Genomic DNA, 72,089 nt, shown 5'->3' on the forward strand with positions numbered 1-72,089 from the left:
ACCTGAAAAGAGTCAAGGGACTTTTCTGGTGGTGATCATTTCAATAGAGAGACCTCAGCATCTTGCTGGACTTCACAGAAAACCCGATGAAATATCATGACCACTTAATTATTTAGTTCTTAAGTAAGGCTTTTTCCTGGGATTCTCCTGTAAAATATGCTTATACATTTGTACAAGCATTTGGTATATTAACCTTATTTTGTTCCATTTCTATTAGCTGTAGGAAAAAGCTCTAGCTGTATTTCGGTCTGGTCCCTAATCAACATCCACATTCTGATTATTAAAAAGACATTCAATGTCCCTTATGCTTACTTTGGTTACTCTTTTTTGCTCTGCCCAGTAGGTCAAACATTAGTCACTTAGCTCCAGCCTCCTGGTGTGACAGGTCCCTATATGGACTAGACTAACCTGATTATTAAAAAATACTGTTCTTGTTAAGGTTATTAGCAAGGAATGTAAGGGAGCTTCAGCTAATACAAAAGGCTTTGCAGCCTGCAGATCAGCTTGAAGTTTTAAACTCCTACCCCTTTGGGAGCACTTCAGACAAGTGACAATTCACAAACATTTATGAAGATAAATTATTCCCTGGTAAGCCTTTGTTTAAAATTCAAGCATGAGCTACTCTGAATTGTTTTCAGTTCATTCAGTTCTTTGTAAATTGCATAAGAAATACCTATTTATTACTATGAATGTCACACAGCAATGGAGAACTCTCTAAATTATTAATGGTCTTTGAACACTGGGAAGGATGGGGAGGTGTAAGGGTGAGTTTTTTCATAAATTACATAAAGTATTAACATTTTACATCAGGGAAGACAATTAGAGTTCTCTCCCTAGTAAATGTTCATTAAAAAAAAATTTAAAAAAAATAAAGATAAGAAAAAAAATTTTAAAGCACTTGGAAATTGTCCAATCCAGACAAGGAGTATGGTATGACTTTCAAATATGAAAAGGATACTGTAAAGGTAAGTTAAAAATAAATCAAAGGAAAGATCACAAGACATAAAATTTGTAGTCTGCCTACGAAAAAATCCTCTCATTCTCAGTTATATTGTAAGCATCACAGAAAAAGTCCCTCTCATGACCCAGAATTCAGAACAGTTTGGAAAAAAGGACATACAGCTGCCAAGAACAAGGAATGCAGAGAAAAAGCTTGAGTGGGTCAGGAATAACAGAATACCCACTAATGGCAGGAAGTAGTGCTGCACAGCTCTGCAGGACTTTCTCAGACAGTCTCAGCTCAGTGCTCAGTGGTGACACAGCTACTGTGAGCAGCAGGACCTTCCCGACAGCGTGGGTCTTTGTGAAGCAAAAACCAGATCTTTACAGGGCTTGTATGGACAGGGTCAAGTCAGAAAACCGGGCACATGCTGGGGGTGGTATTTCACTGCACATTCAGACAGTAGCACACGTGCTTGCTCCCACAGGTTAGGGAGAAATTTCTGAGATTTCAAGTTTCTTGCATGGAAGAATACAATACACTTAAATCCTTACACCACAATGAATGGCCATATTTTTCACTTGAGCACATTCATTTTCCTTTGAGGCACAAATAAAGGGTTGGTTCTTTAATGTCTGCCAGTCCTACATTTTTAGTACATTAAATTTATTGCCAGTACCCTTGTGTGAATATGAGAAATAATATGCAAGTGTATGAATGACATTCCAAATTAATTACTGAAAAGAAACAAATTAACTATTTCTGTCAGCAGTGGAAGAAGTTCTATATTCTGCCCATATCTTCATATTATTAAGATCACATTTCCACAAGTTTATTTTCCACAAGAATAGAGAAGTGGAAAACTTTTTCAGGAAGTGTGACTATAAATTTGAAATATTATGCCTTGAAAAGCTTTTAATGTGTAACCACAGATTGGATGGCAAGATTTTTCCATCTAATTAAAAATTTTTGCACCTGCAATTTAGATGATTGCTGTTATTTTGTTTGAATACAGCTAATACATAGTGCATCAGTTATTACCCAAGAACAGACATTTGTCTAGCAGCAGTATCTGAGATTTTAGTAGGTGACTCAGGAGGTTTACATAACAATAGCCTATGGTCTGGCACGAATTATTGTTTTGTGATATAGCAGTTTTAAACCAGAGCCTTTCAGAATGCATTTTTTGCTTATCCTATGTGTAAAATTTATTCTTTAAACCATTTTATTTTTTTATGGAAGTCATGACTTCTTCCTTCATCTGTAAAATCCCCACTGTCTATACAATATTTACTCCACAATTGTATTTGTGCCCAATGTCTCCCTCTGCTCCCCTAAAAAACTGCAGATGTTTGAGTGAACTGCTGGCAAAAAGCAACTCTCTTTGCAAACCAGACTGTAATTCAAATGAACATTTATCCCAGAACAGTTATATGAAAAAGCTAATTCTATAGTAAGGAGTAAGAGTTATTTATTATAGCTTCATGATGGTTGAGTTAATAAAAGTGAAAAAGGTCTTTAAGTTTAAATAAGTGCACCATTAGAAAGAAAATTAGAAAAAAAATTATCAAGGCTGTTTTCTAATATCCTTCACCTTAACAGACTCCATTTGGCATATAGTGCTACCAAGAGGTCAGCTATAAAACATATTAAAATAAATTAAATTTACAAAAATAAACACTCCTTTTGCTTAAAGAAGCTGTGTTTTTAATAACTAGTCTAAGGTAAAGATATTAGAATAGACTTCGGAAAAAAATAAACCCACTTGCTAGTTCCTGGTTGATCAAGTTAAAAAGCAATTTGAAGTAGAAAATACATTTTTTAGATTTGATATCTTACATAAAATTTAATAAAGATTTCAATCTTTCCTGAATTGTATTATTTTAATGATTTCTACTTAAAGGTAATTAGCAATATTTTGAGCTACAAGATGCCACAAAACCAGTAAAAATATTGGAACAAAAATCCTTTACAAGTTGGGAGTTTTTTTCCAGGTTGATAATAAACAAAAGAAAAAGTACCTTTGAAGAAAAAACACAGTTGGTAACTGGGACATTGCATAAGATGTCATATAATACATCAAGGCCAGCCTCTCTGCATGTTGTTTCATATATTTTCGGGGAATAATACAGAAGTGTTTTCTCATTAAGAAAAACTAAACATACAAGATTTTTTTCTACTCAATAATATTTATATTTTGTCAGATGCAAAAGTTACCAAAAAAATTAATAGTATACAAGAAAACAAAAATCACATGTGGGTCAAACAAAGTAACTTAAAAAAAGTAATTAATAATGGAATAACATATTTACATAGACACTATTATTTCTGGAGCAAAGTGTCTGGGATATATAAAGACAAAGAGCACTGATTTTGAGTTCTTTGCTAACATTTTCTTCTGTATTAGACACCTTTTTTCTTTCTGTAATTTGTCACTTAAATAAAAATTAAGAACTCTCATGTGAATTTCCAAAATATGTTTGGAAATTTTCATTCTTCTTGTTGCAGGAAAGCGTTTTTCTTAATCAGTGGAAGAAACAATTATTTAAGGAGAGTAGCATTTCTACCTTTATTCTCTTTCCCCTTGTCCTTACTTGCCCAATGCAATCCACCTTTATTATCTTCTACTGGCCACACGTGCAGCCAGAAGGAAGAAGAAAACTGCGCAGGTGCAGTGCTTCTGGGCAGGGACGTCCTCTCCACTTTCTCCTTTTAAACCCAAAGCAGAGCCTATAGGAGAAAATCACCTTGATGAGTAATTTCACTTCTAAAAACTAGGAATAGATTCTAATATATTTCACTAACCATTTTATGCAGTATTTCTTAAGATAGTCTATGTTTGAGACTCCTAGGAAGAGTAAACAAAATCAATTAAAAGTATATAAAAAAAGAAATTAGATGTAGACTTTCTTCTTTGAACTCACTTTGAAGTTCACCCTTACTCTTGCAGAAATACATTTTCATCATACTTTTTGTACTTTAGCAGTTGCTTTTAAAGTACTTTTTATGAGTAAGAATTTAAGATATTATCTTTAAGGCATGCAATATAGAAACTGTTTATGTAGTTGAAGAGTTCTTTGAAAAAAAATAAATACATGCTGTGAGGCACAGCTGCAAAGGAAATTTCAAAGTATTTACATAAAGCTATGATTAGTATTTAAAGTTGCCAAAAAAATACTCATTTTTTTCTTTATCCTGGTAGAGGATAGTAGTACATTTTTTCTGTCAACTGAAGTGAATACTCAGCATGAAATACACAAGAAGCAATTTACTCCAAGGTAGATTTCCAAGTAACAGAAACACTATTTAAAATACATTTTCTTGATAAATTTCTGCATGTACAGTCATAGGAAATTCTGCCTATGTTAGAGAAAATTATGCTGTTTTTCTCAGAGACAGAGATAAGGAGCATAGGAAGTTTTCTTTATTTTTCAGATTTTATAATACCTACAGCTTGAGCAATTTTTATTTGTCCCCAGTCTGGTGTAATAGTGGTGATAGCTGCTCCTCTGCTTCACCCTCCACAGCAATATTCCCTGCATTATGTAAATGATAACTGCTGCTGGTGAGGGGAGCAAGATGTTAGAAGAATCCTCAGCATTTCGAGGGAAATCCTGAAACAAGGCGCACCCATGGATAGGAGGGATACTGAAATGGGATGGTGATGGATTTTTTTGATGAGGTGGATTGGGAACAAGGAAGGTTTTGATGATTTCTGAAGTAAGAAAGAAAGAAAAGAACTCATAATTTTAATAACAGAAATTATTTTCTTTTACCTGCCGAAAATAAAAGAACATTTTCTCTCTTTTTTTTCTTTTTTTTTTTTTTGTTATGGTTTTTAAGTCTAACTTCCTATTGATTTTTAAGAAGGAAAGCCTACTTTTACTGTACTTCAATTCTCCAGGATGTTTTCTGAGAGAATCCAACAACCATAAATATCTTTGACTTTTTAATGCATCACAATATTGATAATTTAAAAGGTTTTTCTACAAGAACTTTAAAAATGTTCTACTGGTTTCAATGTTACTAAACAATACCCCCTTCTGCAGCAAAATATTTGTGCATACATTACACCAGTTTTCTTCATTGACTTATTACTTAACGTTGGGACTTTTTCCTTTGTAAACCTTTTTATCTTCATCTTTCAGTAGTCCAAACTACTTTCATCAACTGGGAAACACATTTGCTTTCTGGGAAATTCCCCCCAAGATTTCTGAGTTCTGCACAAAATTCTAGAGTTTTACATAAAAGACTATAATTTCTTCTCCATTTGTTTCACGGTTTAGTTTGGTCAGCAATTGTGCTGCCTAATGGATAGTTCCAAAATTTCCTTTAAATAATGAGCAGATACAGTGTTGAAGTAAGCTACAGAACCCTGCTAAGATTTTTGATAAGGCCTGGAATTCTACCGCTACAGGAAAACTTCATGGATCTGATGTTACATCCATCCTTAGATGTTCAAAGAAGACAACCTCAGAGTTAAACCTGATACTTATGAACTTTTGGAGCTTGGTATAGGCATCTAAAATTGTATTTTCTTCACCTGCCATACAGGTAACTACATGCTGCTCTTTTAATTTCTATAGTGTTTAATGGCAGAAAAATCACATAGCTACATGCAAATGTATATACATATACAAATGTATATGTTTTATATATATTTTTTAATGAATTTTTATTTTATATATATGTGTGTGTTCGTATGTATGTATTTATATGTATACATATATATATAATGAATAACATATGCATATTTTTCATTTCATTCATATATGAAATATGAGATAGATATATATATCTGATCATATAACTAGGAATGTTAGTACAATATTAGAAATGTAATTAATCTAATTTTTTTTTAATGCAAAGAAAAATGTTTACTTCTAGAGCTGTAGGTTATAGTGTATGTATATTTTATTTCACAAAAGAATTCATTGTTCTAAACCTTTTAATCACTTTTCAAAATTAAAGTAAGACCCACATTTTTAATCTCTTTAATAGAACTTACTCAAAATGGTTAAGAAATATTATGAACCACAGATAAATGAATAGAAAAATAAAAATTTTTATTTTGGAAAGGGAACTGAATACTGATCTTCTCTTTAAAAATTCTCATCTCACCTTCCTACAAAATAGTACTGTATAACCAAAATACTCTAACTTTTCCAAGAAAGATGGAGGTCATTATGGTGGTCAGCTACAGTGGTCTTTCATTCAGGGATAAAATTTGTTCTGAAGGGTTTACTTTTGCTCCTCAGCTTGCACTATCATTGCTTTGGTTTTTATCAGTTCCCTTCTACACAGAATATCTCCTAAGTAAACTTAGTTTTCCCTGAAAGGAATTCCTGGAAATGCAGTGACTTATTTCCCTGAAACAACTACTCAGAAAATTTATATAAGGCATATAGTACATTTCAACTTCTTTTGCTCCATTGGTGAGCAGCAGAATTTAATGTGTTGCCTTCTAGTCAGGAAAAAAGGAACCACAAACCCAACTCAGAGGGCGGAGCATCATATAAACATCTTTTTTCTTATGAATCTGGCAAAAATTCTCATTTCATGTTTTCCCTGGCAAACTGCACTTAAAAGTGACTCAGAAAATACGTTAGACCTTTTTTTTAAGCCTTTGCCATGCATAAGTCATTCTTTTTCTCATTTCTTTCAATAAGTTTAGTCACTGACATATTCTCCTGAATGCTCAGTCTACACACTTGTGCCTGCGCGACAAAAGGTGGAGAGTGGAAATTGTGCAATTTTTCAGCTCCCGAGAGTTGAACAATCTCCCTCCAGAATTATGGAGACTTATGAATTATAAGCTTTAATTTTACTGTGCAAAAAATTAATTCTTTCACCATCATTCATTCCTTAATTAGAAAAATGATTTTTGCATTATATACAAATTGAAGAGGAAAGTTTGCCTCCCACAGATGTCAGTAGCCATTTGCCACTCAGTTCAGTAATTTCAAAACAGATTACTGCTTGATGCATTTTTCCCCTCAGGATTTCTCATTCTCAATCTATTTTTAAATGTAATACATTATAAATTCACAAAATAAAATATTTCTTGTTGTTAGTTACTGAGAGACTTTGCATAAAAAATCATTTTGCCATTCCTGAATGAAAAAATCTCATTGTACCTCTAAGCTGTAAACACCTAACTTTTAGTATTTTTTGTAAACTAGAGTGAAATTATTAATTTCTGTCAGATTAATGTAAACTGATGAATCTGGTCTGTTGTTAGAGCCCTACACTTTTATTCTCAGCACTCTATAAACCAATATAGAAAGAAAGTCCAACTGTATTTTTCTTAAATTTCAAGCCTCAAGTTGCAGTTGAGGGTCAGCCCAGATGTTCTTTCAAGGCAGCTATTTACTTTAAGTTGTTCATGTTATATCCCTCTATAATCAATGTAACTCCAGGAGGCAATTTCACCCATCATAAGTCAACTGACAGAAATAAATGGGCTAAACAACCCTCCACAAGTATTGGCTGGGATTTGCTGAGTGCAGAGTGAGCCTAGCTAGCATAAACCAAGCATCTAACTGTAGATAATAAAAATGAGGTCAAAAATCTTTTGTACAAAGTTTTGGAGGGTTTTTTGGTATAAAATTATAATAAATTATTATTAGTCTTTGTAGGATTAAATGGTAAATACTCAAAAAAAAATGAAATAGTACACTTTTAAGACCTTACATGCCCAAAACCAGGGACATCTACAAAACTTTATCTTTTTTACTTCTATTATTTCTAATCATTATTTTGTATTAGCTCTCCCAACACTCAGTTTTTGTTTTAATTCTCCTGATAAATCCAGACATTGGAAAAATTTATTTCCAATTTCCACATCTTCTCTTGACTAATTTCTCACCTTAACCTCCTCTATACAGATGAGTATGTCAAAGTTTAACTTATTATGCAGATTTATATTTTATGTGCCACCACTCCCTTGAACTCTCTGTTCTCTCCACTCCAGGAGCCCTCCTGGACTCCACAGTCACTCTCCCTTCTCCCTAAAAAAATGTCTGTCATCATTCAAGTACAACAAGCAGTACATATTACAAGGTCTGGGTACTCACTCATGATGGAAAAGCAGTGTTACTACACTGTAGTTTCCAGTATACAGATATTTCTTAAGAAAATATTTACTGTTAATTAATAAAGAAACTGTGAATTACCAGAAAACTTTTAATCATAAGTCATATCAGCTAGGGTACCCAATAAGTATTTGCTGCATCAGAAAATCTTTACATCAAGCAAAGACTGTCCAATGTATTTATATACTTTCTAAGAGAGAGAAAATATTGGGTTTTATTTTTTAAAACAGGCTAGCCTTTCAACCTGCAAAAGATCAATTTACCGAAGTGATGCTTTTCTAAAACCTAAAAGACTTTTAGTTTTTTCAATACTACAAACTCATATTGAGAAGTCTAGTTCATTATATGTAGAAAAATATGATTACTTCTTTCATTCCTTGGATTATGGTTGCACTTACCCTACAGAGTCAGGCATGAATGACTGTAGTATATACACAGACTGAAAGAACAGACGCATAGTGTAGACCAAATTGAGACCAACAAAGCCACACTGAGAAAGTGCCCATGTATCACATACTTTTCTCATTTTTGGAGGCTCCTTTAAAGACATGAAAGCAAGCCTCAAAAACTGGGAATTTTTTTAGAGATCACAAAGCACCTTTAATCAAATGCAAATATTAGAGAGCCTCTTTTCTTTTCTCACACCAGAAAAGAGCTAATGCGGGGAGGGAACGGGAAGGAAAAAAATTAGTTTCTGTACTGTGTATTTAACTTGTTTGGGCTATTTACTGATGTTTGGTTTAACTGGACACATGAATATTTACAATATTATATTACACAGCTCATCTGCAAGCAGTGCTGTATTTGTTGTTTATTAAAGAAGGCCCTTCAATGAACTTCTAAGTGACAGATATTATTTACGAAATCTTTTTAAATTATTTTTGATAGTCACAGTTTCTGTCATTAGTAGGGCAGACTGACAAATTATCAATGACATGTTTATGCTACTGCTGGTATTCCCTGGCAGCCAGAACATTGAAACAAAATTTTTGGAAAACAGTATGTATACAATATACAGTGGATGTTTGCCACTTAGTTATTTGCACTGAGTTTTGCATTAATTAAATGGGGGTGATGTTGGGGCTACTGTTTTTGTTGCAAGTAGGAGATGCCATACTTCTTTGGTCTTTGATAGACAGCCTCTCTTTATGACAACCATTTTGTTTTGTATGTAATTAGAGACTGAAACATGGTAACACTCCATCATTTCTGAATTCCAATTGGATTAGCATTGTGTTTCAGCTTTTCTTGGTAGAATTTTCACTTTTTCTAGGACTAATTCACTGAAAAGGAGAGGGCCAGCATCTTGCTGTGGGAGGCAGTGAGGGAGCAGGGCAGGCCATGACGGGAGCCAGAGGCAGCCCTGGTGCAGGGCATCAGGCATCAACCCTGTACAATGCTGGGACTGCTGGAGTGCTTAAATTACTGACAGCTGATCTGCTTCTTGCTGTGTCCCAAGGAGGCAGACATGCCTAACTGCTATGGGATGAGCAAATGCACAACACATTTGTGCTGCCTGAGGAGTCACCAGAGGTGCATATATCATGGATCCTGGATTTGACAATGAGATGCTTGCAACATTTCCTCTAAATCAGAACATTCCCTCTACTTTTAAAAAATAGACTGAACAAGACTCTAAGGCTATAGAAATACAGTATGTAATTTCAAGAAAATGAAGCCACATCTGACTTTTCTCCAACAGGAAAAAGAGTCCCTGTGCTTTCTACTCTGTTATGTTAAGTATTTCACAGTCCACATGATGTGCAGTAGTTTCCTGAAAGCTGCATTTGTGAAATATGCTATATCAGCCTGATAAAAAAACAGAGAGCCATGTCCACAGCTGTTAGATGTGCAAAATTCCAGTGAAGTTAATGTGGTTATGGGGATTTCTGTTCCTAGTCCCAGAGAATTGAATACTTTCATAACAGGACAAAAACTTTTACAATATTGTCATAAGACATAATAATATATACTTCACAACAGTATGAAGGACAGGTTGATAGCTGGAGGGAAAAAGAAGTGTAAAAGGATGGGTATGCGTTTAATGTTTGCAATCTAGTAAGTACTGTAATTACTGTAATTACATACTATCCTCAATATTGTGCTCTGTCTGATAGCCAACCATCATTCTATATCATATTTATGTAGCAGCCACCTCTACAGCTAAAATATTTCCATATTTTGCATAAACCCTGGAAGATGAAATCTTCTTATCAGGACAAGCAGACTCTAGAGTTTACCGCAGTAAAAAACTCACTGACCTTCAAACTCCTTCTGGCACTGCATTACCTTACCTATGAGATTTTACTTCTGCTGGTTTTTTTAGTGTGTCCAGTTATCTCTGGTGGACATGATATTAAAATAGTTGCATTTAAATTTTGATATTTGAATTTTAACTGCTTTTGAAACCAACTCAGAATGTACTCTTATGAAGTAGGTAGTTAAAAGCATTAAAGTATACATTAGTCCTACCTGGATTTGAAGGAATCTACAGAACACAGTTAATGCCATCCCATTTCTATGACTAGAATTTCCCTAAAATTATTTAAATATGTGAGATAAAAAGAGAAATTATTTAAATATTTTTTCTTAGAAGATTTTGGTTTTGGTGGTAAAACATGGGATTGCAGTCCTTATCTAATCTGAAATAAAGTATATTAGGCTTTCTATAAGGTACTCAGCTCTGCTTCCTCTTCAACATGTAAAAGTTTGTCACATAGAAGAAAAAGTCTGAATGGTTCATAGATCATAACCTGTCCCTGCACTACTGAATAACTACAGTGTGATTACACCCTTTGTTCTCCAAATTTACTTTTGAATTATTAGAAATCAAAAAGCAATGTGATAAGGATGAGCTGGTATATGTGTCACTCTCCGGTTTAAAATTTTAGCCCTGAAGTTTGCAAGCACAAAAGCCACAGTTACTTCCTTAATAATGTACCATTTAAAACATATTCATTCTCAAACATATACAGAAGAGAAAACGGAGAATAAGGCTGAACTAACTCCTGTCCTGGTAACCCAAATGTCTCCTTTCATTTTAGAAAAGTCATGTTCAGTTCTGATATCAACATCCAGAGATGATGAAAAGGAAAATTATTCAGAAAAATGATTCAGCTGGAGCCAGTCAAAAGACACAGACTTCTTAAAACATTCCTACACCATCAATATTTTCAATTTGTTCATTTATCTAGGAGATAATATAACTACCTTTTAGAGGGATCTACACAAAGATGAAAATATTTATTAGGGCATAAATGCATTAAATTTCCATTGAACACAATTAGACAAAGCTGAATATAGGTTAGTAATGAGAACAAGTGATGGCTTGTTATGGTATTACAATCCACCCACTAAAAGGCTACTTTAGAGCACCCATAAATTCTGGCCCAGGTGTAGAAACTCTGTTCACAGATGACTTCATAAGAACTACAAAAATACTCCCTATTCATCTATTAATCCTTATTGATGTGCTGTAGACAGTGTAAATGCTATTACCAGGAAAATGCAAACAGTTGGGTTTTGCTACTGTTATTAAAAAAAACTTGAAGTCAGGAGTAATGCTCGTTCCAATACTTCAGTAATATGACTGCATAAAAAAATATCTGGAAACAAGAAGGGATAAAATCAACACTCAATTTTAGCAAGAAAATGTTACATAATTACTGAAGTTAATGTTCTTTCCGTGAAAAGCTTAAGTTGCAGAACAATTGGAAATGCATGTTCACTTGTTTGTGAACGATGATTAGCTGCAGCATGAAATGGCTATGTATGTGAATGTAAAATCTCCCATACAGGACAAGGTGCAGGTATAGTGAGTATGGTGAGCTCATCTGCTAAATGCCGTTCAAATCTACATTAAAATCAGTGCATTTTATAATGCTAATCTATCTACCCATCAAATGTAGCCCTAAGGATTTGTCATTGGAACTGACCATAATCATAACTATGTAGCACTTCGAAATTCTTTGAGAAGACAGATTTCTTTTTTTTTATTTTTTTAATGGTACATCTGAATACTTAATATTTATTATTTCAATTTTCTGCTTCATTGGTCAATGAAATAATACGACTGGGTATTTCTTTTTCTTCTGTCCTTGGATTACATAATTGTGAATTACTTTGAAAGAAGGGAAAAAGAAATGGATAATTCATTTGAGTTTTTCTCTCATGGAAATAAAATGAAGACAACTTGCAAGATAGAGATGACTGAATGGGACAATAAGAGGAGAAAAACAGGTCCAGAGAAATTTATGGCATTTAAGTCCTGTTTTTCTCTTTGGCAAAGAAGCCTGACAACTATTTAAAAATATGTGAATTCTTTCTTAGTAGAAATAGAAAAAGACACACAAACTGTCTTTTCAGAAAATCAGTGATGCCTTATCATATATTTAGAAAGAAAATACGCTAATATGTTCTTGGGAGAATGTATACAAAATCATCTTTTATTCCGACTTTGACTTTATTTATGTTTTATATTACTTTCACCTAAAAAGAGACAGAACTAGGACAAAACAATATTCCTCAGAGCTTCAAAAGAAAGAGCTTGTAACCAATAATACATTTTCAATTCAAAGTTCATTTGTGAACCACCCAAGTAACAAGTAAAACAGGCTTAGGTTAGGTATGAACCTAATTAACCTATTAAGCCAACCTAAGCAGGTTGGGTTAAGTATATTGTGGGAGGCTCCCACAAGGAATAGTGTGCTGCTCAGCCTAGTACTAACCAACATGAAAGGCCTTGGTAATGCAAAGGTTGTGGGGAGCCTTGGCTGCAGTGACCAGAGAGATTGTGGAGTTCAGTATTGCATGAGAAGGTAGCAGGACAGAGAGAAAAATTATGGCCATGGTCTTGTGAAGAGTAAGTAACTGGCCTCTTCAGGGACCTGCTTAGAGGATTCCCATGGGATAGAGCTCTAGCAAAAAAGGGAGTCCAAGAATGCTGGTCAATATTTAAACACCACTTCCTCCAAGCTCAAGACCAGTGCATCCCCATGATGAAGAATCAGGCAAAAGTAAGACTTCCAAGGATGACCCAGCAGGTCTTACTGCCACTATATTTAGGGCAGTAGCTGCATATGGAATGCTCATTTTAATGGCAAATAAAAGCTTTTTAATTAATAAAAACTAACTCCTTAATACTGGTATATTACCAAGTGATCACAAGATACTATATAAACATGCAAAGACCATTTTTAAGTGGAATAGACTGGAAAATGCTATTGAAGATTTCAGTATGATAGTCTCATGTAGTGATATAAAATTAAATTAGTATTGATATACTTAGTATAGAAGATTTCATTTTCAAATTTTTTTCTTCCCTCAGAACAAGAAATTCCAGTAGTTTTTTTTTGACTCTGTCAATTCCTTTTCAGAATATCTTATTTCCATTATACCCCCAGACCCATGATGATTCTCAAAACATAACATCTCCTTTGATGCCTTGGATTCTTTACTGAGCATATTTCTTTGAAAAAGTCAAATTTATCCATAATGCAAGTATTTCAGTCCCAATTGTGTTTCTCCTCTTTTCTTTTAGTTGAACAAACAGAGAATAAATGACAGCTGTATTCCCAACTTTTAATCCAGTAGCATACTATTCCAAAGTGTACATTTACCCACGTGTGCTGGTTGGGGCTGGGGTAGAGTTAATTTCCTTATATTATTGTATAATGTAGTTGAAATTATACATTTCTCTGTTTACTATACCTCCTCTGCCTAATGGAGACCAACTCAAGAATGTTTCACTTCACACAGATCTCTTCTTCAACAAGTCCCATGACATACTGACTTTTTTGGCTCAACCAGCCAGGTGCGCTGTACCTCTCAGTATAAGCACGCACAGATGACTTGTGAGTTAGAAACAAAACAGTGTAACTCTTTCCCTTATCTTTACTGTCTGTACATTCTTTGTAGTGATTATCCACATATTGCCGTCAGTTCTTTGCACCTGTACAAGGGATGTAACCACAAATGACAGAGAGAGAGGTAAACAGTAATGATAAGTAGGACACAAGATCACAAACAATTTTCCTCGCTGTTACCTGAGTGCTTCATGCCTTTGTGTTTGCCTGGCTTTTAGGTAACTCTCAGGATGTGATAAAGACAGGCATACTCCTTTTCAGCACCGTGAGAACCCTGGAGCACTGACCACTCAGTAAAAGGGACCTGGCTCCTCACCAGAGCAGATCACATGAGACACTTCTCCTTTGAGATCACTTAGAATGAGAAGAAGAACAGTTTGACATACTGTTCACTATTCACCAATACTTTCATATTTCTAGGTCCAACAGTCAACAGGGGAGACATCAGATACCAAGTGCTTGCTTTTCATCCACAAAGAATGAAAGACTTAACTGATAACAATGATTTATTGAGCCCTGTCAGTATGACAGAAAATGCAAAGGGTAGGCCTAACTACCACAGAAGTCTAAAATGGAAACAGTTGGGTTTTTTTCCATTCTGAGGCAAAAGGTTTCTATGACTGCAAGTACTTACACATGCACAACACTTACACATCCCTCTGCTAACCCAGATAAGTTAATTTTTTTTTTTCATTCTAGCTAATTCTATTGAGCATATTGTACCACGAGAAATAAGAGGTTCTACACTTTGTTTTTTTGGTTTTTTTTTAAATAATGCTTACTGGCTCCAATACAACTTTTAGCTCCCTGATCAAGAATCAACAGTCAGAAGATATATACCTTCAGCTGCTAAGCGAGATATTACCATGGAAATTCCAGGGACCACAGTACTCACACCATGCTAATGTTGCATAGCCTCCTTTCAGAGCAGAATCCCTTTAATTTATCCCACCCAGTAACAGAAGCTGGCTGGGAACGACCACTGAAGATCTGGAAAGAATTAGAAAGAGACACCAAAGATCTCATTTGCAATGAGATTTTAATTCAATCCAGGCTATTCAAAGGAAGTAAAAAGGACTTTCATGAATTTTCTAAACTTGCTTGCAGATACAGGACAAAGGACTAAAAGCCCAATCCAGTGAGTCATTGAGAACATTTTATTTTCAGTGAGTCACTGAGCTTCAGAGCACCAAGAACATTCCCTTATTTTTGTCCTTATATCCTCTGAGAAAATTGTGATCTGCCAAAAGACACCTGTTTTAAAATAGCAGTAAAATATCCTGAATGTCTTCATTAGCGTTTCTGATGTTGCAGTTTGATTTTGCAAAAACCTCTGAACAGGAGATTTTATTATCAGGAGGTAACTCAGTTTTTATCAGGTGCCCATCACCTCATTTCCTTGTGCAGTCATAGTTTGTGTCAATGCCTTCCTTTGTATCAAGACTAGATACAAATTTGGACTAAAAGGTAGTTGAAACAAATAAAATAAATTGAGAAAGCAACAACTCATCTGAAAAACTGTTGAAAAAGATAGCTTGAAGTCAGCCCCTGAACTTTGAGAATATTTTCATAACATCTTCCACATCAAGTGGAAAGCATTTATAGAAAGACGATACATAAACTTAATTGCTTTTAAGTAACATATGTCTGTAGTGTGAAGCAATGAGCTTTATTTCTAGTTTCAGTTTCAGCATTAAGGGCAAAACTAGAAAGGGATCACAAATTTTGTGATTAAATTTTGCATAAAATATATTAGAAAGAGGAGAAGCTATACTTCATCTTTTAAAAACATTACTATTTCCATTATCCCTAGTTCCTCATCCTGACATTACTTGCTTGTGATATCATGCCCCCATTCACTGGTTATTACCTTCACAGTATGATGTTTCTAAACCTGTCCTGGATCAAAGAGGACAAAAAGGTTCAGAACACAGAGGCAACGTCAGGTACCAATATGAAACACTATCATATTCCATGTATTTCTTGTGAATCATTAAAGTGATTTCCCATAAAGTCACAAAAACTTGCTTTTAACCTACCGTATCCTTCATGGACATAGCTCATCTCATTTAACTGCATTTCTCTTCCCCTCAAATTCCACTTCCGCCTCTGAGTCCCTGTGAAACAAGTTGTGAAAGTGTTTGTATACATATTTTGTATATATATTTCTATATATGTATTTGTATATATATATATATATTTGTATATGCATACATATTTTTAATTTTATGACTGGGAATTCAGTGCTGACTACCAACAGCATATTCAAATTTACCAGTTGCCCATTTAGCTGATGCACTAGCAGATATGTACCTCACATACCCTCAAAAGGCTATTATACAAAGTCTAGCCACAGTCTCATCAAAGCTTTTATTAATTATCCTCTCAAGGATACTGAATCCACAGTTTAAGGTCTCTTTGTACCTTCTTCTCACTCTGAATTTATCAAAGCTAGAATTGGCTCATCCCTCTTTCTGTTGTTTTAGCTAATCTTCCCTAATGTCTCAAAAAAACTTTCTTTCTTGAATTGCACTGTTTCAGAAGGACATGAACAATATTGTATTCTCAGAACCTGAGATATGAACACAGTTTTATGATCTTAGAATACTATTTTTAAATAGAGCCTCACAGTAGTTTAGAACTTGCTTAAAATTACCCCCAAAATCAAGATGATTTCTTTGTAATGCCTTAAATTTCCACATTTATTAACAATATCTTGTGGCAGGCCCAGAATTCAGTAAAAAAGGGTAGTGATGAGGTCCTTAATACTGTCTGAAAAAAAATATTAAAATCAGGCACAGAAAATATATATTCTTTTTAATTTTTTTTGTATTTGCTTTAAAACAGGATTATTTCATGAACAGTAAAATTCCTTTGTTTCTGAAAATGAAATATGCCAGGACTACATCTATGCAATGTCAACGACCTAAAACATGAAATCCATACCTAATCTAGACCCAGACACAAATTTTCTTTGCAGCTACGACAGCCCAATTGTTCAGTGAAAGTCTAAGTAGTTTCCTATGTTAATTCTGCGGTCCCTGTCCAGTCATACGTTTACCACATGCAGAGCATTAGAAGTCAACCCAAGTTCTTCTTATCAATCATTGGACATATGTGTATCTAGAGTCTCAACATTAGATTCTTAACTAGGTTTCACCCTTAGGTACTATTGAAAAGGGTTTTTTTAATTTCAAATGAAGTGTTATGAAAACCACAACAGGAAAAACAAGAAAGTTGGCAAAAATACAGTGATATTATAAAACATCTTAACACAAAGAATCTAATTAAAACAGTGGAGAGCTTTTCATCACCAACAAATTAACCATTTCCTCATTACATGGTGGGTGAGAGGTTGTAACTTCTGACAGATGATCTAGAAGAACAGTTTTTCCAATATGAGGAACAAAATCATTTGGATCATCTATCATTTTCAAAACACACTAGGAATCCAAACAGCACAGAAAAGTGCTGTGCTGTGCCCTGGTGGACAAATACAAATGGTTAACTTCTATTCTGTTCAGTTCAAACTGCCCATTTATGAATTTTGCCTTTTTCACTTAGTGTAATTGAGTACAAAAATATCACAAAGTTTCCAGTCTTTAAAATTTATGTTTAGACTTTAGTTCAGGGTGGGGTTTTTTTCACCTTATGACAGCAGTTATCATGGTCATCTGCAACTCAGTGTAGTATAACTGATTGTCATGAGATTGAGCATAGGGTGGTTCTGCTCACTCTTTGGGTCATAATCTGCTGTGTTTCACTGTACATTCCGTCAGTCTGAAATGCTTTAGTTGTAAAACGCAAGCAGAATTGGAAGAATTATGAGATCACAAATAAGTAACTGGCAGAATGGCAGGTCATGATAAACTTACACAAGTCTTTGTCTATTTATACAGTGCATTGTAAACAACGTCTTATACCAAGGCATTGTAAACATATACTGCATTGTTTAATGCACAGAATTTTGGCTAAGTGAAAACTACCAACTAACATTTAAAGTCCTTTCCTATGTATAACTGAACCAGCTCTACCATCTCAAGAAATAACACAGAAGAACCTTACCGTTTACATCCTGTTAACAGACATATTCCCTATTCTGGGACAAATACTTTATGTTCTTGTTGATCATTTAGACTCATAAAGAATGGGGGTTGCACTTTATTTTTCAAAGAAGTTTAGGAGGGTATAGGATACCTTAGATGCGGTCTAACACTTTGCCAACACAATCATGTAGGCTTTGGGAACATAATTAGTACCATTACCCCTCCATACATGTATTTAGAACTGCTGCACCACACTGCAGAAAAATAACAGATCCAGTTCCTGCACTGTTCACTGCGAAACACACAGTTCAGGTCCTAGACGTATCATCTTTTGGGGGCAATTTGTTTTCCAACCAGGACAACACCAAACTACCAGATCTTCTTTGAGGGATCTATAGAGCAGATTACATGTCCATTATTCTCAGAGGGATTGGCTTTGACACCTTAACATGTAGGCAATTCGGTATTACTCAAGAGAAACCAGCTTACTTCAGTAAGGCAACCAATAAGGCAATAATACAGCCAGATCATTTACAACACCAAGAGATATGTGCTGACTGTGATGGACAACCTGTGTCAGTGACAGCAGCTTTCATGCCTGTGTCAAAACTGGAACAAATAGTGTATGTTTAAGTACCAGGCTTACTGAAAGTACAGAGTATGTTATTCTAACGCAATGCCTTTCGACTACAAGGTAGTTAAGAAGCCCAGTGATTGAAAACACCTCCTTTGCATTTAGAATCTTAGCTTGATGCATATTGACTTATTGAGAAGTCCAGATGGTTACTATCCACTTGGATAAGTCAGCTCACACAAATTTTAAAATCTGTTTTGAAATACCATATGGGCTCTTTTGTTGGTGAAATGGAAACCCAATTTGAGGGTTAGAAAAAGAAACTAATCCTTTTTCTCAATGGGAGAAAAAATATAAGCACATTAATATTTTGGGAACCAAAATTATTGTATGAGAGCTCTCATACTTAAATCCCAGAGAGATTGTCTTTGTTCTTTCACTTCACACTTGTAAGTGAAGGTAAAATCTGATGAAGACAGACTTGCAAGTATACGTTTATCTGATTGAAAGCCTGAATAAATTCAAGATACAGCTGTTATTCAGTCATATTGAGTAGAACTAACTTATTTACTTCTCTATGTTTAATCCCCTAAATATCATTCTTCTTGACATTTTTCTATTTTGTTTTGGTTTTATTTCTTAGATGAATCATGTTGTGATACTCAATGATTGTCAAATAGAAAGAAATTTTGCAATTTTGGGACCATTTCCAACAACTAGACTTGCAGCTGGCAAGAAAAATCACTTTGTTTCATCTTAAATTGTACTCAGTATTGAAAGAAACTGCTCAATTATTAGCAGTATAACTTTAAGACTTTGAGCCACAGACTAGCAATTTTGATAATGGAATTTAATGGGGTAAGAAGGAAAGTCTTGCAGGTTTAATGAAGTGTATCTGTACAAGACTCAGCTTGATACAAAACATTTTCAAATGTACATTTCAAAACATTGCTTTTCAGCCACTAGAATAGAAACATTATATTAAAAAACTTTTTAAAATATTGAGTTTTGCTTCCTATATAAAGTAAGAGCTGATTCAAATTGCAAGCAGTGGGTAAAGAGAAGGCTATTTCCTAGTGCGCAAGTATTCACATATAAAGTCTTAATGAAAGAAGAGATGGGTTTTTTTTTCTGAAAGCTGAGAAACTGTTAATTGCAATAGTAAAAGAAAAAAAAATAAATTGAGGAAAGAATTTTTTGTTCATTTCCCAGCCAGACACAGTATAGTGGAAGGGGCTTGCAGAATGTACACAGGAATGGCTTTTTTTTCTTATTTTAATGATCAAGAAGAGCTGTCATTCACGTTTGTCAGTTTTTATAGTGAAGTCAAACTTTCTGACACTTTAAGTTTTCCCATGCATTTCCTTTCTGTAAGAAGTGACCTGAAGCAAAGCACAGGTGACATGACGGCTTAGCAGTGCTTCAAAAGAGCACTGCACTGCTGTGAAAAATTATTATTATTATTGTCTCTACTCATTTTTCCCCAACATTATTGTTTAACAATATCAGGATCTGAAACAGCATGAAGGTCCAGAGCAGTAACTGATAAAATTTCACACTTTATTTTGAGCAGTTACACAGCATTTGACAGTATTGAGAAAACTTTGAGCTATAATGGCATCATTTTAATAAATAAATTAATTCAGCCAAATATTTACATGTACTAGTCTTTCATTGTACTAGCACAAATGTCTTCAAAGACCACAATAGAGTGAGGTCAGAGAGTAGGAGAAGTAAGGGAACTGTCCAGAAGTATAGGAGAAGAATCAAGAAGTATTTGCTGGACTATTTTTTAAAGAAAAGTGGAAAACAGAAAATTTGTCTGTCTTTATTTTTGGATTTTACATCTTCCAGGTCTGTATGAGTCTGGAATTCACAGTCTGCAGTCCTTCCCACATGTTAGATTCACTGGTCAGGAATCATAAAATCATCTCCAGCCATTTAAAAATTTTACAAAACAAAAGAAAATTATGGCATTTATAGTGTTTTACCTCTTTCTCATTGTGTATGGTATAAATTTGCATTCTATTTAGGTAGAATAACATTAATCTTCTATCAATTTTTGGCTGAAATACAAATAGAAAGGTTATCTCCCCAGAATGTATTGAATATTTTTTTCTCTTTCTCCCCCTATTTTAGAATAATGGCTTAAACAAAAGAAAGACACAAGCATAAAAGATATTCTGGATTCTATTTGCAAAATGCAGCATGCTAGAAAACACCAGAAGTTCTGGAGTTAAATACAAGGTCAGTGAGATTAAAAATAGTTGATTTTAAATCCTTTTCCAGCAGAGGAAATGTACATAATCAGATGTCATTATAATTAAACTCATCCTGTTATCTCAGCTGGTCTTCAAAATTCCCATTCAAAAATGTTTCACCTCTTGCAGCACTTTCCCTCTTTAATCGCTGTTGGTGTGCACCGAAGCAGCATCCTTTGCCCATTTCATCATGTGTAAATTTAGGCCTGATACTTCAGCTCAATCACTTATGCACCAGAAAGCCACCACCAATCATGTCATATAAAGTAAGACTGTTCTTTTTACTATTGCATTCAGGATGCTTCAAGTATGTCCCATATCAACACTTGCTTCCAAATCAGCAGCTTGAATAAAAAAAATTAATACTGAAATATTTCTGCTTATCTTTATAATTCTTTCCATCCCATAGTGAGGAACAGCAGATAATGTAGACATCACAGATGTCAGGTGGATGAAGTCACTCTACAGCAAAGAAAATATAGAATCTTTCCTCAGTGATGGGTCTGAGAACACAGGATGCATCTCGTGTGCCCGAAGTTTTCCACTGACCAAAGCAAACACAACACAGGGGCACTGCACACTTTGGGCAGACAGCACTGAGGGACAAAATGTCATCAGCAGACATGAGTGCAAATACACATCACAGAGGTTCTGTACTGATGCAAAAGTTAAAGCGCATCTATGCTGCAGTCAAGACCTGCTCCATGCTTTCCTGACATACCTCTGGGACATGGCTCTGACCTGCCTGCATCTTCCCTGAATATATTATCACCCATCCCAAACACTCCTTACAGGTTGTCTGGAAGAACCTTTAAATAAGGCCTGGCCTGGAGGCAGTCCTGTGTCAGTTTTGTGGTAGTGTTTCTTCTTCAAGGCCACAAAAAGGATCAAACCCTTGAGGTTTAAATGTAAAGCAATAAGTTACTTACCCTCGGTGCACATAGAAGAAAGCAATCTCATCCTTTGCTACATGCGAAAAACATTTATTCCCATACAAACTTTTTCCGCAAATGAGCCCTGTGCTCAAATGTAAATCAGTGGGAAAAGGAACCTTTCTCTCTACATGAAAAATTCTGTGAGAAACCAAATACATGCTAAAAATGTCTTGCTGTTTGCATACCAAAGCTCATCTCTAAGCCTCCAGGCACCCTTAATCTCTATTAAAAAACACAATTGTTATTTCAGCTCTGACAAGTCCTAGAGAGTGCCTGCATGCTGTTACTAATGTAAAACAATTCTCCTATTCTCCACTCTCTCACTACTCATCACTCCCATAACACTCCTATCACTGCAAAGTCTGAAAGGAGTTAGTAGCATTTTTTCATATGTTCCGGGGGCTCTTGAAGGAGAGTGATTCCTGTGTTGAAGTCTTACATGAAAAGTATGATGAGATACACCTCTACTTCAGTTTAGAGTTATTTGTGGTCTTTTTCTTTGGTTTTCAGGGTTCATCAGGGACTTTCCTCTTCTTAAACTAGCATAATGCATATTTTTTTCCAATATGCAGAATATTTTACACAATAAATTTCTGAATATGAGTGATATGGCTGAGATTTAGAGAAACCTGTTGAGCATTTTACAGTCTGAAATTATTCCAATAACATTTGCAAGTAAGACAGAATTCCCAGATTGACATTTTCTTCAGTTTTATTGAAAATATGTGCAACAGGATATTTTAAAATTAATTAAGGGATGTTGCAAACTAGGAAGTAGACATATTTCTTCTTTGAAGACTACACCTTAAGATATTTTTACAGCTGCATATGAGATTTTATTTTTATATTAGACTCTGTTCCTCTTAGACATGTTTGATATTGCCTATAACTGTATTCACAGTTTCTCTCAATTTCGGTTTCCAATCACCAATTCTGTTTTAGACATGGTAGTTGATACAAGATTTAAAAAAATAAATAAATAAAGCACCACAAACTATCATTTGGTTCAAACAAGTCTAAAAGTAACTTTGGACTCTACCTTAAAACTTTAGGTGTGAGAACATTAAACATCATCAAAGGGAAAAATGTTAATGAACACAGAGAAGTGCATAAGTAAGCCTATATGCAGTAGTTGCAAAATTGTAAAAAAACTCCCTGGTATTGTACTAATTCCTGTAAATCTTTTTCATTTGCTCAACTGTGTTGTAAAAAAGTTTTCATGTGATGACCATGCAAAAAATATTTCTTCATGTATGCAAAAAATCCTAGTTTAGCAGAGGAAAGCACTTCTGCTGCTATAGTAACATTTGTAAGTCCAGCTATCAACAACTACAAATATATATTTCTGATTATGTTTTTTTAAGCTACATACAAAACTATATAAAATCTTCTGACTTGCCCCTGACAAGCCATAGGTACTTTTTACAGGTCATTTATATCTTTTTCTTACAATGAAGCAAGCAAGAAAGTTTGTCAAAAGAAAACTGAAACAGAGAATTTAAAAGGAGTAGCAATTTCTATATGCATTTCTTTAACCTTTCTTTAAGTGTTCACCTGCACTGTACACCCATAATTAGGGGTAAGCTATATCCCTCTAGTCTCTGGTGGAAAATGAATTCCACTCTCCCTCCAGCATAGCTGAGACACTTCAGTATCTGGATCCCTTCCATGTTTTCTAGAAACTGTTGTGAAGACAGAACAAAATGCTGAATAGTCTAAAACAGTGTAAAGAGCTCACATACTTGTCTTTGGAATTTGGCTCTGTGTGTATATGTATGTGTGTGAGTGTGTAGGAATGTGTACATACAAATATGTACATAATATATACTACTACATATAGTATATAACTTTATTCAAATGTACAATATATAATTTTAGATACATTATGTATGATTTACCCCTTGCCATGAGTCAGAGTTGTGAACATGAAACCACATAGAGTTTGACTTTGATGCGGACCATGAAATGCTACAAAAAATGGAAGAGTCCTGCAAAAATCAGGTTATCTTTCTATAGCACCTTTCACTTTGGCAATGGTCTTTGATGATTCAATCCCCTCAGAGATATTATGACCTTCTCATCCTGAATATTTTGTTTAAATGTTATAAATAAGCTGCACCATCTCAACAATCAAATAAACATATTTCTTCCCCAGGTAACAGTAGTATCTAAAATCAAAATATACATTTTGCAGACAGCATTACCAGGCTGCAGTTGAACTAAGTAATTCATTTCCTCGTGGTCTTTTTTTTCACAGTAATTTTAAGTAACTTTAAGTATATAAGGCTTTTATGGTTTCTTTAAGTATATTCTTTCTCTATACTAAATTTTTCAGACTAAGTTCTTACAAAAGCATATTGATGATAAAACCTGGTCTGTAATTTTGATACATTAAAGCATACCTCAAACATATCAAAAGGTTTTAACAAGGCAGACATTAATGGATGAGATTAAAGTGCACAGAGTAAAATAGCTGCAATAATAGAAACTTTTAAGTCTTCCCTGATTAAACAATGAGGGAAAATGAAAATATCTAATATCTCTAAATACAAAACCTACATTAAAAGGGAATTTTTTTTTAACTGTGGGAACTTCTTTTACAGGACATACAGGCTTGAAAAAATCTCCTTCTTGGTTCATGCTCCCTGTCATCCCAGAAAGCTACTTCACCTAGTCCCTTTCATAAATATATCACATTAAAAATTTCAATGTCACTTTTTAGAATTACTTCATCTTTTAAATTTCAGGAATAAATAAATGGACATACCACAATTAATTATGAGTTAAAGACCTTTTTTTGCCACCAACCACCTGCTGGGAAAGTGGCATCGGAAGTTCTAGGGAAACAGGAGTCTCCTGAAGTTTATCGAGAATAACGTCTTTAGCCAAGAAATAGACAGGCCAAGCAGAGGGGATGTGGTACTGGATCTGATGGTGACCAGCATGGGTGAGCTGGATAGAGATGTGTGACTGGAGACAGCCTGGGCTGCAGTCATAATGCACCAACAGAATTCACAATCCTTGAGCACAGGGGTCAGGCAAAGAGTAATTTCAGGACCCTAAATTTTAGGAAAGAAAACTTTCAGCTGTTTAAGGCATTGGTCAGCAGGACCCCCTTAGATGCTGCCCTCAGGAACATAGGAGAGGAACAGAGCTGGCAGACCTTCAGGGACACCTTCCACAGAGATCCAAAGATCTTGGTTCCCAGATCTAAGAAATCAGGAATATAAGAGACCTGCATGGCTGAGTCAATACCTGCAGAAAAATAAAAGGTCAAGAAGGAAATTGACAGGCAGGGGAAAAATGTCCCAGGAAGAGCAGAAGAACACAGTCCACTTGTTTAAGGATGGAATGAGGAAGGCCAAGGTGAAGCTGGACCTGAAAATCACAAAGGATGCAAACACCTAAAGAAAAGAACTTCAACAGGCATGTCAGCCTGAAAACAAAGATCAAAAATGTGTACAGCCCCTGATGAACATGACTGGCAAACTGGTAACAATGGATGAAGACTGAGGTATTCACAACTTTTTATGCCTCAGTCTTCAACAGCAGTCTCTCTTCCCATATATCTCAAGGGGATGGATTGAAAGGCAGGGACTGGGGAAGCAAAATCCCTCTCATTGAAGGAGAAGATCAGATCTAAACCTCCTGAGGTACCTGAACATATATTAATGAGTGACACCTTTGACAGCCAGCCCAAAACATCCTTATGTCTAAACTGGAGAGAGTTGAGTTTTTTCATCGTTGGCTGTTCAGGGGATAAGGAAGTGCTTGGGTAATCATCATACAGAGGTGACATCCATCCTAGACAAACTTATGGAGTGGGCCCAGGTGAACCTCATGAGGTTCAACGAGGTGAAGTGCAAGCTCTTGCACCTGAAATGAGAAAGCCTAGTATCATTACAGGCTGGAGGAGGAAGACATCAAGAGCAGCCCTACCAAGAAGGGCTTGGAGCAACTGTTGGCTGAAAAACTGGACATGAACCAACAATGTATTAACACAGCCCAGAGGGCCAACTGCATCTAGGGTTGTGTCAAAACAAGAGGGACCAGCTGTTCAAGGGATTCTGCCTCTCTTCTCCATTCCCATGATACTCCACTTGGAATGCTGACTCCAGCTCTGAGGTCAGAGGAGAGTCAAAGTGATCAGAGAGGTGGAATACCTTTCTTAGGAGAGGCTGAGATATGGGGTTGTTCAGACTTGAAAAGACAAGGCTCTGGAAAAACCTTATTAATCTTTCTTGCAGGGGCCTTATATGAAAGATAGGAACAGGCTTTTCAGTAGGGAATGTAGTGATAGGACATGAGTTAATGGCTTTACACTAAAAGTCAATTTAGATTAGATATAAGAGAGATATTATTTTACAATGAGGGTTCTGAAACACTGGAATGGGTTTTACAAAATGGTGGTAGACTCCAAATCCCAGGAAACCTGCAAGGTCAGGTTGAACAAGGATCTGAGCAAACTGGTCAAGCTGTCATTACTCACTGTAGAGGCTTGGATTACCTTTAATAAGGTCCCTTCCAAGCCAAATAATTCTATGATTGTAAAAGCAAAGGTAAAGTCTTTAATCTCTTGACTCTGTGTGATATTACATTGTTTTCAAACCCTATTCTGTAGATTGTAGTCATCATGCTGTTTTGTGTATATTTTTAGGGACTTGGAGGGGGAAAAAAACCAAACATGTATTCAAAAAATGGTAGGGACTCCTATGAATACAGTTTTGAGGATTTGCTTATGGTTGCTTAGGCAACAATTTTCAGGGAAACACAAGAGTTGCATCAGGTTTTCAAAATATGTGTCATGAAATGAGAAGAGTGGTTCAACTCTGCAGTATTAGAAAATTCAAGCAAACAGACTTGAATTCAAAGGGCTGGAATTAAGCCATAACTCCATGTAACTCACAGCAGACTAGTAAACTTATTATTGCCCAAGAATATTTATACATCTATATATCCTTAGACATATAGACATATAGACCTATAGACTTATTTTCTCATTATAGTTTTGGGAATTCACACTAAACTTCATTCTGCATCACACAATGAATAAAGTTTCTTCCAATTGATTGTGCTTACCCTAATCAACTCTTTCTTATATATGCCTTATAAATTCAGTTAAATGCCAATACAGAATAGCAGTAAAGTCATAATTTTGTTCCACTTCATTCATAAACAGCTCTTCATATCAATCCTTCATCTAGTTCTAGTGTGAAAAATATTACCAATAACATTACAGTTTAAAAATAAACAAATCAAAACTAACACCACCTCAAGACTTTGCCAGAGTCACTTCCAATAACATATGACATCTTTTCAACCTGCATATCATATCAGAACAGGTTAATGAAAGCAAGGAGTCAAAGTAAAGACATAAAAATGTTTATAGACATGCTTTTTGTCAATCTTTGTGCTCAGAAATTTTATTTTGAGCAATATAAAGCTTGTCCAGCTATAAATTTGTTTAAAGAAAGAAAAAAATAATTAAAATGTGGTAAATGTCTCGTTAAGCACATTTTATAATTGTCACTGTTTAACTATCAACATAATGTGCTGATTTTCAATTTGCCCGTGAATTATTAGTTCTTATTTATGCATAAATCAAGGTTTGAAAGGCAGCTTTTGGAAATCCGTAACAAGTTGTGCCAAAAAACAAACCAGGGTAGGTCAGCCAATATTTATATATTCCATGACAACAGCAAAAGAAGGTTCATCACTTCCAATTCAGTAGTTGCAAACAAACCAGATAGGGCTACTATTTCCTATGCATTACTTCATACAGGTGGCATTTACTAATTACTTGCAAAATGTGGATTCTTTAAAATTTTCTTGAGAAAAATGTTCTTTGATGGTGGATCTTTGTATACTTTCAAGCCTAATCAAGAAGAAAGATGAAATAACCCATGAAGCATAGAGCAGCTAACAAGCTCTGAGTGACATGCACGTTTTAGAAAGACAAAATACTTGTTGGAAGAATTGCCTTGTTAAGATTTAGGGCTTGACATGCATCAGTGACCTCAGACCTAGGGGAAGGGTAACAAAACCTGGGAAGAAGGATGTACCACTGATAGTGAACACAAAGAATGCAGAATTTATGGGCCTCAAGGACATTTGGCAGAACTCCCAAGATAAGGGAGAAACTGATGAAGCCAACTCAACAACTGTGCTGAAATCAGCTCTGACTGGGTAAAAGGTAATTCCCACAGGGGAATCTGCGACCACCAGCTCACAGACCACGAACCAAAGAAGCCCACTGACTCCAGAGAAGAGAAAGAATGAGCATGCCAACTAATTAGCGTGGGAAGTGAGATAATCATTAACCAGCAGAAGACAGAATATTAACAAATGAAAACTATGTAACTTGGTGACAATGAATACTAAAGCCTTTGTTTGCTGAAATGTATTAATGGGAAAAAATTTTGATGGTTTATATGCTTGATTTGTGAAATACCACTGAGGACCCATGCTACTGAAAGATTTAAAAAAATAATCAATGTCTCTATCAAGTGTGTAACCATCAGCTTGTTGCACATCACGTAACAAATCTGATTTTTGTGTACAATGTCCACTTGTTCTTAGTTCTTTTAACAAAGGAATCTGTTCCAATTGAATATGAGAGCATGTCAAATTCATCCAGATCACTGGAAAATCTCCAATGTGTTTAAACCTCATCAACCTCCCTAAAGTAAGGAACATCTCCCAGCAGTGTGTGCTCAAGGTCTGGCAGATTGACAGTGACCATTTTCTGTATTACGTGAAGTTGTGCAAAAGGCGAGTCAGTTGTGCTGACTCACACATGCACACAACCAGCCACACATAGTCTGACAAATGGAATTTGACATTTCCCCGTTAGGAAATAGAAAACACCAGTGTTTAAAAACTGAAAACAATGTGCTATTAACCATCTCTGGGTGTTGGGAGAAAGTGCAGTCAGAAGTAAAACCCTTTGACAGAATCTTCTTAAGCAGAGTATCTGATGGCTGGAAAATGCACTTAGAAGCCCTCTCATTGGGAAATCTTTGTCTGGCAATATACAAAACAGGAGATGGAGATGCCACCAGGGGACTCTGTGGCCCCCTGAGAACTGGAAGCTTCTTGCTGCATGGTATTGCCTCCTTGATGGGGTTGTGGCTCAATGGTGCTTTGTGGTGACATTATCCAGAAGCAAGGTTGCATAAATAGCATCTTAGTAGCAAAGTACAACACATATAACTCTTACAGCCTTCTGCTGAAGCAACCAGGACCCCCTCCCCAAAAAAAAGAAGGGTTGCCTGCAGAGAGAACCTCAGACTTACAGCAAACCTCTCCATGTGCACTGCTGCTCTATGAGGAGATGATAAGAGTGAGCAGGGAGTATTCAGGGATCATTTAAAAGTTATATGCCTATAGGATTTTCACACCTCAGCTGGGAAACTAGATGACTGACTGATGGTGAGATATTTATCTGATTATTTATTCTTCCCCAAATGGCATTGGTTTCTTTTCATCCTTGAAAAGATGTTCCTTATCCTACATACTAACTCATGTTTCACAAACATTAAGGACACTTCTCATATGGGACATGATTTCAAATAAATCTGTGTAAGAATTTTCAAGAAACTTAGATTCATTCATGCTCCTCTTACGTGACCCAAATGAACTGAAGAAAATATTTAAAAGAAGAAAAACAGTGACTATACCTCAAACAATTAAATTGGCTATTCCACCTTAAAGAATTTAAAATTATTTGTGTAAGTGTAAAGGAGAGAATTTTTAATATGAAAAACTGGTAATGAAAATCTGCATTGCAGCTTAGTCTTTGCCAACAAGGCAAGATGACTTTCAATCCCTTTACACTGAAGTACTAGTGTCACATGTCACGCCTTGATGTGAATGGGTAGGTATCACAGCTTGGATATGCTGAAGTCCACTACTAAAAACAATATTGGGAGGATGTCTTTGCTGGTAAGGATGACACAAGAATAATGTTGGAACAGAAAATTCTATAGGACAGAAATTTTTAAGGACTGAGCATGACTCCATTTTTGCTAAACACATAGGCCCTTTTCTGGCTCTGATACACAGCCCACAGAGCCAGTGAGATTTATGGCACACAGGCTTTTTCATAATCCTGTCTAATGACTGCTCCTAAAACAAGAATTCAATGAAAGACAGGAATTTTACATACTCTGAAATGCACAAAAGAGAAAAAGAGGATATGATTAAAGTGCAAAAGAATCTGGAGCTATTTATTTGTAGGGACTCCTTTACAACTCCGAAGTCTATCAACATAGAGTCTATGCTATTAGGACTCTCCAGTGGTCACACATTTTGGCAGATAAATAAATGCCCATGAATGCACATAAACAGCAGAACTTCTGTTGTGTCTTAAGGGAGGAAGGGGAGAGGGAGGAGAGGAGAGAAGAGAAAATAAATGCCCTTCTGAAAAACACCAGGCACTGTGAAGGTTATAACTAACTTCCTCTCTCTGTGAAAGCTTCATTTCCTTTCTTTTTCAGAAAGGGAAAATGTAAACATTTCCAAAAGTCCTAATAAGTCACAGTTACTGGTAAGGGAAGATACTAGGTTAATATTCTCTACTTTCTTGGTTACATTGTTTATTCTTTACAATAAAAAAATTAAAAAATTTAAAAAAAGAGCTTTTTGTGAGTTTTAATAGACTTTTATATCTAGATGTGTAATTTTAAATGTTTATTGTTTTAGAATTATGGTAACTGCATGAGTGGGCAAAGGATGAGCTATGGATGTCATCTATCTAGGCTTCTGTCACATCTTTAGTGCAGTCCCCCACAGCATTGTTGCTGATAAATTGATGAAATTATGGATAAGGAATAACTGTTGGATAACTGTTAGATAAGGAATCAGCTGAATGGCCACATCCAAATAGTTGCAGTTAAGAGCCCAAAGTCCAAAGGGAAGTCAGTAATGAGTGGTGGCCTTCAATGTCTATACTCAGACTGATACTATTTAATACCTTCATCAACAACATAGTGGGGATCAGTTCACCCTCAGGATTTTGCAGTCGACACTGAGCTGAGTAGTGCAGTTCATCTGCTGGAGGGAAGGGATACCAAACAGAGGGCCTTTGAAAGACTTTAGGAGTGGAATCATCTGAACTTCATGGAGTTCTGCAAGGCCAAGTGAAAGGATACAGATGGATGAAAAAATTGCACATGAGACTGCAGTGTATACTTGCAGTTCAAAAAGTCTATCACATCCTGGTCTGCACAAAAAAAAAAAAAAAAAAAAGTGCAGCCAGCAGAACAAGTGAGGTTATTTTCTCCTTTTATTCCACTTCTGTGAGAACCCGCCTGAAGAACAGTACCAGGGTCTGGGTCACCAGTAAAAGGAAAACACAGATCTGTTGGAGTGGGTCCAGAGGAGGGCTACAAAAGTGCTCCAAGTGCAGAAGCCCTTCTGCTATGAGCACAGGCTGTTGGGTTGTTTGGTCTGGAAAAAAAAGCCTCCAGGGAGACCTTATATCTATCACCTTTCAATACCTAAATAGAGAAATAGAGCTTATGAAAAGAGGAAGAGAGACTTTTTACAAAGGCCTGTGATGACAGGTCGAGAGGAAACAGTTTCAAACAAAATACAGCTGTTACTCTGAGCCTCTGTAGCAATCAGATTATGGCTTAATTTCAAGGACTGAAAAATTTTAGTTAGAATTTAGGAAAAAAAAATATAAGCTTTTCTTCTTCTTCTGTGGACAAAGTTTCACAGTCCTAAATTTCATTTCATTTCTACGGGAACAACACACTTTCACGTTTTTTGCTGGGTAACACACTGCCTTGATATTACACCAGACTATTTTTTCACCAGCCTCCAAATAAGACCTCCTTCTAAATCCACTATGAAGTCTAGTTGCTGTTTCCCTCCTCAGCTCTTTTATTTCCCATTAATGCAATGGCAAATTTACTATTTGAAGCCATTCATATAGCACTACCAGAAAATTTATTGGAAGCATTCCTTCTGAGATGTCAATTAAGGTTGCTAAAATGCACTGGTTTTGCCTTAAGGTGTTATGTTATTAATATTTATGTCAAAGTTACCTCTAATTTTCCTCAAAATTAAAGGGATATGACTATTAAAATGTATACATTTCCCTGCTTAGTAGAATTCCACATGGAATCTGTTATAATTTGAGAGAGAAATATCAACCGGATGTTATCTACATAACTATAAAGGGCCATGACAGTTGTTCCCACTCATTGCAAATATTTAAAAATTTGCAAGTTTATTTTTATAATAGTTTTTAGTTCCACAGCTAAATAATTTCAAAATTTAAAAAAAAATCCTAATCCTTAATATTTATTTGATACTTAGAAACAGGATAGAGATTCCCAAGTGATCAAAAATTTAAATTAGCCTAAAAATAAGCTATCATCTCTTCTACAGGATATTGTTTTTGTGTTTCTTGAATAAAACTCAAAACAGACATGACTGTAGTTAGAAACTACCAAAGTGGCTTTCAAGGTGCTGTTGCAAGGAACGTCCACTTAAGAATGACCTCTTTAATCCAACTGATCAGAATAAATTAAAGGGAACACACTTTAATTTATTCTGATACACACCAGCTAACTGTCAAAAAGGTTTAATCATGCCATGATATAGCAGTTGGGGTTCATGCTAGCTAGCAAGTACTGTGAAGTATTTCAAGGAGAGAAGTCTCATACTGCCTTTAAAAAGAATACCTTACTCCTGGGCTTACCACCCTCTGCCAAGAAGGAATTCTATTTTAAGTGAACACCATCCAGACTGTTCCTTCAGCCACTTTCTGACTTTCACTTAGAACACATTCATTACAAAATTTGAAATTGATCAAACTCTAATCAATATTTAATTTCAAAATGGAGTAGGTTTTTCAGTAAGGGTGTAATACGGAGGGTTCAGAAAGGTTACACATCACCTAAGACGAATTGGAAATGGAGCTCAAAACTGTCTTTGTGATTGCCCACAGGGGCTTTCCCTGAAACTGCCACCCTTGAGATTGCTTTCTCTGGAACTGTGCTGTATTTAGCCACTGGCAATCCTGTGCCTTCCTCTGTTGGGACAGAAAGTGAAAGGAGAATTCTACATACCCCAACCGAGCCTCTTGCAATCCAGGGATGGTCTGATGGTACTAAGTGGCATCAGATGGACAGAAAAACTAAGTTTGTGTAAGCCAGTTTGTAACTCCTGTCTCCTCTGAGCTCCTACACTGCCATTGCAACCAAAGTTGGGTTACACTACATGAAATTTCTTTTCTTGAGCTACTTTTGCCTCTTTGCTTTATACTTCTCAAGGACTTTTCTACAAATATGTGAAAAATTATTACATTTGCTGCAGTTCTGTTGTCAAATCACCATTGAAATCTAATTTACACTAGATTTTGCCTAGGTGCAGCCCCTAAACACATAAGAAACTTTAATCTGCATTTAAATCAGCAGTGAGAGTACAGAGATGTAATATTCATTTTTTATTTTGAGAGTATCAAACACCATTAAATAATATGACACCACCAGTGAAAGCATTTATGTGTCATCTCTGTTTCACAATTTCTGCTTGGAAAGTCTACAACAGAGGAGCTTCTTATTAGCACATCTGCAGGATGTGCTATGTGTTGTTTTACCTGTACAAAATTCCACCAGAGTTCACACACAGCTTGACTACAGGGACAAAGAGGTCTTTTTGCTTTGTCAGCTTCAACCAAGCAAGGAAACCAAACACCTCACAAACCTAACAAACTTGAACCAAAAAACCACTCTAACTCTGAACAAGGCAAACAATCTTTTAATTTCCTCAGAAAATTCAGGGACTTTAGTTCTTTAAAAACAAGGCATGGCTAGAACAACATACTGGAAGCATCTATTTGATTAAGGTGTTTCACTTTGAGAGACTTGAAAAAATGCAATTAAATAAAGAATTTGGAAGTTAAATTTTCACTCAAACTACTTTCATTCACAGCAATAGCTACTGTAGTGTTTTTCTTTTGGGAAAATCCTCACTGGGAATTAACTTTAGAAAAGCAATTAGACCCTGCTGGGTAGCTAAATGAATCAACCTGTCTAAACTATTTTTTTACTAGAAATATATCTACATTCCAGCATCTTGAAACTATTGTGGAAACACATACACACTATGTAAAATTAATCCCCAGGGGACCATAATGGTTGCTGTTAATAATACTCATCTGAACTTGAGGCCTCAAGTGTTGAATATCTGTCAAATAAAGAAGAGAGACAGCCAGCAGCAAAAGGACCAAACAAGGGGAGCATTTTCAGCTTCAACAGGTACAAGTTGTAAATGTGAAATAGGTTGTTAGAAAAACAAATTATTTCCTGCCCTCCTCTAATTTTTCACAGTCTGTGTGGTAAAGCCTTCACCACTGACACAATTGACATAGTCTTTGCATCTGCATTCACTTACCATGACCTAGTGGGTAAACCAATCTTGCTCTCCCTAATAGCTTAATGCCAGAAGCACTTCACATAATGTAAAACATCTCAACCTCTCCAACCCTACCTCAAATTAAAAGAAAAAAAAATCAACCTGGTCATGTAATTGCTTGCCTAACAACTAAAAATGTGGTTACGAAACTCTTTTGTTTTCCTGAACTTTTGTTTAACAACAAGCTTAGCCCCAAATCTAACCTCTTAGGACCTTCTGCAGGAAAGTTCATATCTCCCCAGTGCATCATAATTTCTTCAGTAAAATTATATTAAATAGTTAATCCTACCGTTGCTGCAGCATGGTTATGCCCTGGAATGTTTCTGCATTGTCATTGAAATTAATGAAATCTTCAAATATTAAAATATGCTGTGCATAAAATAAAGTGATATTTCCTATCTGGCATGCTGCTAGTGCAACTGACCCACTGCAAAACCAACTGTTTTCACCAGCTGGTTTATGTTTTTTCTTTCCTGGAATGATGACACCGCAGGTGAAGTAAATAATCCAGTTATTCTACTACTCCAGCCAATGCATAGTCAGCCACGACACCTGAACAGATGTCATGCAGATGCAATAAATTTTCCTGACTTATGGGCATGAGGACAGAAACCTGAAAACTATCATTGCACATATAAATGCATTTCCTCCATATTAAGTGGGGGAGGGGCAACCTAGTGAACCACAAATGACATATGATTCTTAAAATTTCTCACCATATACTTTTAGAGAGTCTTACAGGGATTCCCAGCTTTCTTCTTTTTCATTATAGAAAGTACCTATGACCCCAATTTCTAGTGTGCTGAGGAAAATTAAATTTTGACCGTGAAATGTGTGTGCTCCTTTAAGCAAAGTCCTTCTACCTTCCTTATTTATTTGTACAATGCATAGGAGAATAAAATCTAAATATTGCTGAGGCCTCTGGGGTTTATTGCAGTGTAAATGAGGTAATAATGATGGTATGGAACTTACTCCTGGAGTAAAGTGAGTGGGCAAATGCAAGCATACAACAACCATGTCCTATCCATCAGAAAGACTGGGAAACAAGCTGCTTTTTCAGTGTTTCTTCTACTACTTTAATGGACATAGAACACATATTAAACCTATGTTTTTCTGTGTCAAAAAATAGACCCCCAAATGGTATTTTGCTTTGTCCATGGGAAAGTAATCTGGACTGACCACTGCTAAACACAGTTTCCCTACTGTCAGTTCCACTGTTCATGGGCTGAATTAAGACTGACTCTGCCTTGTTTTGCTCACTTAGAGCAAGACAGTGACTGGGCCCACAGTCAGGAGAGTGTCAAAGCCCACACCCTCCACAAACACATATTCTGTGAATTGTGATAGCTACTCGGGGTGGGGGGGAAAGCAGCTTCTGAGCCATCACTGATATACATATCCATGCAAAACAGGATCTAATCTGGGACTGAGACTTAAGCAATGCTCAAGGACAGAGAGAAGAAATTAACAATAGTGGTTGTTCAGAAGGGAGATCTTCTGCAGAAATATCATATGATCTGTTCTCTATGAAATTTTTTTACACTTGGATTTGAACAATCAAAAGCAATTATATTTTTTAAGCAAATCTGTAAGCAGTAGTACTGTATTTTCCATCTACTGCGTGTCATTGGACCACACAGACAAAATTATAGCTGTGCTGAAATCTGATCCAGCAACAAAACAGTAATTACTTTTATGGTTTCTGACACAGCTCAAAAAGCTCTCAGGCAATCATGTGTTTGCAGAAACACACAAATCCTTTCCCTGTGCAGTTACAGCTTTCCTAAAAAGAAGAGTAAAGAATGCAGTGTGACATTATTTTTGAAGCTAAGCAGGACTTAGCTGTAACAATGGTGGAATATAGTTAGCAAAACTAACCAAGAATATGATCAGCATAAATTTACAAAGTTGTATATCATCAAAAGTCACATGGGGCAGCCGGGAATTGTGAGCTGAGACTTCTTACAGTGCATGTGTAATTTTTAAGTGTGAAAATACCACATAGCTCTACTTATCTTAGAATGTTAATATACGGGTGTGTTAAAAACGAAAACAAAAAACCACAGCAACCTTCATTTTATATCAGTTGATCATTTTTTAAAAGCAAAAGAATACATAATATTTAAAAATCTGGATCAATGATATACTATAAGATACTAAGTATACCAGGCAGAAAAAAGCCTGCCTTGTTACCATATCTCTGGATGTAATTAAGGCTGTCATGATCTGAATGAGCGTGACTTGATCAAAGCTAAGCAAAACAACACCAGCTTTTTAAGCATGAAGAGATAGACACTTTATGAAATACAAAAAGACATGAGCTAAAAGATATTCTATGAGATGAAAATAGATTTTTTATGAAGGCTAATTTTAACCTCTTTCTACAATGAACTAGGTCACTTACTGCAAGCATACAGAAGCTGAAATTCTTAGAATTTTTATAGCTAGAATACAAAAATTAATTTGAAAAATAAGGAAAACATACTCTCAGTCTTTAGAAAACAGAAAAATACAGTAGAAGTGAAGATTTTAACAGGCAAGAGACAGAATTAGAACTTTTACAATGTATTTGCATCACTGCAGGATTTCTGATATACTTAGGATAACCAGTGATGGCTGATACTAAAGTCTGTTGCATGCAATGGAGAAACAAAACTGAGCTTTGAGTGAAGCACCTGCAGAACCTTTGACTCTATATAAATTTGGGTTATTGTATTTTTCTCCATTTGTCCATTTTCAATATCCTGGACAGATTTCACATTACGTCTTACATCAATTGCATTATAATACCACATGAAATTCTTTGCATAAGAATTTGCATACAAATTCCACATATTAATATAGTACAAGAAAACCCAGATAAAATCTTTACTTTTCAGTTTAACCTGAAGTAAAAAAAAAAAATCTTTGGCACCCTCACAATAATGTCTTTGTATATCATCAGGTCTGTGAAGTAGCGCCAGTTCCACATCTATGTTTCTGAATTTTGAGCAGCTCTCTGATTCAAAATCTCTGGCAAGAGTAATAGAAGCTGTTAACAATTAAATCTGTAATTATATATTTTTCTGACCTCTGAGATTATTGCAGGCCTTTGTTTCATTTACAGAGAGTCATGGAATGTTTAATTGCTCATTAAATCCTGACAGCACAAAAGATTTCTTCTCCTCATCAAAATATTCCAGTTATAGCATATCAACCAACCATAAACACATGCTATGACCACTGTAACTTGGTTTGGTCATTCAACTTATGTTGGTCAACACATTTTACCACTTTTAACTTTTTTTTGTTTTGTAAAACAGAAATTGTTTTTCTGTTTTACAAAAACTTTGCATTAGAATAGAAAGTGTCAGAGCAATAAGGCCTTTAAACCAAGCATCTCTTTGATCCAACATATGCTTCAGAATGCAGGAAAACATACACTGCAAAAATGCATGGATCACACAATGGCGCAATGAATCCATGTCTTTGGGAGTGTCAGGAGGGCTTTACTGCTTTATTACTCTTGTGTCTAGGATAGGTCATCAAGCCAAGGGTTGGAGACAGTGTCTAATAAAAACAACAGTGGAAAGAAATCATTAATATTTCTCATTCCATGTTGAGGGCCAGTTGTACATGTTGCTATGTTTTTTATGTAGAGGAGTAATGCTTACCAACACCACTTAACTCCCTCAGAATTAATTCACATAATAAACCTAGTTTTACTGGGTCAACCATTACTCCACTCTTTTATTTTCTTCTGCCGGTGGATAGATGGGCCAGCTGGTGAGCTTTTGCTCCCTCCTGCTTTTCCAGGCAGATAACTGGTAGGCCTCTGCAAATTCCCTGTGAAGGACAGAAGCCTGGCAGCAGTTTCCACACAGGGCCATGTGAGCTGCATCTCACCACTCCCTGGAGGCTTTAAATACTTCACTCAGGAGCACCAACTGCTGTGGGATGCCAGCAGAGGTAGATTATTCCAATGTCTCTCCTCAAGAAAGCTTGCTGCAGTGATTAAAATTAAACAAATGAGGACGTGTCTGGCTCTTCCTTCAGGAATATTTATCAAAATGAGACATGCGACTGGTTCAGACCTAAATGATACCCAAAGATTTAGCATAGGAGGAAAGGGGTTCTTATTTTAGCCATACTGCTTTATATACGATGAAACAGGATTAAGATTTTACATATGCTCTTTATTTGTGCTTGATTTATCTACAGAAACAGCTTAATGTGTTGGCGGAACAGCACCCATCAACAAAAGTGAAGAATCCCATGGAGCAGTGTATCTGCCTCCAGGCACAGCCAGGCAAGACATGGATTTGTGCAGAAGAATCAAGTCTGTCAAACAGGCAAAAGAAATTCTATCTTTAGACCATTAGTAAGCTGACATTATCCACAGTTATTTTTGTTAACTAAAAATAAGTTTAGGTTGCATGTAAGAGATGGGTTCCATTCAGTTTGGTCGAAAAGCACAAATTAATTGCAGTGTTGCAAATACCCTAGGATCTGTCTTGTTGGCTAGTCACGGTGTATATTTTTATCCAGTCACTAAAACAGTTGTCATTTAAATACATGTCCTCCTCCAGTTCTCTGAGCATGACACATAACCTGATTTTCTGCCCTGTGAAAAGGATGCAATAGGACAAAGGGTGCATTCATGGGTTTCAGATGTCAGGGTGACAAAATCATTTGATGGTCCCAAAGGCCAGCGCCAGTGTTTCTGCTGTAGAGATTTCCTGAGCAATAGCACCTGCTCTTCCAGCATGGCAGCTTGGAGAGAGAAAAAGCTGCATTTGAAGAGGCACATTCTGCTACACCCTGTCTCCTCATGATAACTATCCTTCAGCAGCTTTGATGTGTCCCTTTGTCCCTATTAACTAAGGCACTGAATGTTTTCATTGCAATACTGTAGTGGGTAAGTGATTTTCTTTCAGAGCCCCTTTGGAGCTCCCAACTGGGAAATGAACTTGGCCATTTAATCTGCGTCCCATCTGGACCAGCAGGGCTCCTCATCTTGCAAATACTTTTCCAGTAATTCATAGCTGCTAATGTCACATCAAATTGTAATGAAGTTAGGCACATTCAAATGGGTTTTCCAGTGATATTGTCATTGATGTGCCTCTTTATTTATTGAGAAGGTGGTAATACTCCACATACAAAATTTTTCATTCTAAAACTGAAATGTTAAGATGTTAATGGCAGATGGTCAAGCTTATAATGTAAAGAATTTGGTTCCCTAATTACAGCTGGATAAACCAATCATTTCAGTAGTATGAGCTGTGATTTCATGCAAGTGTCTCTACTTTTTCCCTTCAGTCCTTCTATATGAATTTGGCTTAAAGGGTAAATCAGAGAAGCTATAAGCAGTTCACACAACAGTGATTTCCATTAATTTGGTTATGATGACAACCTTTGTACTTAGCCCTTTTAACTCCTTATCCTGCAGCCTTTCTCCTTACCCTCCTTATTATAATTTCAGTCACTCCTTCTAAGGAAAAAATTGTGTTTGGATTAACAGTTTTTAAAATTATGACTTAATAGGCTGAGTTTTCTGCTCCAGACATGAACACAGGTAGCGTAACAGAATTGTATTTCCAAAGCTCTAAAAGGATCACTTGTGACTGAAAAGACAGTTTACGTCAGCCTGACTACTAAACATGTCTCTCAGCTAACAAAAGAACAATTAAAATCATATTAGTATTAAGAAAGACTTAAGAATCTTGCACTGCATCCTTTCTGAGTGAAATCTCTGTCTGCCTACTATGTAACAAAGATTAATTTGGCTGAAACATCTGCACTAGAAAAAAAGAAAGAATGGAGATTCTTAAAAAAAGCTAAATAGATATAACAGGTAACCCCGATGCCAAGGTAATACTGTGAGAATATGTGAGGAAAAAAGGAAGTCCATAAACTGAACTGGGCATTGAAAAAATCTTTGCTTAAAACTGGTTAAAATGGCATATGTGGCATTTCTCTTTATATGTCATGCAAAACCAGTACATATACAGGACACTTGCAGTTATTTGCATCTATAAATTCACTCCCAGGATTTGTTGAGACCCTCTCCTCCAATGCAATGCATTCCAAACTATGCAAGGAACACTATGTTATGGATATTTTAGTATATGCTATTGATGTCTTTCTCTGTATGAAGTACTAGAGTAGCTCTACAAATGCTTTTTCTATTTATGAATACTTGGAAGCCAGTCCATGTAAATATTTGCTGAGATTGAGAGATTTCAACGGTTGTTCCAGAAATTGAATCTCAGAATTTTTTATTCATAACCTTAGTTTATGTTCTGATTATTTTGTTCAAAATTTCAGGCCTCCCTCCAGACTCTTAGTTAAGCAGTCAGCTAGCTCCTTAACTTGACAGATAGAATTGAAATGGCTGAAGAACAGTAGAAATGTCCACGTAATTTCAGCAAATAGGGCGGAGATGTTGCAGACAATTTTATGAATGCACAGGTATCTTGCACTTAGATCCAAAATGGTCAGAGTACAACTGTGATCTACCTCAACAGTGCCTGAAAAATATTTTAGAGGGGGAAAAAAAAAGTGCATTATGAAAACTGCTACTATATATTCATTTTTCAGCTATTATTATTAGATCCAGAATGATGGTCCATGGTAACAGGCCAAAGCTTTTCTCCTGAGATGGAGATTACTGAGAGGCAGTTGAGGGGCTTTTTTGGTGGTTGGTCTCAAGTCTATTTTGCTCTAGTGTTCCATGCAGCCGTTTTGTGTTACACTTTCCAGAATCAAAAGCATGGATGCTACCATTTTTAGAGCAACACATTTGTTCCACAATCAGAGAATCCCATAACAAATGTGAAAAAGGAAAGAATAATTCCCTGTGGATAATATGTGGGACAACCAACACATTTGTCCACAATCAGAGAAACAAATGTGAAAAAGGAAAGAATAATTCCCTGTGGATAATATGTGGGACAAAATATAGAAGCCCAGTATCATTTGCATTAACCAAATGGCTCATCTGAAATCTTCAACTCAGAACAGAGCAGGTGAAATCACTGTGTTATACCGAGTATTCAAGTTGCCAAGCAGTCTTGAAACATAGAAGGTTGTTAATTAGAAAAACAACTGAGAAAAAATACACTTTCTATTAATAATTAGGCAGATTATGTGTGTTGTGACAAACGCTTCACAGGCAACCTACTCATCAATGACACATTTAATGGGGTATAACTTGCAAGGAGACTTCTTTCTTGGACTTCTTTCTTTTTACTTGGATCATATCTGGTCACAAAAGGCCTCTTCAAAGATGAAGGGTTTAAAGGTGTCTCCTCTTTCTAGTGTCCCTGCCGTGTGCTCCCTACTGTAATTAGACGCAGAGTTTTCATGAAATGATATATATGAATGCAATTAAATTTTTCTCCTTGATTTTCTGCTTGACTATGAATGGACACAAAAATAATTATCTTTCAGAGCCTTGCTCTTGCATTGCAGTGAAAGTTTTCTTATGTTTGACAACAACTTCTAAAGACAGAGGAGTGGGACAAAAGGAAACTAATGAAAAATCCCTGAAACTCAACTCTTTTCAAGTCCTTAAGCTGAAAAGATTCCCTGATTGAACTGAAATACCTGCAAAAAGCATTAGGAAACTAAGAAAGAGTGAGAAGCATAAAAGACAAAAAAATTTAAAGTTTCAGGACGGGATTACAAATCTGAACATTTTCCATTTCACAACAAAAAAAATTATTGTCAGTGTTTAAAGTGTTTGCAAAGCAAATTATGTAAAGTAAATTAAGTAAAGTGTAAGTAAATTATGAGGAATGCTTCTGCAGAGTTATAACTGATGGCACAGCAATAAAAGGGAAATCCAGACAGTGAGAAAAACTATTTGAAATACAGCTTCAGAATGAAGTGGGCAGATGTAACGGAAATCTCCTCTGCAGAGCGCAACACAATTTCATCTCTCCTATGAAACTCATAAACAAGCCCCCAGACAGAGTATTTCCCCTTCAGAAATAAAAGAATTATCATCCAATGATAAAACATGCTTACTGAACTCCAGTAACCTGTCTCTGCTCATATCAGATATTCCTAGGAGGGTAAAGGAAATCACCAATGGATGTAACATGTCAGCACTGCCAACAGTGAGAGCCTTAATCTTCTCTATAACTGACAGTTGATGAAGTCTGACTATATGTCACTGAATAGGTCTTAAAAAATATTGCGTTATTAGGAGGAATTTTTTATTACATTTTGCTCTAATTAAGGATCTGCCACTTCACAGCTTAAATAAAGACTGTGTGACATGAATATTGTTTCTAACATGAAAAGTCTCCCACTTTTTCATTTAATATATCTAAACATTTTTCTTTCTTCTGTCATGTTCCGCATCAACAGAAGCTCCCAATCCCTCACCTTGTTCTTCCCATATAGCTTTTATAATTTCATTTCAAGGATAAAAAGTACATTTTCATGGTGAAGGTAACTCTATGGTAAACATGTCTCTACTCACCATCTTTCTCTCTGCCAGAAATACGTTGTCTGAAAAGCATAAAATTGCTAGAGCTTCTGAATATTACATTTAACTTATTATTTTTATCTACAAACCTCTGTTAGACAGTTTGAAGTGAAAGACTTCTTGTAAACAGACCAGCATATGCAGGTAAAGGATGTACTATTGCTAATTCTGTATTTTAAGAGAATTGTGCTGTACAATATGCAAGGCATCCCAGAAAACTCTTATCCAGGACTTCTGGAAATTGCAGTCTATAACACTCAGTAATGCTCTTGAGCCTGTCACTCAGGTAAAATTGATGAGTAATCACTTTGTGTGATAAAAAGGTTGTGTGATAACATACAGAGAGATTAAGTACCTTTTCATTTAGGAGTTTCAATTACAAGAGCTACTCTATAAGGAAAAATGTCAATATGGCAGTACATTTAAGAGCTAAGCCATCAAAATTCTACTCCTTAAACAAATGACTGCAGAAAATCTAAATTCAAAAAGTAATTTTGAAAGAAAACTGCTTTTCTTTGTGTATGTCATGTAAAACATCCTATTTATAGTGCTCATTTTTTTCAGTAAGAGGAAAAATTGCATCATAATAACAAGACAAAACTATAGAAAAAAGCCTCCATGTATAAGTATACACAGCTTGATTTAATAGATCTCATTCCACATGACAAAGTTACAATTTAAAAGTCTGGCTTTATTAAAATTCTGGTGTTCACACAAAACCAGCATTAGATTATAGGAACTTAAAGATGTTTTGTTTGCAGGTTGATTGGAAGAAGCATAATACAAGAAATGGCAGGTAACCTGACATTTGAAAATGGCTGCATGCAGAATTAAAAGTAAAAGAGATGTTATGGCAGGGATGCAACAGATAGAGCGCATCTATTGGAGTATTTTTAAGAGTGCAAGAGTCTGGAATTGTTCTGTAATAGAAATGTCACAGAAGCTATGTACTAAGCCAACACAATTCAAGACACACATTAGGGGAAAAAATGCATATCCTAGGTGTCAGCTTTTGAAATATTGTCTAACCCACCAATTAGCTTCACAGCATATTAGCTAAAAATCTTGCCAACTACCAAACAACCATCCAAATAAATTGTTATACAGCAGTTGTCTTTACAAAGTGAGAGAAATTCTCTCCTCTCCGTACATCTAACTCCCAGGAAATCAGTTAACAAATATACTAACAAACTTGAAAGACGCTTTGGCCAAGAAGAGGGTTTGAATCCATTCAAGGAATGCCTCACACGCACACCCAGCCCCCTGAAACTGATTCAGGCTGCAGTGTCATGGGAACCAGGTCTCATCGGAGCCTGTAAGGGAAAGGTGGTGACCGAAGGAGTCTCCCATGCCACAGCTGGCTTCAAATCAAACACAGCCACTATAGAAGGAGACACCTCTAAATAACTATCAAGGAGTTGTTACAAAATACAGCATTCACAGGAAGGCATCAATCTGCACTTTATGCCAAGATAGCACAATGTACTTCTTGAGAGCTTCTCTAATGGGACAGAGAAAGCATTGGAAACACAGAAACATGTGCTACATCCACTCCTCCTCACCCTCCCCTTTCACAGTTCACTAAAGAAGCATTTATAAGGAAGAAGAGGATAAAGAAAACTTTGCTCTGAAAAGCCTGTGGCCAAGATCTAAGAGCATAAGAGGGAAGCCACAAAATAGCAGAAACTGCCTGAACTCAGAGACTCATCAACAAAAGAATTGGGGGAAAGAAAAGTTTTCTCTGGATAGGAGTCAGGCTGCCTTGAACACAAATCTTCAAACTGGGTAATGATCTCAGATAATTCAAGTTTCCATGTCTCAAATACTCATTTTACCTCTGAACACACTATATAATGCTCACATCATATGTTTGTAGAAGATAAATAGCCTGGGATTGAGCAAAATCAGAAGTCTTGCCCAACTCAGTGCTGTGCTCTTTTATAGGGTGGTGCTCCCCCATGGACCACTGGGCTTTGGAGAAAACTGCAGCCTGAAGGCACACACACATAAATGCAGAATGGGATTTCTGGGGTCAGAAAAGAAGTTTTATGTCCATATGATTGGCTGTTTTGTTTTTACTGTGTCCCAAATTGGAGGCAAGACTTGCTATTACTTCTTTCAATATAGGCAACTATTTAGCAACAAATAAAATGTAAGGTCATCTTTTTATTTTAATTGAACACAGCAACTTAGAAGCTTCACTTGAAGTACTGATTTCAAACAATCTTTGAAAATATAGCAAGTAGATGGGAAAAGATTTAGTAATGTAAAAAGCATAGATGTTTTCTGTCTTCTTAGACTACTATTTCTAGAGTAATGATACTAATCTCCTTTCAATGGTACAGTCCCCCTATTAAAACAAGAAAACTCCCTTTAGATTTTCTTTAGTATCACTGCTGATGAAATGGGTCATTAACTTTAATAACACAAATGTGTTGCACTAACCCATTCAGCACAACCAGTGTTGATATTTTAAGAGCACACTTTGCAATGTAGCAGCTAGTAGATAATGACATTTTTTAAAAAAACCCTTCCACGGCAATGGACTACCAAAACCCCACTGCTTAATGGTACTTAAATATGTTACATGAAGGTAACAATGGACAATGTAACCTTAGATCCAGGTAAGCACAATTTAATAACTGAACCAAAGGGTGTCTTCCTTTGTTAATACACTTAAACCAATCTTTCAGAGAAACTAAACATTTTTTTCAGAGGTAAAGGAAGGGTATATGAAATTTATTTACATTTCAATCTAATTCTGGATTTGTAATGCATAAATCCAGATCATTATCCTGCATTTCATTTTCTACTTATTATACAAGAACTTCAGCAGCATACATTCTCACACTTTTTTTTGTATTACATAACTTGTTCTTATATGTTTTCTTACTACTTCAATTTAAAATAAATTGAGTAATAGTATCTCCCATACCAAACTGCACTGTTTGTGCATCAAGTCCAATTCTTGCCTCCAGCAACAGCCAGTATTCAGCCATTGGGAAGGAAACTAGGAAATATATATTGCTTCTCACCACTTGCTGTAGTTTTAGTCCACAAGGGAAGAGTTTCCTGCCTTCTGAAGCAGTTCTTTTATATTCCAGGGGTCTGAAACTGTTTGCACCAAATTTCATTCAAGACAAGTGTGTCACAATATTGCTAACACAAACTCAGGGAATGATTCCATAGACCATGCATTTTTCAAAAGGTGTACATGCCAGACCCAGCACAAGGACCTGTGTGCTTCATTTCCATTTGCTCAAAAGAAAATCCTATCTAGGTCTCTCCCTTCTCTTCATCTTTCTTTTGATGCAACCTGCCCTCTTTTACAAGCACTGTGTGGGTTAAAAATTATACTTATTCTAAATTCATCTTTCCCAGAAAAATTACTAAACAAAAAACCAAAACCATTTCTCACCATAAGGATGCCTTTTTCAGCCTGGAAGTGCAGGTGCAGTGTAAGGGCCTTGTTTCTTCATTTTCTTCTCCAGCAAATAAAGGTTTAGAAAAATCATTACTTTGGTGATATAATTGCTTCCCCCATGCCAAGAATACTCAGAAAAATGAGAAGAGGATAAAAGGTAAATTTCTAGGACAACAGAATAGCTATCAAGAATAAATGAGTTGTATATCACTTTTAAAAACTAGCTGGCATTACCTAATTCAGACAGAAATATAGATAGAACAATCAACACAACTTCTATTATTCCACTGTAGGTCTGAGGGTCAGAAATGTTCTTCTAATTCCTATCATACATTGCTTTCCAATAGTTTCTCTTGCTTTTTCTTGTATCAGCTAAGTAATTTCCTTCTTTGATGTTTACATCTTAACCTCTCAATATATGCTACATCCTTTTGAGCAATTTTTCTCCCCAGCTGAGGCCAAGATCCTCCATTCTTCTTTACATTAACATGGTTCTGCTCCAGACTCCTTTCAGTCTCAATTTAACACACACATACTTAACTGGTTTGTATATACCTGAGTCTTACACAGACATTTTGAATATTTACTATCCTTGCCTCACTCATTACACCAGGTCTTTCACCTTCTGACACTGGCAACTCAAAGTTATTCTGCAATCCATTTATTTTTCTTATTATAATCTTGAGTGCTTTTATTTCCATTTAGCACTATAAATGCAAAATATCTATTAAATTTAAAGTGATTTGTTTTTGCTTTTGTATAATTAAGTAACAGCTCTAGTTCTGAAAGTTAACTTTTGCAATTTATTCAGCTTAGATCAATTCACTGTGTTGTTTTGCAGATCACAATTGTTCCTCTACCTTATAAGTCACTGGCTGTCTCCTTTTTTCTTGCTGAGGAGCACTAAAATACAGCTATATATGTCAGCATTAATTACACCAGACCTGTAATTGATGGAGCTTTCGGCACTTTAAAAATTTGTTTCCCAGGCCTTCATAGATCTAGTGATGCACTTCCAATTGGCAGAAAGAAATGTGGTAAAACTTCTTTTCTTCCTTCTCATGTGCTGCATGCTAAGTTAGGCTTATCTATAAATTCAGTAGCATTAATCATGTCCTCATTCCATTGACTCATATTTATAAAGAATGTGTTATAAAAGAGACTTTTGGTAGCAAGCTTCCTCTACAGCTATTGCACTCTGCTGACAGCAGTATTATAATTCTTAATGAAATGTAATTGAGAAAGAGTTTGCTTTTCATGACCTCAAAACAGGATGTAAAATACTGGCAGGAGAGGTGTACAAATGAATTTTCTCCAAACAAGAAAAGCTTTTTAATAAATGCAGTCTTTTAATAGGCAAACTAGATGTAAAGAAATAATACTATTAAAAAAATAAAAATAAATGTTAAATGTTTTAACTTAATGAAAAATTTTATGCAATTTGGATATCAGGAGACATTTTTATGCAGATAAAGTGTAACTGTATAATCTTACATATTATGCACATATATAATAAGTACATTAAGAGTTATCATCAGGAAAAAATCTTATTCAATTCCATATAAGATGTATGAGCTGCACTGCAGTCAGATTATTATAATTTTAAAATCAAGAATATAGAAATATATAGTTATTCCTCAATATTATGCACAAAAAAAAGTCATTCTATTACTGCACCCCTCTCTCTTCCCTCCTCCTCCCTCCCCCCCCCAAAAAAGCCCTTTTTTACTGGCTAGGTTACAGAATTTTAATAGTTTGATTAATTTTTTTTTCAAACACTCTCAAAAATATGGAAAAGCATTCTATCATTTGGAGAAGACTATTTTAAAACTTACTTAGTAGTTAAAATAGCTGGTAGAAACAAGGATCATAGATGCCCCAGTGTAAAAACAGGAATTATTAACCTCATTGCCTCTTCATAAGCTTTCATAAGTGTTCGAACCTTGATGTGTCAGTTCAAATGATTTCTTTATATGCTGTAATCCAAAACAAGACTGAAATTTTTAGACATATAGACACTGAAATAAGAGAACTACATCTGGGTCATTTGTTTGTTTTCCAAATAATCTCTCTGATGTATCCCATTGTCACTGCAGTTTTTGATAAATACTGCTAAAACCCCACACAAATTAAAATCTTCTTTTGTGGCAAAAAATTTCCATCCCAAAAGCCATTTACTTAGGGGGCAATAGTTTATAGAAACAGTTCAGAAGAGCCCCAAGGTCTTTCTCTTCTGTTAGTTAACCAAAACTTCAGCAAATATATTAAATCAAAATATTTATTTCAGTAGATCTCTTATCTCAGGATCCTTTTCTCAGTATCTTCAATAATGTCTTAAATGTATTTAATATAGAGTTACACATGGTTATATTACTTATGCTATCATTCTGTTTAGCAGCCCTAATTACAGAATATTTGATGTTATACAAAAACAGAAAATAAATTATGCCTGCCTTCAGCCAGATAAAAATGGAAATTGAAAGTAAGAGAAAAACAGGAAAGACACAGTGTGCATTTCTGAAACTGTCACAGCACACTGGCAATTGAACTGTTTTCAAGGTTGTTTTTTATATAGATGCTATACAAAAGTAAGAGGAACTAGAGAGGGTTATGCAAGTCATTCTGGAAAAAAAATAGCTGCATGTTTAATAAGTGGTGATGAAATCTGAGCCAGATGGTAACAGGTCAGTTATTACCACTGAGTGAAGGACAAGGGCCCTGGCTATAACCTCTGCCTGGAAATAGATGCGTGGGGATTTATTATGAAGCAGGACTGATGTACAGAAATAGGAGACATGGATAGAAAAGCTGAGTAGGAAAAGTGTATGTCCAACATCTCAAATCACAGCCAAACTAAGGAGTGGAAGTAAAGAAACATATAATCAAGGTGCTGCAACTGAATTATCTACAAAAACTAGCGTAGGAGAGCACAAGTGCAAGAGATTGTACAAGGGATGGAGAGATGAAAAGAGAAAAGACTATGTGCTATCTTAGAGAGGAAAAATGGGGAAGGAATGAGATACTATTTCAGTCAGGAAGGAAAACTTGGGAACAGCCATATTCAGAAAGATGGGGAAAAATGGGAGGTGAAATCTCTGAATCATAGACACTGAGGAGAAGAAGCCCAACATGTAAAACAAGCCCAACACTTGTAATGCAATTTACCAATTGCTTTATTTTTTTTTAATATTTAAATATATTTAGCCTCTGCATACTAAATTTTCATAACCAAAACTGCATCCCCTAAACTGAAACAACTGAAACTTGTGGGAGTAAAGAGAAGAATACACCACATGAACAGATCAACAAAAAGGCTTTACATATTGTGTAGCAGTTAGTCAATATTCACACTCTTCATGTGTTTGACACAGTTTAAAGGTGTGAAAATTAACAGGTACTGAGCATCTGTGTCTAAACTGGCAAATCCAACTCCAAATGTATGACCTCAAATGAATCAATACTAAAATTGAACATTTGCGTCTACATTTTTAGTGTGGAAGGGAGCAGAGTGATTTTTTTTTAGATAAGAGCAGTTGCTGCCAGCCTAGAACACCAGAGAGAATATTCTAATATCCAGACTTCTCTCTACCCAATTAGTGATTAAAATTATAATAGCCACAAACAAGGCTTCAAAATATTACAAGGATCATGTTAGACACATCTTAATCTAATGTGCTTCTGTGAATTTCAGATGATTCTCTAAAATATTTAAAAATTAATATCAAAAAGCAAACCAATGGAGGAAATATTGAGAAGCTGACAAAATTTATTTACAATGGCAGTTAATCTGATGCTTTTGAAAGGTGAATAAAGTTGGCACTACAGAAAGCTATGGATCTCTTATCAAATTCATACCATATGCAGTCACTTAAAAAAACTAAAAAACCATTCATCTCTACAAATAAAAGAAGGTCTCTGCATGCTAAAATTAATGGTCACCTATGAAGTAGGAAAACTAATGTAAGCAAAACTGCTGAAAATACACTGAAAGGAAGAGAATGTGTTTTATGCCCTTCTTGATGTGTGAAACTTAGGAAGAGTTAGAGGCAGCAGAACCTTAGAGATATGATTAAAGATGGCTTATCAGATAAATGTAAACCAAATCTATTGAGCCAGCTATATCATTTTCACACATTTTTGGATTAAGCAAACACCTTGATAAAATATTAAAACCACAATGGGCAGGAGATGGCAAAAGAAAGTACAGCAGTAGTCAGGGGTCATAGAAAGTACAGTGAATTGATAGCAGTAACACAAAATTAAAGAGCACAATTCAATCACAAATCCACTGATTTTGCCAGTATGAGGTGTTGTGGCTACAGTTGCACCTTATATTGTATTTAGCCATTCCAAAGTGCATCGGTTGCAATTCACCTGGTGTCATCCAGAGGGATATAGGCTGCACACTTATGCAGTCATATAGGTGACTTAGGGGTGGTGTCTGGGAGCTAAAAGAGCACTTCACATACTACCTGTCAAGACAACAACTCTTACTGTTAATGCTCCAAATAACAAGAATGAATTGCTTAATAATGAAGAGGTATGAATTAAAGCTATATAACCAATGAATAAAATTATATAGCTCCAAAAGAGCAGATATTTGTTTTAACCTACAAAATATTGTACATCAAGTGGTAGTCATTTATGCTTCTAGACAGATTTTAAAAAAGCAAATAGCCCCTCTGCTGAAGCTCAGGCACAATCACAAATGTGTTAATTGCTTAGTAGTTGCAGCTAGGCGGAAGCAAGAGAAAAACTTTCAAATTACATTCAGTTACCAAAAACACAAGGCTTTTATTTATTTTTCTATTCCCTAGAAACTAACAACAACAAAAAAAATCCTGATGTTGTGAATATTATCTATTCACACTATGCAATAAACAAGATGGGTCAGTCCTCAACTTCTCTAGATTTTTCTCAAAACAAAGGAAACCCTACCAATTGGAAAACAAGCCATTTTAGCTAGCTAAAACCTGCAAAAACTGCCAGTAGCCAGCAAATTGTCTCTGTATAATCAAATTGCCAAATAAAAAAATAGTAATGCTTACTCTGTATAACCCAGATTATGCCTTTTTGGTTCCTTCTGGAATTAAAAACACTTTAAATTACCTATTCAGCTTCCATCAGCAAGATATGTAGAACTGCAGGGGGTTAAGGCTGATTCTCAGAGCCAAATCCTGTTCCCATGCACTGGATGTTTACAGCATGTTGTTTACAACAAACTTTAAAAGAAGGAAGAAAACAAATTGGTAATAACTGACCTCATAGGAAACAGTAGTAAGAGGACAGAATTACTTAACAAAAAAGAGCAAAAGAAAATGAATGTAATTTTTTAACCTCAAAATAAGTATTTGTACCACAATATACCTTGCAGGGAGGGGCTTTCCTTAACCCTTTTTTTATTGTTGGTGATCCTTGAAAATTTCATTACAAATTACAATTTACAAGATGGTTATTTAAAAAATTTATACAAATATGGTCCAAAAGATGAAGTGTTGTCCCTCTGCAGATCTCAACAATTACAGTTTAAAAAAGTAGGAAACATGCTGTGAATACAATGAAGACAAAATATACCTGAGAAAAAAATAACTGTTTATGAACACTTTTTAGACATAAAAAAATTAATTAACATGCACACGCCCACTCACCCACCCACTCACCCCACACACACAAACACACACACCAAAATTTTTTTTTAAATTAAAAAACAAACAAACAAACAAACAAAACCTAGAAAATACACTGCTGGAATTATGTTTTGTTTTGTTTTGTTTTGTTTTGTTTTGTTTTGTTTTGTTTTTAATACAGAATTTACTATAAAGAAATACCTTTTGTTATGTAAAATGTCAGAATAAGCTTTTGTTTAACATGGATTCTATGTCCATTTTATTCCTGTTTGGTTGTCTTTATTTTTATTACTCTGTATAAAATAATTGCCATTTCTACATCACTTACATCTAAAAGTTTGAATTTTAGCTCTGCTAAAACTTAAATTCTCCATCACCCTTCAGGGTGATTAAGCATTAGTCCAAGTCATTTTTAATTATAGTTGCAGCCCTGTAATAAACAGACTTCCAAGGGGATAATTTTTACAAAATGAAAGGTGCAAACTACACCTTGTCTAAGGAAAAGTGGTACTGAAGAAAAGTGTTGGTACCTTGCAGAAGTGGCTATGTCTCATAACCAGACCTTGACCTTTGAGAGGTCTGCTTAGTGCAATCGTTCATCTTCCTTTTGTTTCCATCGTTAGGCCTGCTATTAACACTGAACGGGCTCACACTAATATTCTGCAAAAGAGTCTCAACAAGTCCAGTCTCTAAAACCTCTCCTCTTCAAAACAAAGCAAAACAAAACACAACACAAAAACAAAACAAACAAAAGAAGTCTTCATAATTTGAAACAGCAGTGTTTAAGAACAAAATCTGTCTGTACCACTGAAGTTTTTTTCTCAGTCTTGGACTGCTTTCATAATTTGAGAAGGTAGCACCATTAACAGAACTGTACTAAGACTAAACTTCTATATTAAGATATCTGGAAATTGACAGACCCTTTTACCATTTCAAAATGTGAGAAAGGTTGATTTTCTGAGACATCAGTTTGGTGATGTATACAATATTCTGCTTTAGGAAGTGAGCAAACAGATTTTACATAACAACATTCTGAATTTAATAAGTTTACTTCCCTTATCTTCACCTCACAGAAATGGAAAAGCTTCAAGTGAAACATAACATTTTAAATTGTTATGCTCTGTTATGACAACTCTCCAGAGGTCTGTTTTCTTATGGCTGTAAGTTGTAGGTAAACAGGACAGAGAATAATTACTTCAATATAGCCAGAGATCAGCTCAGTAACATGTTCTTATGCTGGGGAGTCAGCAGCACAACTCAATAATAAAATGTAAAACCCTAATGCCTCTGGTTTAGGGTATCATGAGAGATCTAGACATCTGGAACCATAAAGCTGCCAGAAGCAGGCTAATGTTTTTTGCTTGGCAGAAGGCAATTAAAAGGAAAGCTTTCTGTGAAGATGCCAACATTTTGAAAATGTTCAATGCCAACAAAGTGGTGCAGGCATCTTCACCTTGATAGCAAGTTTTGACATCACATTACTGACAGTCCTTTGGTAACTGTGTCCTCTGGTGCCTGCAATCTCAAACATAATGGATATTATAATTTATTTAGATAGAGCCCTAGATCAGAAGGTGAGTCAAGCAGAAATGTAGGGCAGTCATGGAAGACACAGAGGGGTAAAAATAAAGGAGGAAAAAAAGGAAAAAAGTAAGACTGGTTAGAGAAAACAAGTGTTGACAGTACCTACAGGTAAGAATATACAGTCATTAACAGCTCTGCTGAATTTAATGGGTCTTCCTTCAGCTGTGTAGTTGAACTATAGATAAAGGAAGACATGATAAAAACACCAGGCTAAATCAAATGCTGAAATGTGCAGAGCTTCATAATTTTTCAGGGATGTGTGTATTTCATTTTAAAACATACAGAAGTTATAGCTATTCATTTTAAAACATCAGCTTTGCATCAGTAAAACTGCAGACCAGTTTGTGAAATATTATATGATTTTTTACAGCCCTAATTGAATCTAGATATATTAGCTATGGGACTGTAAAAAATATTACACACTGCCAGGTTTTTCCCCTTCGATACATGTGAAGTTTTTTTATGCTTTGAAAAAAATCTTTGATTGCAGCATCTGATACTTTTCAGCAAGAATATAAGAGACAGTTTTCCTAAGGTAGTCTATTTTGTGAGCCTTTTAAGCTCCTCTAAAGAAGCATAAAGAATTTGTTGTTCCTCTGTATCCCTGGTTTCATTCCCAGTAAAATATTTTAATCCATTCTCAGTTTTGCTCTCTAATGTCTTGTCCTCATTGCAGTCACTCTTAATATTCACTATAGAATAAAAGAGCAAAATTAGGCCCATTATATATACATTCACATTAGCAGATGGGATTTCAGGTAAGACTCAGAGCAAGACAATGGCACAGAGAAGAAATCCTGCAGAGCATTCAGCATCCTCGGGGGTTTAGCCGGATGTCTTTAAATCACCAGTGCCCTCTGCTGCTCTCAGGATGGTCTTTTATTTCTTGTTGTTTTTCCATTCACCCAGGTATAACTTTGAGAGCCCTCCAAGCCATCCTTAATTACTGCTTCCTTGTAGGATGACTCATGGCTGCTGGGATTTGCAGAATTCTGTCCCTGTGAGACAGAATTACAGCCCATCCTACCCCAGCAGTGACATGGGGCTGTTGCTGAGGCAGAGCATGGGGTGATGGCCTGGGAGCCAGGGCTGTTGCTGCCCTGCATCAAAGCCAGGAGTGCTCATCCTCTCCAAAAGCAAAAGCTTGCAAGGTTTTCAAGGAATTTTGTTGCTTGTCCCTAAAGACCATGGATAGAGAGGGAAGACTGCCCCGGCTCTTGCCTTGGAGGCTCAGGTTTGTAGGGAGGATTCAGTGCAGCAGATAGACTAAATCTAATAATATGAAATATGAAGGATAGAGAAACATGAGTAGTTACAATTTCATCAGCTGCACAGAGTAATACTTACCTAGGGGAAAAATCAATCAGATAGTGTCTGATCAATGTTTTCTTGATAGCATTAGCTATGTGGCTTATAAAACCTCTGAGGAGATGGTACTTGTTTTCCTTACCTGTGTAATTCATTTATTAGCCTAAATTTACAGCTGTCAGCATTGATTTGGAGCACCAAACCTAAATGAACACACATTCTGTGGGTTCCAAGGACAGATAGCTAAAAGCCTGAGCAAAATTTGCAGAAATTTTTACACAGAACAGCTAACTAGTTTTCATTTCATTTACATATATATAAAAATAATTGAATTTGTAGAGGAAAAGCTCTCTGGTCAGGAGTTCTGAATTTGACTTTCATTTCCCCTTCTCCACAAAGAAGTATGTAACCTCCATCCGATCCAATAGCTCTCACACTCCTCAAAACAGGAGGAATGGTCAACTTAAAGTGAAAGGAAGTGCATTTTTTGTGATTGTAGGCTACATTTATAGGGATGTGTAAAATCCTTCTGCACAGACACTTTCACTGACTACCAAATATGACACTCTGAACTTGTCTGGCACACAAGAAAATGTTAACTGCAATATTTATTTGGTATGCCCTTTATATAAAGGTACAAAAGAGGCCAAGAAAGCCTTCTTTTTTCTATTGGGCCAAATATTGGGTTGACTCATAAACTAATGTAGATCCTGCTTAAAGTATACATGAGACAGCTTGGATGCCCCCCAATTTACTTGAATTTGTATTCTCTGCTTTCTCTTCAGACATGGCTCTTTGAGGGGTGCAGGGAAGCCTTGATTTTTGGCAGGAAGGGCTGCTACACACAGACACTGCTCACACACTTAGGGAGAGATACACATGTGTTCCTCTTCCTCTTGGGCTTTACAAGTTAATGGGTGCTGTGGGAAGCTGATACTGTGATGTTCTTTATGCTGTTCCAGCTGTCCTCTTTGGGGATCTGATGTCTGTCAGCCCAGGGTCCAGTTTATAGCAAAAAGTAACTTTTGTCCAAGGCTGACCATGTCCCAGAACAGCAGTGTGGGATGCATGTTTCACTGTCACGTATCATTAATTTGGCCATTCTACACTAAGATACAAAGACCCCCTCCAAATAAAGTTGTTCCATGCTTTCTTCTGAAAGGATTTTTTTACTCATTTCCTAAAGCTGAGGTGCCACCTCTCCTTTGCATTATGATTTGATCCTTGTGGCAGTGCCAGACCATTGCAATAAAGTGTTATCAAGATACACAGCACAATGCAAATTATAAGGTACATTCAGTGGCCCACAGGAAACATAAAGTACCAGGACTGGTATTCAGTGACTATGCCTTATAAAGTATTGTCATAAATTATATTGAAAAGTAGCAAGAGGCTCAGTAACTCAGGCAAGTCACTCCAACAGAAAATAAAACAAAGCACTCAACTCTTGCTGACTTTCAAAGAAACAGTCCGTGTGCAACTATTGACATGCTCCTCAGAGCTACTATTAGGTTAGACTGAAAGTATTAGTACTAAGTTAGACTGAAAAAATTTCATATTTCCTGACAAGTCTGACTGCTCAATTATAGACTGTTTTAAATTGAATGTTTTGATGGTATAGGTTATAGATTTGTGATGCTTTTGCTTAAGTGTTAGGATTTAATTGTCAAAATCAGACAATTCTTGTTGTGAGCATTGTAACAGTCTATTATCTAGCACCCGTATTTTGACAGAGGTAAAGGTGACTGTTGTCAACATGTGTATCACAATACTAGTCTTTTCATTGCCACTACCCCTTACTGTGTCTACTTGTTCATATTGAAAATCAGCTTAATATGAAAGCATTTTTCCTTTGCACTCTTGCAAAAGAAATAGGAGAAAAAAAGTGAAAGAAAAAAAGTGAAAGGAAGAAGAACAAAGAATGAAAAGGGGAAGACAAAATTTGGGAGCAAGGGAAAAGAGCCTTATAGTCCTTCAAAAGGAAGTTATTCAGTGTGGGAGGAAGTTCTCCTCACTTCTTCTGCCAAAAAAAAAAAAAAAAGAAAATATATGTCCTGGGGCATTTTCAGTTGCTGTCTTTGTTTCATCAGATACATGCTAGAATTTTAAACATGTGCAAAGACCATGAAATCTTTTTTTGCCAAGTACACTCTAATCTTCTCATGCTCATTCCTGAGTTTAATCTTTCCATGAATTTCACACCAAGAGACAGATAGTTGCAGAGGGAGAGTAGTTCAGAAGTCAAAGTTTCAATACATAGGCAGAAAGTAGAGCTGTAAGTGAATTAAACAATTATCAATAGGATAATTCATAAAACAAGTGTACATTGGAAGACACTCAGGAAAAGAGTTCCAACCTACTTGCTAAAATCCTTGAAATTAATTGGAAATTCCTTTCCAATTATGAGGAATGTCCTTCAATTTATTAAAACACTCTGTCTTTCAAATATATGATGCCATAACTTCGGCAGGGTTCTTCTTGAAAGGACAAGGGAAACAAAGATTTGTGTGAAGCTCAATAGAAGACTTTTTTATCTCTCCTATTTTTCAAGAGAAAGGATTTTTTGTTATTATGCTGGGTTTATGACCTTCCATGCAAAGAAGGAATCTCTCAAGGTTTGTAACATGAAGAAACAGCTCAATATCTCTAGTTGTTTTTATATGTATTTACTTGTATTTTTACTTCAAGACAAATTATGAATCAAATTCATAGTCCACCATTATCCCCCTAAAAGTAGTGGAATTTGATGGACATGTTATATTTTCATTAATATTAGAATCAAGGAGTCCAATTCTGTAAAAAGATTTTTTAAATTCCAGAAATATTTATTTCATTGATATGGGCATGGTCTCATGATTCACTCCATTGTTAATCACTTCTATTCATATCTGTGAAGCCTGCTGTGGTACCTCTTACTTGGTGTCACCTTTATTTTTCCAGCATTGTTTTCCTGGAATGCCTACCTTTTCTTTGTCAGTAACAGCTGAAGACTTTCCCCTAATTTGAGCTCCTTGTCACGCTACCTCCTGCCCTGTGTTTGACTCCTTGTTGAGCTCAGTGTCCTCCCTCAAAGCTTCCTCTTGCTTTCAGTCTGTGCCTTAGACCCTTAATTCGTGTTGACTCACAGCATGGTTGCTGTGAGCTCTGCACCTGCTCCTACCCCACATCGGCAGCTGAATTCTTATAGATTACTGTTTCCAAGGGAGACTCAGGCAGAAACTTAAAAATAACAGTAGAGCAAGCTATGCAGGGCTGTCTTGAGCCTGTGCACACAGCGGCTGCCAACCCAGTCCCTCTTCAAAACTGCACCATGCAGCCACAGACCTGAAATCTGACCACACTCAGGCTTCCCTCCTCTTAGCCAAGCCAACATTAGCCTGTTAGCAGCTCTGGCTAACTTCAATTCTATTTCCCCAAATGTACCATCAGTGTTGACAATTTCCTTGGTTATAAGCACAGTGCCTCTGGGCTAGCTGAGGCTAAGCCTTGATAAAACCAAAATGGGTGTTTTACATGCAAAACTTTGAAAAAAATTAGGAAAGATCTGCTTGAGACAGACCTCCAAGTTTCCCAAAAAAGATAAAATCAAAACCACAATTTTCCCGTCTTCCTCCCTAAATATTAAAATCATTTTTGCCTATTATTAAACAAAGAACATGGAAGACATGAAATCATAAGAAATTTCGTAGGAAACGAAAATAAAATTTCAGGTTTTCTTTATAACCTTTATGGGCTGGAAGAATTATCCTCATCACCACTTCCAGGAATTTGTGGAAAATCATACAAAACAATCCTTCCTTTACATTGTTTCTTGCATGACTATGAAACTTGTAAACTCAATTATAACTTAAGAACATTAGGAACAATATCTGAATTGTAGCTCAAAATTTGTTATCACCATATGAGTGCAGGCACCCTCAATTACTTTAACAAAGAACAGCTGTGTTGTTGTGGGGCTGCCATTTGCTTCCCATTAATGATTAATTTTTAACAATCTCAAAAGACCAGCAAATTAATAAAAAAATAATTAATTATTGGCTAATAAAGAACACTTATAAAGGGAACCTTTATGACGTTTGATTTGCATTGTACATTGATGCTCTTTCTTTTTATTTGGTATCACATGAGGGAAAAAACACTTTTTAGGCAGCAACAGCCTTCTTGAGGAAATCAAATACATATTCAATAAAATCAGGTATTTTTAGTATTGTAAAGTACTGGCCACATTTTATTAAAAAACAGTAATTTCTCTACATAATTTTAGTTATTGTTCAACTTGTTAAAGATTTGACTGAGCTGAAGATAGAGAGCAGTATAAGGCAGTTTGCTCTAGATGTTTAATAAGAGGGCATTTAAAACTATTATAGCTGCTACGTTCTTCCTATTCCCCAATACTAAAAATTAATCCCTTTCATAAACTGCACTCCTAAATTAGAGTTGAGTCAAGGCATTATTTTATTACCCAAACTCTACTAGCACTTGTTCTTCAGAAAATCTTTTTGCTTCAGTACTTTGGGGTGTTTAGGTGATCTAGAGCTTTTACTGCTCATAATAAATTCTTGGATTAAAAATTAACATAGATTGCAGTTAAAAAATTTTCAAACTGAAGTGTTTTAGTTGTGAAAACCTACTTTAAAAAACATATCTACAACCAAACAAAGCTTCAATCCTTCAACATTTGTTTGGAATTAAATTGTGAGGAGAATAAACTTTCATCCCATATTGAAATACAACATTTTATTTCCATATACTTGTACTTGTTGCTTGTGATAGGGAACTACAAAAGCACCATTTTATTTTGAAACAATCAAACAACACAAGAACACAACAAAACCTTTGGATAAAATGAACTAACGGCAATAAGTCTCTGGCAAATCTCACTAACCTGATATACAACCGTATGGAAATCATTCCAAAACATACCTGTGCAGAAAACTCAGTGGAAATATACACATTCTTCACACTGGTACTTATAAGTTTTTATTTATTGCCTAATGAATACTCAACATTTATAAAGCACACTATCTTCATTTTCAGAGATACCACTTAATATACAAACATAAAGCTTGAATTCTCTCCTTGATGGATATCATATAAAGCCACTTAGCTGAAACACTGACAAGGCCATAAAAACATTTTAAAAGTTATTAGCAAAAAAGATAGTGTATAATAACATAATGGAACTTTAAAAAAATTTATTGCTGATACAGAGGAATCTCTTAAGTATATCTTGAGATCCTTGTAAAAGTCACTGTGTTTACAAGGTCAAAATGATTAAAAATAGAACAGTGGGTAGACTAAAGAGACAGCAAAGAAGCTAAGTGATTTATTTGTTTTGGTTTGGAAAGAGGGAAAAGGGAGGAAATGTCTTGTTTTAGTGCTGATCTTTAAAGATAATGAAGGTGAAGCATTGTCAAACACAAAGACATAAAATAATAAGATAGAAGAACTCTGAAAATTTTAGTAACATAAATTACTGAGGCATGATGCCAGAGCTCTGCAGAAACTTCGGAGCAGTTATGCTCACGTTCAGTATTTTCTGGATGTGGAGTGAGGGATAGAAGCCTCCAAAACCATTTCCAGCTCTTTTAATCTACCTAATATAGATGAGACTCATTTCATTTACCATGAAAGGGACAAGTTCTCCAAAAGTCCAGCAAAGTAGATTCAGTGAATAAAAGCAGAAAGAAGAATTATTTCCTGGATGCAAACAGCACATAATGACCAAAGTACAACCGAATGATCAGGGCTCAGTAGAGAAAAGGGTTAGAATTTTTAGATGAATAATAAAGACAAATTTCCAGAAACCTGTGTTATGAAGTTATAATTAGTTAGTTTCAGATCTGCCAGTACGTTTTCAAATCGTGCTTTTATTTCACCAGCATGAATGGTATAGAGACCTGCAATTATGAAGCCCTTAGCGTAAGTCCACCCTTGTGGAGCAGTTTCAACACAAAAGCTTCCTGCACAAAAGAGTCACAGCACTGCAGAGACCACCCACAACCAGGCAGCCACAACTAGCCAGCTCACCACATGACTCCTGCTTCTGGTTTCCAGTCCAAACCTCATATACACAATTTTTCATACACCTTTCCCATGCTGCAAAAACCAAAGAAATTACAGAAAGGCAAAAACAGGATGTAGACAGTGCATCAGGGGAGTGAGTCCAACCCCATCTCCAAACCATCATTTTTGTCCAAGATCGTTCCCCAGTAGACAGTAGGGTACTCTAGTCTCACTCAGTCCCACTTGGCAGCAAACCCTCATATGCCACCACAAGTAGATTTCTCTAGAATAAGGAATTAAATAGTGGAACCATTTCTGCAGTATATCTCAGCATTCAGAGCGGCTTTTAGATATCCAAGGAACCAATAAAAAACATCTTTGTGCAGCACATCATCAACAAGTCCTCACATTAAAATCTGCATAGTGTAATGCATATTGTGGTCCTGACCATCCCTGCTGCAGTTACTGGGTTTAATGTAATGACAAACTTTGATATCCACCTTAGGATAGCAATTAGCAAATCAGCCTTTATCTGTTGGCAGCAACTGGTTTGCAGGGCATTACTCCACTTGCACTAATGCCAATATAGTAATAAACTTTCTTGTTGTAAAATGGAAAAAACATATTAATCTGTCAATACAGTACTATAAGCATATATTTTAATGGAAAAAATGTTTGTCTAATAACATTTAATGTCAGTACCAATGGGACAAAGATTAATTCTTAATTTATTTTTATTAAATAAATCTATCAGCAAGCAATAATAGGTGATGAGCACAATAATACATCAAAATCCCAGAGAAATTATTTTGATTAATGCTGTCAGCACATAGCAGGTCTCACTCATATTTCTCTACAGTATGTGCAGTAGGACAGACCAGAATATTAATTTGGATATAAGAATATATCTTCCAGAAAGTTTTCCATTTGCTTGATTGAATGTTTAGGTATAGAGAAGGCAACACTTAACAATGAATGTCAAACTCCTCAGTTACCATTTCCTAGCTAGCATCCTTGCAAAAACACACTTATCCAGTGTTAAATCCCATATTAGAAGATATAATGCTAAAAAATAATCTCAGCTAAAAGGGGAATTTTTCACACACTACTTAATTACTTTGTCCTTGTTCTGGATGCCTGTGTTACAGTAGTGCAGTGAATTTAAGCTGTGCAATACAACTTAAGTGTTTCTGCATCTCAGTCTGGAGGTGTTTCCCTGCAAATACCATGAGTGTCTCATGTAAATCCATGTTAGCATCTGATGGACTGCACCAATCAGTCTCTCACGTAGCTGCTCACCAGCTTCATCCTGAAGATACATTCACCTCATGCCAGTTGCAGCACTGTAACTAGACTTCATAATTTTTAGGGTTTCATGCCAGTTGCAGAACACAGTACCTAGACTTTATAATTTACGGTTTCACAGCATTACTGAGTTTTACAATGGGTAAAATCAGTCAGCTGTTCAAACTTCACAGTATAAAAAAGAAATAATGGACCAGCAACATCATGCAGGGTTTGTTTCCAGAGTGGAATACCAAAAAAGATAGCTATTTTTCTTTTCACTCTATTCTTTAGACAGATCAGTATTAACCATGGATTCACACCATTTGCTACTGTTGTAGACCCCACCATTCATCAGCAAAATGGCTTTTAGATGGTTCTACCCTAATAGCCATAAAAAACATACATAAATTTGTCTCTGTCCTTTGTAAAGCTTTGCAATTTCCACTGTTTTGTCTACAAAGCAAACTAAAATGAAGTCAAGTAGGTACAATTATATATCTAGATTAAATAATCCATGTGACACTGCTCTTAGGAAGCAAACACTACTACCAGACTGTGTTAGAGACGGGTTCCATGTCATTGACTCTCATGCTGCTGGGAGCAGCTTCTTACTAATATCTTTTTAAACTAGAAAAACACCCGGACATGATGGTGAGCAGTACCTGTTAACACCAGTTATGTCCTAAGGTTTGTCCCACCTTTCAAAATACGCTTCATGCTAACTCAAATTGTTCATTTGGATAGTCTGGTTTTGCAGAGTACTGCATCTCCTGACTATTATGAAATTTTTCATTCTTGTTGATTGTCCAAGGTAATTCTTTCCAGGTGTCAGATGCAGATTTAATGTGCTTTTCACTATGAGATTGATTGTATCATTAAAGCTATTTTCACATCCTTTGAGTTTTGTTGTTTATTCCACCAGACAAAATGGGAACACATGGGATGCACTGCCATTTCTTCACCTAAACTAATGCATCTCAAATATTCTACCATGAAACATGGATGACTAGTATGAATTAATTTGATTGTGCTTTCAGGCGTTCTTCACATTTTTTATTCCATTTCAATAGGCAAACTATAAGTTTTCTGGTACAGTGCAGCATTGTAGTACTTAGTGTGTCCCACTAGAAACACTTTCTAATCTCCTACAAGGAGATTAACTGCAGGAGGCCTAATGCCTAGACTATTAAATTGTCTGTATTAATATATTTACCTTTTTTTCTTTTTTTTTGCTAACATTCAAGGCAGATATTACAGTTGGTAAATACTGAGGGAGAAAGCTAAAGCATCATAATGTATTTAAATGTAATGTTATACATTTTTTTTGTTACTGTAGTCGTGGAGCTTTTCTGATATGCAAGTTCATAACACTGGCTATTACATCAAATATCCCCATACATCACCGAATTTGCTTCTAATAGAATATTTGCTCAATGTAGCACATTTTAAAATTCAGACATGGGCTAGCAATGGCTACATAAAGCTATTAGTAATTGTAAAAATAAAAAGGCTCTGAAAAATTTGAGTGACTCCACTAAAGTAGTGACATTTTCCAGCATCTAGAATCAGTCCAATCAGTCCATCAGTCAATCAGTCAATCAGTCTCAAAAAAAATTATTATTCAAATTTGAAAAAATATATAATTTCAATCATAAATACATTTGATATTACTAGATTCTATAATATACTTTCACTGGCATTCATATACAAATTTACCTACTAATTTGTTCATGGTATTATAGCTTATCATTATGGAGTTAGTAATATTGTGCAACTCTAACAAACTTGCTTATAATGCAGCATAAAAAAATCTAAGTACAAAAAGGTTATACTGCAGAAATCCCTTAGTATCTTGCCTTTCCTCAGATTTGTTTAAGGCAACCTGGGATTCTGCAAGCTGGGACTCTAAAAACTTTGCATGCTTTTCTGTTTCTATTTCGTGACACTTGCCAAAGCCTCAAAAAATTAAATATGTCTTACTGGATATAAGTGTGCTTTCCATTTTCCTCTACTCTTCCATTGTCCTCAGCTCCAATTTAAAAGAAATCTCTGGGTGAACAGACTAGATCTAATAAAAGCTACTTTTCTATAAAATATTATCTACTAGTCTGTCTTTATAAAATAAGAGTAGAGCTATTTGATATTAGTGCTATACAGATTACAGCTGAATGACAACATTAAAAACTTCAAATATGTTATCAAATATTATTATTGTGTAGAATTATGTAGAAAAGATTCCTCAACAGAGCAGGAGTTCATGCAGTACATAATCTTGCTTTGGTAGAACAGACTTCATTTGATTTTCATGCCCAAATCACTCACAACACTCACATCTACCCACACCTCAGCAGGACATCTACTGGAAAACCATCACAAGGGACTATATTCATATAAGTACTCATGCACTACTGCTGAATGGAGAGCAACTCTGTATTAATAGCCTATTATTGTTTAACCTGCAAAGAGGTCAGGTCTACAAGGAAATTAAGCTAAAACAATTTTCATCACCCATTTTTTTCATTAAAACTGCTGCCTACTTCCAGTACCATTCTGGATAAAAAGACTGGATAAAAGACTTCAAAGACTGCAGGGCACTCTTTGAAGTCTTTACTAGAATTAGTATTTCAAGTCTGTAGCCATGTGCACATGCCTTTTTTTGAGAAAAACTAGAACAAAAATGGCCAATAATTGTAATGGTTCTGTAGTTAAAATAGCAGTAATCTGTCAATGTTATTTGACACTTCTTGTTTTGAATGACCATAGGACCAATTTAGTCTATCAGATTATAAAATGAGATAACCACATGGTATTTTACTGTTTCTTTTTGTTTGCCTGATTATAATGAGATCTTCAGATCAAAAGTTGTTTTCTATAAAAAAAGGTAAGAAAAATATTAGATGGAAATTTGCAGTGATCCTAGGATATTGGATATCAGGCATGCCAAATCATCGTTAATGAGATTAATATTATCTTACTAAATGAAGCAAAATACTCCTAAACCACTGAAGAAATAGAAAAGGTACAGGCAAGTTGTAGGGAAGTACTTGGACTGCTGGGAGGAGGGGATCAGCAAAGAACGGAAGTTTCAGCAGCTGCTCCAGAAGAGGAAGAACGACTATACATCAAGTGGTACCACCTAAATTTAAGGATAGCAAAGTTTATGAAAGAAACTTGCAGTACATCTGAAACTGAAATAAATGAGATGACCATGAACTGTGTAGAGTCAGGTACTTGCTGAACAGAACTTATGAACCAGAGGATACTGTTGCTATTGGAAAGATTTCTGATACTGTGAAAATTCTGGTTATATTTTGATTGACCTTATAGGATTTTAGGCAAATCAAGAAGCACAAATTTTCACCTTTCCAGGAAAAAAATAAAGCTAAAGGAGATTTTTGGAAGGAAGAAGAACACTAAAAAAAGCAAAAGGAAAACAAAGGTTTGTTGGTGTTTGTTTTGTTTTTGTTTTTTTCTAAAGATATCATGATTATTAATTACATCATTATAATTGACAAGAATATAACTTAGAAAAGACCGCAGGTTTGAAAGAAATTGAAAATATCAATTGAACCTATCATAAGTGAAGCATGAGAAGAAGATAGATGAGTGACTGATAAAAATCCTGAAATACTGTTAATGAGGGTATTCTCATCGCTGAGAGTACTGATGTTCCCAGTATTCGGAGGCAGGGTGTTGCATTGACTTCAACTTTGTGTAGTCTTCTGCAATACAGCAACTACTGCCTGCTTTTGAGGGAAAATTCTTTGTTTACTTGCATTCTGAGTGAAAAGCTACTGATTTACTTTTGGGAAGAAGCTCAGCAAAAGCAAATCAGTGAGCAAGGGTCTACAGAGATTCCGTAAAATGCATATCAAACTGAAAAGGAGAAGCTACATTTCTTATACCTCTGTGTATACTAGTTCAGTTACAGAGAAAAACAAAACTAATATGCATATTTTAGATTCAAACACACACAAAATGTTCAGAGGCATTTTTCATTTGAATTTATATATTTTGTATATTAACAAGGAAAAAGTTAAAGAAAATGTAGAGGATTGTACAACTCACCTGAGTGAAATAATTAGAATTACAAAGAGCCTCAAGCAGGTAGGTCTGAAAGTAGGTGCAGACAAGTTACTTATAAAAGGCACCTGGTTTTAGATATCAAAATGTATGTAAATTAGCATCCGCTAACATTATCTACAAATATATTTCTGCCACTTAATTATCTGAACACAGAATCTGGAATTTCATGTCTCAAGTCATACTGCACTGACTTTTGCTTCACATGTGACAGTGGGCAGCAGGTAAGAGGGAAGTTACCTCCCCAGAGCCAACACGGATAAGTCTACTTCCAAAATACTCTGACAGTTTTGGGAATCCTTTTTGCTCTGGTCTAGAAAGCTTGAGAAACCAAAGGGGTGCAATAGAGGACTGTAAATGTGGCTGGCAGATAGCAAGAAGCTGAGTGAAACAGGCTTGCATCATATTTGTCCCAGCAGGAGCTTTGTAGTTTCCAAAATACAGGTTTTTAAGTGTACAGCTTTAGCCCTGAGAATTGCTCCATGTGCTGTTTGTAGCTGAGTGTCACATGAGGAGATCAACAGTAGAAGTCTTGGAAAGACACTCCAAGACAAAACTATCAATATCTGGGTTTTTAAGTAATTTTCTTACAAATTTTTAAGCTACCTCTGAGCAAAACAGTGTTTGCAGGTAATATTAAGAACAGTGCAAGAGGGACTTGACAGTGGAGTGAGCTCTTGGCTCATTAGTCAGAAAGCAGACAAGCACAGAAAGCAAGTTTGGTAAAAATATACCATAAAATGGTCCAATTTGTCCCTTGTTGACAAGGACCCAAGGACATGAGTGCCCTTCTTCACTTTGTGCTTTGCCCTCTATGGAGCTGCTTCCATCACTGCCACAGTTAAACTAAACACTGACATTAGTTACAATGTAGAGAAACTGTACCTCATACACCTTAAATGACTGACACTCCATTAGAAAAACAATTCGGTCTGTATTGTTCACATATTTTGTCACCTTATGATATAAATGGTACTCCTTTCATGGTCATTCTTTCATTATTTTAAAGATTTCTTTCCGACACACAAACCATTCATTTAGTTGTGCATCTCACTGGAAAAAAAGAATGAGGAATAAAGCAGAACAGTGCTTCCCTAATCTGTTTTAGCAGGAGATCATATTACTCATCAGTGTCTGAGCTCTGTATAGTTTCCATTTCCCTCCTTCATCGTGGATAAAACAGAGCTGACAACACATATTTTTCTTTGTAAAAACATTTCCATTTCACCTTTTCAGGGCACAAACATCTTAAGAGCCATAACTTATGCCACGATTACAGCAACATTTTTCTTGCTTAATCTTAATATTGGAAAGGTACATGCACTAGATCCTTAACAGGAGTATACTAGCTTTAAAACTTGTCGCAGATAAAACAGGATTTCCCAAATGATAGTGTCAAATAGAGATAAATATAATCTAGGCAGTTATCATAAGAGAGTGGTAGGGCTAAGCCAATACTGTCTTCTATATCTCAGCATACACATCATGTTCAGCTGTTTCAAAAGTCATTCAAGCACATTATGCAGTTTTGGCTGGCTGAAATGCAGTGTACACATCTTATTCTATTTCCTTGTCTGATGCTTTTTTAACTTTTAGAGAATGGCCAAAGCAGACACTAATTGTTTGTGCAAAGCCTTGCCCTGCACAAAATGAGTTATGGTGCTGAGAAATGTGTCTTCCAGGCATATTTTTCCTGAGGATTACATAAAGAAAATCATAGTAATCTATGAAAAAAGCATGCACACAAATAAATTGCTCTGGGTCCCAAATATGAAGTCCTAATACAGTTGTGCTTCAAATATTTACTTCTCAGTGTGAAATAGAAAGACTACCAACAAATCAAAATGCTGTGTCTGCACACTACATACTGCTGCAAAATGAAAGGCAAAGCAAAAATAAACATCTACCAGTCACAACACACAATTACATTATTCCTGAATTCTACATCTAAATAGACACGAAGCTGATCAGGCTGATGAGAAAAGCATTATTATGGCTCTTGTATCAAGAGAGAAATTGCTACTGTGTGCAGAAATAATCACAGAGGGCAAACTCTGTTGTATCCGAAGTGAAGAACTGTGCACAGCCACAGGAAGCAGGGGTCAGAGGAGGGTGGTTCTGTTCCTGGCCTGAAAGTATGTTTAGCCACAGGACCCAGACTCATACATGGTCACAGACTGAACAGACATTTCAATGTATGAAGACCTGACTTTCAGAAGTGTGTTTCTCCCTGCTTGTACTTCTACCTTGCATGGCAAAAGTACACTGCCTCTCTCGATATTGTGATACCTTAAAAAATATTTAAATTGTTTGTACAAATGATGCCTGGAAACTGCAGAGCTGGGAGATGCAGGAAGGGAAAATGCATTTAGGCAAAATTGCAATATAATATTATTCTGGATCAACCGATTCAACACTTAAATAATATTCATTTCAGCCAAACAAAAAATTATGAACTTGTTAATTTTTTTTCTTAGCTGCAGCCTGAGCTCTCCTGCGACCCATGCATTCCAGTATTGGCACTGGAATAGAGGGTTTGACAGATTGATTCCCTTTTCCACCCTTAAATATACATTGGTGGTATGAAACATTTTGCACAGCCATCCTAATGATTGCCTGCTAACTGAACAATTATTTCATATTTTTCTCTCATTTTAATTTGTGCAAAGTTTCTCCCATTACTGAAATATGGACTTTTTAAATGCAATTTCTTTGACACTGAGATAAATGGACTTACAATCCTACATCAATTAGGATATGAGTCTACTACTGTCAAATCAGCTTAATTGTTAAATGTTGACCAAATCATATCCTAATTATATATTCTAGATCTTATGTAAGAAAAATAATTTATTTTAAGAATTACTTTTTCTACTTAGTCCACACTGATGAATTAATTTCACACAATGTCATGTTAAATCATATTCAACACCTCATTATATTTCCTAGGTTCAGGTTTTCTTGTCTGCAGTTGCCACATCCATATATGATTTTACATTCAGAATAATTTCACAGAAAATGAAAGCAATTTACGTAATATTAAAACCACAGAACTATAGAGTAATCTTGGGTGAAGGGACCTCTGAAGGTGCTCCAAAGGAATCAACCACTCTAGATGTAAATTTATATATATTCATTTAATGTACTGACAGCCATAAATTCCACCTGCAACAATGGCATGTTCACCTTCTGAATGCCAAATCACAGTAAATTGGCATGAGTGACTTTTAGTAGCCCATTTTATTTGGATTATGTGCTTTCCATTCCAATGAGTGATGGCATGGTAGACAGAAGCAAAGAGCTACAGCTTCAGGCACATTCTGTGAATGGATGGAAATACAGACAGGATCATGTGGAACAAATCTGTACAGAGATGGAAAAATAGAAACTAGAAAAACAAGGTCCATATTATGTTTATTGCAAATTGAAAGTATACTTAAAAACATGTGAAAACATTCCAGAAGTATTGCTTCTTTATTCTCACATTGAATTAACAGTTTGTTCTTAATCACTGCAACATAATAATTTTTTTTCTTTTACCAAAGATTATGGTGATCATATTTATTCTTATCAATACAGAAGTTATGTGTCACACACTAATGGATCATTAACAGTTGTTTTGGGAGATTAAAGGCCCCTAATCTCCAACCTCACATATAGAGTACTTCAGGTATATTTTTGTACTCCATTAATGCACCATCATTGTGTCTTATTGCTTAATTCCTTTACATATTGCAAATCTGAAACAATGTTTTTTTCACAATATTTTTCTAGAAAAGCATTTGGAGGAAAGGATGTTGCAGAATTTCCACAATGGGCTGAACATCTAAAAGAGAATTTTGTAATAAATTGAAGTCCCATGTGCTAAAGAATACTCTTTGTGGCTTGTAATCTTTATTTGAGCTATGTACTGCTATGAACCAGGAAAAAAAATTCAGTAAGCTAAGCAAAACCAAAATTCTCTTTCTTATTTTCCTTCATCCCTACACAAAATTTTCAAATGTCTTCTGCTTCCTCTCCCACACTTCCCAGACTCACACACAGGAGGGCCGGGACATGTAAAACAGATGGGCACTCAAGTGACATACTGCAGACAAAGGGCAGCCTTTGGGCTAGCAGAGCAAAGCAGTGGAGAAATAGCAGAAAGTCTCACATTTCTTTCCCAGACAACATGCCACATTACTCACAGTCTTGAACAATTTTCAGCTTGAATATCTGATTTATACCTTTAAGGTTTTCTTCACAAAAATAAAGGATAATCAACCAACATCTTAAAAAAAAAAAAATCAACCTGACATTCTTGTTTGAAGTCCAGAGTGAAGTCATGAGCCATTTTGTGTCACTGGGCTACAAAAGTCAACTCAGATCATCCCTGTTACATCCTTCCATCACAGAAGATTATATGCACAACACCTCCTTTCAGTCACTTAAAAAATCTTGTACTAATAGACATTTGCCCCTCATTTCTTTTTCAGAAAAGTTTGTTTTAAATTCTCTAGGTCTTGGGTCAGCACACCCTGAGTCATTTTATCCATTCTCCTACTATAGGTAGGAGACCCATTTTAAACCATAATATCACTGATCTCAATGCTCTTGATCAAAATAGCTAACACAGATCTAATTATTCTTGAGTAGTTTCCAGAGCAATAAAAAGGGTAAAGCAAGAGGATATTAACTTCATACAGAGCTATCATTACAATCATTAGTGTGACAGTAGGTGAGATGCAACTTGCCGTGGTCTACTCAGCTGGTAATCCAGATGGGTAATTTTGAGGTTGTTTGCAATTTGGAAAAGTACCATGACTGTTCATTGCTCTCAACTTGTCCAAAATAAATGAAACATTCAATAAAATGTTAAAGATTGAAAACAAATCCTAAAGCTACCAACTATGATATTATGACTGTATTTTCTTGATGAGTAAATGTACACACAAGTCCATTATGCCAGCCAATGCTGACAAAGAGCATTAAGTCTTACTTAATGGAAAAGTTAATCAGAAAAAGCACATTGGAGGCTTTCAATGCACATGATTACACATACATAGTGGGGCACAGGGACCAGCAGAGAAGTTTTCTGTTGTAGAAAGACTCTCAATGGGCCAAGTGATTCTTGGAGCCCAGTCCGTATCTACCACATATCTACTTCTACACCCACCTCCTATCACAGGTGAATACACCAGAAACCAGAGAATAAAGGAGTGGGAAATCATTAATAGCTAAGTTTAGGGATAAAGATGACGTCAGCTCTTAGAACCAAACTAGAAAAGCTGATGTTATTAATTTTACTCCAATATATCCATAATAAACTTGGTCAGACATTTGCAGAACGCATGGTAACCCTTACAGGAAACAGCCTCGTTCAAGTAATTCAGACAACAATAGGATGCAGACCAAGTGTTCCATGTTCCCAGCCAGCCACAAGAAAGAACCTAGATACACTCAGATTCTGGAGGAACATGTGGCATTTTGCTCTCTATCGTGCTGTACACACCCATATTACAAGTGACAGATATGCTGAGTACTTGGGGACATCTGGCTATCCTGAGAGTGCCATGGGAAGCTGGAGAAAAACAGCAGACATTCTGGCAGCAAGAAATGGCTCATCTCCAGAATAATCAGGGCTGGGACCTACGCACAACATAGCAAAATATGATGGAGATTCTGTGGGAGGGATTCTGAAATGACCATGGGTTCAGGCACACTTAAAGTCTTCCACAGAGATGATGATAACTCCTAATTTCTACATGCAGATGTAAATATAAGTTCATTGGTATCAAGAAAAAACTGCATCATGCTGGCTTTTGCTCACCAGTTTATTGAACAACACTACTCTTTTCCTCATAAAGCTCAAGAAGGAGCCTTTCCTGCACTCATTATCCCTGGTAAAACAGAGTAGAAGGTGCAATTTTTCATTTCTTTGAAGTAAAGCCCAGATTAAAACTGTTGCCTGAGTAAGTACAGACAATGTGCAGAACATGAGTAACCCCATTGAGATTAGAGCAGACCCACTGCTTCCTAAATGAATGGAGTTAGTGGAAAATATAACACATTTTCTCAACATTACATTTCATTTTGTGTTTTGCATAGATCTAACCAACTCAGACTTTGCTGAGCCTGCAGAAAAAATAAATCTCTTCTGCATATGGCCACT

Source organism: Passer montanus, unplaced genomic scaffold, assembly GCF_014805655.1.
Source record: "Passer montanus isolate IOZ18808 unplaced genomic scaffold, ASM1480565v1 scaffold110, whole genome shotgun sequence".
Classification (NCBI taxonomy): domain Eukaryota; kingdom Metazoa; phylum Chordata; class Aves; order Passeriformes; family Passeridae; genus Passer; species Passer montanus.